This window comes from Protopterus annectens, chromosome 16.part0 (genome assembly GCF_019279795.1).
Source record: "Protopterus annectens isolate FY-2018-M chromosome 16.part0, PAN1.0, whole genome shotgun sequence".
NCBI lineage: Eukaryota > Metazoa > Chordata > Ceratodontiformes > Protopteridae > Protopterus > Protopterus annectens.
In genome coordinates this window covers 542,980,207-543,052,295 of record NC_056750.1, presented here as the reverse complement: position 1 = coordinate 543,052,295, position 72,089 = coordinate 542,980,207, and positions in this window count along the sequence as shown.

The following is a 72,089-nucleotide window of genomic DNA, read 5'->3' as shown; positions in this document are numbered from 1 at the left end:
CTTGTTTACAGAAGAGAGCTAAGATTAGGCTTTGCAGATGAGTTATTACAAAGAGATCGAGGGAATAGTGGACAGTATTGAAGATAGAATGTGTGAGGGGAGGAGGGAGGAAGAATAACAGGAGGAGAGTGTGCTTTTGCTGATGGAGAGGTCTTTCAGTTAAGGTAATTCTTTTGAAATAAACTGTTGATGGCAGGAAAGTTACCCTGCTTAGTGCAGTAAGGGACAGGCAGTAGTACTGTTTTGGTATACAGTCGTGAAGCCAACCAGATTGATGTCAGTCTCTTGACGAGTGGTGTGAAAATGGAACTTGAGTGTTGAAGCCCCACACTAGCAGAAGGGCTGAAAAACTGCAGTCTTCAGCCATCTTCCCGAGTCTGTTATCTTGTTCATGTTTACATTTTTGCAGATTGCTTCTTGATATTCAGACTTGTATTTTACATACTTTATTTTGTTGTCGTACAGTATATTTTCTGATGGAGTGGTCTCTTTTTCTGTAGTGGGAAGACTTGATATGGACCAGGGAGACATTTTTATTTGTACAGAGAGCTTAAACTCGAGGTGTAAGGTAGGTGTCCCTCATTACTGGAAGTGTTTTATTCGATTCTCTCATCAGGGATGCCTGATGCAAGTATATCTTTTTAAAGATATGTTGATATGGTACGCTTGTGTCTAAGTATACCTTTATCCATTACTCTGAATTGCTGCTAATAGAGCAAAAGCAGGAAATTGTGGTGTTAATCACTGTTTAAAAATGAAAAAGATGGTGGTGGAACCTACTTGCGGGAGGGGGGTTTAGTTATCAATGCATTGAATCCATCTTCAATAAAACATCACTGTATCCACTTTCTGATAATCCCTTGATTCTTTGTTGGATCCCATCACCACAGCCAACAGGAGCAACAAATTGAAATCCATTGTGGGCAAGATACTTGTTGCAAAAAGAACATGGTCACTCACACACTGCAGACATGTGCGTGTGCACTATTTATTTGGCGTTTAGTTACAGGGAAAGTCTGACTGGGTCACGAGGTTCAATTTTCAGCAGAGGTCTGGGTGAAGTTATAACATTCAAGCACAAATTTGAAAACAGCATATTAGTTTGTCAGAATGAGAAATTAACAGATAATAAAGTCAAAACATTCAAGCAGAGAAATCCATGGGACCAGCTGACATCCCAGGCTGTGTACTACATGAACTACAAAATGAATTGGCACCTCACCTAAGTGTCATGTTTAATCATAGCCTCACTTCAGGCTTCGTGCCCACTGAGTGGCACAGAGCTACATTTATCCTGCTCCACAAGGGAGGATCCGCCTTGGGTCCCGGGAACTACCTTCCCATCAGTCTGACCAGCCTGATCTGCAAGGGCATGGAAAGCATTATCATGGAACTTATAAACAAAGACATTGGCAACCTCCAAATACTGGACCCCACCCAGTTTGGGTTTGTGAAGGGCTGATCTTGTCTCCTGAATCTGATTGACTTCTTCGATTCAGTCTCCAGAGCTGTGGACGAGGGTAAGGTGGTCCACACAGCCTATCTGGACCTTGCCAAGGCCTTCGACACCATCCCCCACTCTGGATTCCTAGATAAACTTACTAAGCTGGGCATAAATCCCTACGTCACTTGATGGGTTGCCAACTGGCTTACTGACAGAACCCAGACTGTAAAAGTAGCCGACTCCAAATCCAGCTCCAGACAAGTGGAGTACCTCCGGGTTCAGTCCTGGGACCACTCTTGTTTGGTATCTACTTCTCTGAAGTACAGGCCAACACTAAGGGACTCTGGCTAACAAAGTTTGCAGATGACTGCAAACTGAGAGCCATTATTGAATCCCCAAGTGATGTGGATATTCTACAAAAGGGCCTTACAGATACAGATGCCTAGTGCCAGAGCCATGGGCTCAAGCTTAATGCCAAGAAATGTATCGTTATCCCCTTTGGAAAAAAATATGTACCCAGGAATTACCACATAGGTGGCAGGACACTAAACATCGAAAGTGTAATGAGAGACCTAGGAACACAGGTGGACAGTGGTCTCACTTTCGATAACCACATTGCCCCAACAGTCAGGAAATCCTTCTATGTGGCACACCTCATCACTAAGGGCTTTTCATCCAGAAAAAAGGAGGTCATTGTCCCACTGTACTCGTCCCTCATTAGACCCATTATAGAGTATAATGCCCCATTTGGTATGTACCTCACAAGACATCTGCAATAGCTGGAAAGGCCACAGAAATACCTCACTAAAAGAATCACAGGCCTAAAGCAGATGCCATATGCTGACCATCTAAGAAAACTCCAGCTATACTCTGTGGCATATCGTCTACTCAAGAGGCGATCTCTGCTTAACATACAAGGCCATGTCAAACCCTGAGCTGTTGGACATGCTCCAATTAAAGAAATCCCAATCCGTCAGAGCCACATGCTCCAGGGATCTAAACCTTGTCATCACAATGAACAAAACATGCTGGAGGGATAGGTTCCTGACCCAGAGACTCCCCATACTCTGGAATAGACTGCCCATACATGTCAAGCAGAGCACCTCATTGGCCCTCTTCAAAAGGAACCTTGATGATTGGATGGGAGAAAGGAAATTCATACCAGAGATCATGTCAGTTGTCCTGCTAGACAGGGGTCCAGAGAAGTAAATATTGTGGGAAGAAATATCCAGGGAATTTTTATGGCTAGGCTTGCATAGGCCCTAGAGCCGATAGCCTAGTACCTACCTATGAAAAACTATTCTGACAAACTAATGTGTAAAAACTCAACAGACCTAATACAGTCAGTGTTCAAGCATAACTTGTATGGAAAGCCTGATAATAGGAAGATGCAGCATTATTTACATAAAAGATGGTTATCATAACAATATTCTAGAGATAATGAAATATTGTAACAGATTATATTGGTGAAAGTGTAGGATCGTACGAGTAGAGAAAGGTAGGATGTGCTAGAGGGGATAGTAAGACTAGATGTGTAAAAGGTATGCGTGTAACTTCAAGTTGGTATGTGTAGAGGACGGGGATGGTAGGGTATTTAATAGTGGGGATAGAGAGCAGAGGTAGACAAGGATATAAGACCACCTCAGCCTAGGCTCATACAGGAGCAAGTCCAGGCTTTGTTGAAGTATTCTTTTATAGAGGTCTTGAAGGAGTGCAGATTAGTAGCAGTTTTGATAGTTAAAGGGAGTCCGAGCCGGATCCAGCAGTAGGCAACATAGGCAGTCGCCTAGGACCCCATGGCCAGGAAGGGGCCCACTCTGGCCAGGGGGCTTAAACATTTATTTTAATAATATATTAAACAAAAAACTTATTACACCATGGTAGTAGTGTCGTCTTTTTTAAGGGTAAACGTGTGTGCCACACGCACGCCACTGCAGAAGTAAACGCATTCTACACTTGCGCATGGAATTTAAACTAAGTTGTTCCATTAGAGTGTGTGTGTGTGTGTGTGTGTGTGTGTGTGTGTGTGTGTGTGTGTGTGTGTGTGTGTGTAATTTAAACTAGCTGTTTTATTCATATGAGAGAGAATGTCTGTCTGTGTCTGTCTAATTTAAACTAGTGGTTCCGTTCCTTATGAGAGAGAAAGTTAGCAATTTAAACCAGAGAGAGAGTGTGTTTGTAAGTACTTTAAACTAGAGAGAAAGTGACAGTGTGTGTGTGTGTGTGTGTGTGTGTGTGTGTGTGTGTGTGTGTGTGTGTGTGTGTGTGTGTGTGTAACTGAAACTAGCCGTTCCATTTCTTTATGAGAGAGAGTGTATGTGTGTGTATGTAGTGAAAACTAGCCTTTCTGTTTGCATGAGGGATAAAGTGTGCTGTATGTTGTATGGGAGAAGGGGTGTGGTGTGTAATTTAAACTAGCCATTCTTTACTCGTAACCCAGAGACTGCCCATGCTTTGGAATAGACTTCCCATACATGTCAAGCAGAGCACCCCACTGGCCCTCCTCAAGAGAAAGCTTGATGAGTGGAAGGGAAATTGAAAGTTCACCCCGGGCATCACTCCAGTGGCTCTGCTTGATAGAGGCACTGGGAAGTAACGTCGGGCAGCATGATGCCAGGGCACTTCTATGGGCTAGGCTTGTAAATGCTCCAGGGCCATTAGCCTAGTACACACCTATGAACCTGTGAGAGAGAAGATGTGTGTTGCTGTTTGACTGTAGGTGTGTGTGTATGTGTGTTGCTTTGTGAAAGTAGAGAGAAGGTAGGTGCGTGTGTGTGTGTGTGTGTGTGTGTGTGTGTGTGTGTGTGTGTGTGTGTGTGTGTGTGTGTGTGTGTGTGTGTGTGTGTGTGTGTTTTGCGCGTGTGTGTAACATAACCTCTCAACTGTCCAGATTTAGCCTCATAGTTTGTCTATTTCTCATAACATTTATGGTTTTCTGGCAATTTACTGAGGACTGAAATCACTAAATAATGACATGTATGAGTTTCAGACTTTACAAACTTCAGAAAATGCATGCCAACACAAATCCTGTTATTCTAGCAACTTTTTAAGTTAAAAAGAGCAATATCTAAAATCTGTCCCTATTTGTGGGCCATTGTATCCCCATTATTTTAGGCTTTGCCCAGATTTATTGCACTAAGAGGTTGAGAGGATGTATATCTCTCTGTTGACCAGATTTTTGCCTCATATTTTGGGCCAGTTCTTCAGAAAATGTGTGGTTTTTCTGGCAATTCGCAGAGGATTTAAGTCACTAAATAATTACATACGAGTTTCAGATTTCATATCAACTCTGTCAACTTCCCCTCTGCTTTTGATTGCTGATGTACATGCTTTTTACCTGTGGGTACTAAGATTTGATATACTTATTTATTTATTTATTTTATTTTACATTTGTTGACTGGGATGGTCCGACTGGATACATGTCCACCATGAAGAAGAAAAAAAAAAAAAAAAAAAACTAGAGTGCAAGGGGAGGGGGGATAGAAGGGAAGAAAGAAAAAAGAAAAGGAAGAAAAGAAGAAAGGAGAAGAAAGAGAGTGGTCATCTGGGATTTTAAAAGGTTAGACCTGAGAAGGAAGAGCTCACTAACTAAGGGAGAGTTAATCTGACTTGCTACATTGCAGAGCCAATGTGATTTGATTTGAATAGGTTTAGGAGGAAATGATAGTTCCATTTTTTCCAATGGCGAGCATAAACTATTGAGATTATTGTACGGTTTAATTAATTTTATCAGTGCAGGAGTTTTATCAGGTTGTTTCAGAATTTTAAAAGCCAGAATTAGTTGGCTTTGCTGGAGAAGGTTAGAATTGATCCACCCCAAGTTTTTTAGGTTGTTACAGTGATGAGTTCTATAAGGCATCCCGGTTACAAATCTGGCAATATGATTATAACAGGATGATAAGGTCAGTTATATTAAGATTCGTAAGAATGGGGGAGGCATACAGGAGGGTAGAAAGAAGATGCGAGCGGGCAATGGCCATTTTTGCACATGGAGTGAGGAAGGATTTTAAGCGATAAAGTGACCCGATTTTCTTGTTAACAGTTTTAATAGTCTGATTGATATGTATATCAAATCTAAGTTTATTATCAATGGAAACCCCTAATAGTTTAGTATAGGGATCTGGGGAGATAGTAGTTCCATTTTTGGAATATATAGTAAATGTTGTGGGTATGGACTTTTGTGCGGGGTGGAAGAGGACCAATTTGGTTTTCTTGATTTAGAATCAGCCCAATAGCCAAGTCTCAACTGCAGTAAAACAGGATTGTGTTTTAGTTAATAGGTTGGCAAGAGATGGATCCGAACAGACTAATGTCGAGTCGTCTGCATATTGAATACAGATGGCATCTGGGATTGCTTTGTAGAGGTCATTTATAAAGATTGAAAAGAGAAGAGGTCCCAGTATGGAACCTTGGGGAACTCCTATGGTGTTGGGTAGGAGGCTTGAAAGCTTATTCTGCCAGAGTAGTTGCCAATCAGAGAGATAGGCATGAAACCAGGCCAAAGATTGGTTATCTAAGTAGAGGTTTTTTAGGGTGTTATGAAGTAGTTGGTGGTTCACCATATCAAAGGCCTTTGATAGGTCCAGAAAGAGAGCTGATGATATTCTTTTCTCATTCCTGTTATGGTTAATAGAATCAGTAAAAGAAAGAAGGGCAGTGGTAGTGCTATGATGGGGTCTGAAGCCATGTTGTGAGCTGGTTAACAGGTTGTTCTGGGTAAGATAGTAGATTAGTTGTTTGTGTATGCACTTTTCCATAATTTTGGCTAATGGAGACATTATAGCTATGGGCCTATAATTTGATAGTTCCGTAGATGAGCTACCTTTATGGAGTGGTATCACATGGGATATTTTCCAGATTGAGGGGATTGTAGATTCAACTATGGTGCGATTGATGAGTATCGAGATGGGGTAGGCTATGACGTCAGCAGCCTTTTGTAAGTATTCTGCTGGGAGAAGGTCAGCAGAGAGAGTAGTTGGTTTTAGTTTCTTCAGTAAGGATCGAATGTAGTCAGTTGAGACAGTTTGAAATTTAAAGGTGGGTTTGGACATTAGGATGTTATCTATCTTAGGGATGTTGGCAGCTGGTAACTGGTTAGCTAGGGATTGTATAGTGTTAGTAAAAAAGGTGTTAAAGGAATTGGCTACTTCTTCTGGTATTTTATCACATAGCGTTTCTGGAGTGGGAGATTTGCCTGGATGGAGTAGATTATTTAAACCGCCCAGAATTTTGAGGGTTATTTTGGTGTTTTTGTAGTTGGCAATAATAACTTTTTTGTTTTTGGTCTCATGTTGGAATTTAATGCGGTCAAGGGGTGACTTGGTTGCTCGCCATTTATCCCAGGTTTTGTCTCTAGCTTTGATTAGGCATTTTGTGTCTTTTGTCAGCCAGGGTGCTATTTGTGTTTTGGTTCTGATTAATCTTTTTGGGGCATGAGACTCAAGTATGGCTAGAAATGTACAGTACTGCTATACTCTCTTCTTAAACTCTGAGTTAATTGTCATTACTTCCCCTCTATATGGTGAAGTCCTTATGTATTGGAGATATATGAAAGACTTTAACATTTGGTTTTATTGCCTTTTTTGTAAATAACACCTTTAAATTCTCATGTTACAATTGTGAAACCAAGCATTATGATGCATGTTTATATTACCTCATGCATACTGTATTGTTTGTAAACATTTTTATGGTGTATACAATACTTTGTGGAGCTTTTCTCTCTGGGCCTCTGCTGAAAAATGGTGCAAGCTCAGTCAGTCATTCCCGGTCAACAAATGTCAAATAAATAAATATCCTTCAGAAAATGAATGCTAAGACAAATTGTGTTGCTCTAGCAACTTTCCAAGTCTATAAGAGCAATATTTAAAAACTATCCCTATTTTTGGGGCTTTATTCCCCAATTATTTTAGGCTTTGTCCAGATTTCTTATGCGAAGAGGTTGAGAGGTATGGTGTTATATTTAATGCCCTAGCTTGGGTTGTGGTGGGAGCTTAGTCAGTAAACTTGATCAGGCTTCACCCTGTAATTTCGTTACAGGATATACTAGTTTAAATCCTTTACAGTAGCCACCAGACTACTAAAGGAATTGAGTTTTAATGGAGACAAGAGCCTGAATCCTCTACACCAACTACCAGACTACTGAAGGAGTTGTGAGCTTCAGTGGAAAAAAGCGCTTGAATCCTCTACACCAACTACCAGAATACTGAAGGAATTGTGAGTTTGAGGTTTCAATACATTTTCAGGGAATTGTGAGCTTCAAGGAAAGAGAAGTTTACTGTTGCTCATGCGAAGTCTGTTGTCACTATGCAACTGTTTTGTTTAGCAAATGGCAATCACTGTTTGTGCTGTAGAATTTGAAAGCAGTGTTAGTAGCATAATTGCCTTTGGTGCAAAAGGCTGTGGATTCTACTCCCACACCATGTAGTTAGATTGCGGTATTGCAGTGCCCTTTTGATTGCTGATTATTTGGTGCATTTTAAGGGGGATAAGGGTTCAGCACTCCTGAGTGTGTCCTCCTTTGTATGAGATGTCTAGTAACTATGAACTTGTCTGTTAGTCATTCCCTATAGCAGTATTACCAGCTTATCAATTTTTTTAATGTTACATAGGCAATTAATTCTTCAAAGGCAGCAGGCACTGAATTTGTAGATGAAACACTGAAATGTGAAGTTGTTTGCTAGTGGCAACCTCTTCATTAGTTACAGATCTCTAATGTACAATTATTCAGATGATTTTTTACTTCTGCAGAGATTGTGCTTATTAACTAATATTGGTGGAATGTAATGACAGATGTCTGAGTGGCGTTTTATGGTTGAAATTTTCTGAAATGGATAGTTTTGTCATTATTGGTTCATACAGTTGTTTCATTGCTTACTGGAAGATTGTTCAAAATTACAAATTTAAAACACATTGTAACAAGTGGTGCTGGAGTATAATTTAATACAATCAGTAAGGTGAATCAAAGAAGAAGCACATGTATGCGTGGCCCTAAAAATGTATGCAAGGAGCCTATGTTCTGAAAACAGTTCAGACGTAAACTTAATCCTTCACTGGCCAGATGCATTTTCTTTGAATGTGGGTTTTAATCCGGTTTCAATTAATGTGAGTTTCAAGGGCAGGCAGGTTTACCTCTCATGCTAAGTCTGTTTTCATTGCGAGTATGTATTATTTATTTAGCAAATGGCTATTAGTGTCTGTCCTGTTTCATTTCAATATATAATATGCCATAAACAAACTATACAACAGAAGAAAGAAACCGTTGCAGAAAAGAGGAAAATCCCAGGATGCAGAAAACTCCCTTACCAGCCTCACTAAGAAGCTGAGATCCCTCATAAAATCCTCCAAAGCTAGTTACGAAAATAAAATTGCCAGAGATTCCAAAGACAATCACAAGGCATTCTGTAGTTATGTCAAGAGTCTAAATGACAATGCTCAGATATGCTCTGAGCTACAGCAGAATGGCTTTACTTATACTGATCCCAAGGTTACTGCCAATATCCTGGCAGATCGATTTAGTGCTAACTTCACCCCCCTCTCACCCCCTAATGGGCCCATCTCAGTTCCAAAAGATTGCCAAATTCCAGTAATCACGTCCACACGGGTAGAAACCATACTCTCAAAAGTTAAGAATACCGCATCCATGGGACCAGATGATATCCCGGGCTGTGTACTACATGAACTACAAAATGAACTGGCACCTCACCCAAGTGTCATGTTTAATCATAGCCTCACGTCAGGCTTCGTGCCCACTGAACTACAGTTATCCTACTCCACAAGGGGGGGATCCACCTTGGATCCCAGGAATTACTGTCCCATTAGTCTGACGAGCCTGATCTGCAAGGGCATGGAACGCATTATCATAGAACTTATAAAGAAAGACATTGGCAACCTTCAAACACTGAACCCCACCCAGTTTGGGTTCGTGAAGGGCCGATCTTGTCTCCTGAATCTGATTGACTTATTCAAATCAGTCTCCAGAGCTGTGGACGAGGGTAAGGCGGTCCACACAGCCTATCTGGACCTCGCCAAGGCCTTCGACACCATCCTCCATGCTGGACTCCTAGATAAACTTGCTAAGCTGGGCATAAATCCCTATGTCACTCGATGGGTTGCCAACTGGCTTACTGATAGAACCCAGACTGTAAAAGTAGCTGACTCAAGATCCAGCTCCAGACAAGTGGAGTACCTCAGGGTTCAGTTCTGGGACCTCTCTTGTTTGGCATCTACTTGTCTGAAGTACAGGCCAACACTAAGGGACTCTGGCTAACAAAGTTCACAGATGACTGCAAACTGGGAGCCATTATTGAATCCCCAAATTATATGGATATTCTACAAAAGGGCCTTACAGAAACATGCTTGGTGCCAGAGCCATGGGCTGAAGCTTAATGCCAAGAAATGTATAGTTATCCCCTTTGGGAAAAAACATGTACCCATGAATTACCACATAGGTGGCAGTACACTAAACAACAAAAGTGTGATGAGAGACTTGGGGACACAGGTGGCAGTGGTCTCACCTTCGATAACCACATCGCCACAACAGTCAGGAAATCTTTCTATGTGGCACACCTCATCACTAAGGGCTTTTCATCCAGAAAAAAGGAGGTCATTGTCCCACTGTACTTATCCCTCCATTAGACCCATTATAGAGTACAGTGCCCTGTTTGGTATGTACTTCACAAGACATCTGCAACAGCTGGAAAGGCTGTAGAAATACCTCACTAAAAGAATCACAGGCCTAAAGCAGATGCCCTATGCTGAACATCTAAAAAGAAACTCCAGCTATACTCTGTGGCATATTGCTACTCAGAGGCAATCTCTGCTTAACATACAAGGCCATGTCAAACCCTGAGCTGTTGGACATGCTCCACGTAAAGAAATCCCTCAGAGCCACATGCTCCAGGGATCTAAACTTTGTCATCACAATGAACAAAACATGCTGGAAGGGGATAGGTTCCTGACACAGAGACTCCCCATACTCTGGAATAGACTACCCATACATGTCAAGCAGAGCGCCTCCTTGGCCGTCTTCAAAAGGAACCTTGACTATTGGATGGGAGATAGGAAATTCACCCTGGGGATCACATCAGTCACCCTGCTAGACACTGGTTCAGGGAAGTAAATATTGTGGGAAGAAATAACCAGGGAATTGTTATGGCTAGGCTTGTATAGGCCCTAGGGCCAATAGCCTAGTACCAACCTATGAACCTATATCTGTAATAATTGTAAACGTAATTAAGAAAGCAATATGCACACTGGCAGGTTTGAACAGTGTTTATGGTAACTGGAGAGAAATAGCCAAAGTAGTAGAACACTGGAATGGCTGGGGAGGTTGCCTGATTTATTACCCTGCCTAGGGGCCCCATTTCACCTTTACTCCTGCTCTGTGGCAAAACTATGGAACTCCCTTCAGAGCCAGATTGAAGGCTTATTCCTGGGGTTTTGTTAGGTTTATAAGTTGTGAGGAGATATTTGTCTTCAAATCTGAGTTGCTTATTTGGGATATAAAAGTTGATTAATGGGTTAAGAGCAGGACAAGCTAGTGGGTTGTGGATGATTTTGTGTACCGTAGTAAGTTGTATGTATTGGTGGGTGGGGGATTCTTGCCATCTTAGGGGAGTGTAGGGCTTTACAGTGATGAGTTAGATGGATTACGTTTATGGCAAATTTGGCAATTTTGTTATGGCAGCATTATTGGACTTTTTTTTTCTTTTCTTAGGGAGGTCTACAAGTTAGAATTGGGGCCCCATACAACAGTGAGGGCAAGAAGGTAGGCTTTGGCCAGGGTAATTTTGGTAAATGCTGTGAGGAAGTTTTATTGCTGTATAGCATGCCTAGTTTTTGGTGTGTGTGTGTGTGTGTGTGTGTGTGTGTGTGTGTGTTTTGTTTTTATACTGTTTTGTTTGTGTTGGTCTAACTTGGGATTATCGTCAGTTGTGACAACTAGTAGTTTGGTATGCTGAGCCAATTCGCTTTCAGTATTGTTAGCTGAAAAGATCTTGAAGTTTTGTTTTGTTGGAGCTATGTGGTTTGTAGGTGAAGAGAAGGAGCTTTTTTTATTTATTTTTTTATTTTTTGTTCACTAGGACTTCAGCATTGGAGATTCTGTGGAAGAGAAAGCTTGTTTTATGTGTTGTAGGTGAGTCATATAGAGATAGTGGAGTCATCTACATATTGGATTAGAGTGCCTTCACATGAGGATGGATGTAATTTATTGATGACTGCATTAAATAGTAATGGGCCAAGGATGGATCCTTGAGCTACACCTGTGGGGTGATGTGATATGGGGAGATACAGCCCTGCCATTTTACTGCTTGCTACCTGTCAGCTAGAAAGTCATGGAAGCGAGGAGGAGGAGGATAGACCAGTGCTGGAAAGTTTAAGGAGTTTGGGGTGAGATACCATTTTAAATGCTTTTGACAGATCTAGAAATACTACAGATAATAGTTTGCCATTGTCATGGACTTTGTTGGCAGAGTCCATAAAAGATAAGGCTGTTGAGGTACCATGTGCAGGTGTAAAGTCTTGTTGATTGTGAGAAAGTAAGTTGCTGTGTGTAAGATGGTGAAGTTGTAGGTGCACACATTTTTCTAGAATATTAGAGAGGGGGGACAAGGTTGCAGACTGATGAAAGTTTGGGATGTCAGTGGAATTGCCTCCCATATGTAAAGGGATAATGTGTGATCTTTTCCATAGGTTAGACACATGATTCAGCTATGGATCTATTAATTAAGATGCTAGTAGGGAATGCTGTTGCCTCTGCAGCAAGCTTTATGTACTCCGGTGGGAGGTTGCCTGCAGAGGTTGAGCAAGTTTTCAGTTTTTGTAGTAGTTTCTTTGAGATAAAGGGATGGGCTAAAAAGTCAGTTGGGGTGGTTTGTTTTATGGTTATGAATAAGGGGTGTGTGTCTAATGTGTGGTCTGTGTAGAGGCAAGTATTGGGGGATATTAGTAGAAGCAGTCAGTTGGGGTAGATGAGTTGGGTTTACTTTTAGGTTGGATATGGACTCTATAAAGTATGTGTTTTTTTTAGTAGCGGTTTGAAGAGGTGGTATATCAGTGTATGGGTTGGGATTATTTTTATTTCCAGGGATGAGTAGTGACACATACACATAACCACATACCCATACCCATACCTCCACAGGCAGTTTGGAGAATGCCCACTTGCTGGCTGGATATATTTGGGAAGTGGGAGTAAACTTGCTTTAGAGAAGATGATGTAGCAAACATATGCACTTCAGCAAAAAAAAAAAAAAATCCCCAAAATGAAGTATTTGAAATGCATCAAAATAGACAAAGTAAAGGAAAGCTGATTATATACAAAAGAAGAGTGACATTCAAAAGACTTGCGTGAATGGACGTGCCTTCGTTGAAGGTTGGGCATCGAGCAGACACCTCGGCACCATAAACATCTACTGCCAATCATTAGCGGACTGGAGTTCCACTGTGGCAACCCCTAACCAGGAAAAGCCGAAAGAAGAACAGAACTTTGGTGGGAAGGAACCTTTTCCTCCCCACTCTCATTTATTTTTAATATTGCAAGTCCATGGGCACAGCACATTGGTGAAGGTGACTTCTGCTCTCCCTGCTCCACACTGTTGCTCAAGTTCAGAGTTTAAAGTAGGCAAATCATGTAATTTATTTTTTTTAATAGTTTTGATTATAGCTCTCAACTTTCCATCTCCAAATGTGGGACACTGCCTCTTGTAATTTTGAAAAGATGAGGGAAATATGGAACGTGTTTACTAACAACTTCAGTGAAGGTGCTCACAGAATAGCTAAAATGTGTTGCTCTGTATTTAAAGTAGTATTTTGATGAATTAATATGATCCAGTATAATTTACAATGGATATTGGTTTAAAAAGAGAGAGTGTTTTGGTATTACATGTGTGACCAGAGCAGTACGTGGACTTTTGCAAAATGAAGAACACTCTTAATAACAGTTTGGAGGGACATGTGTATCTCGCAGAGGATACCACTGCTCAGGAACAGACTCCCATTCCACATAAAACAAAGTTCATCTGTGTCCATATTAGAGTGCAACTTTGATCAGTGGATGGGAAACGGAAAATTTACCCCAGGACTGCCTCCTTTATTAGCAATGGACAGAGGCAGCTCTTAAATGCTTTGTCCATGCATGGATCCCCTCAGATTATCTGTAATGTGAGCCACTTAATGTATACTTACTGACCACGGGATGGGTAAGGCCAGTCTCTAATCAACTGGGATAGGATAATTTGAGCTCAAAAAGGGAAATTGGCTATACATAAAATGGTCTGCAAGCCTATTGCTTACCTGTGTGTTACACTTGAAGTATGTTTTGATGACTTACTTTTTCTGACTAGGCCATTCTCTGTTTTGTGGTCCTTTTTTATTTATCTGTTGACTGGGTAAGTTCAGTGGACACAATCGTGAGCGCACTCTGGGTAAGCAACTTGCTCACAGTTGCACAGTAGGCATATAAAGGTAGAAGGAATCCAATCCTGTACCCTGGGCACAAGAAGCAAATCAGTTACAGTTCAGAGCCTGATTCCTTTGTGCTTTGTGTATCTGTTTAGCTGCTTGTTTAATGCTGTGTAATGTCATGTTTGATATTTTCATTTTCCACAAAACAGGGCTTTTAATATGTAGTTTTCAACAACCTGGTAGGTTCCTCCCACTTATAGTGACACTTTCCAATACTTGATACATTAGGTAACTCAAGCTGATTGTGTGTGCAAGGTAGAATTCATTGGGTACTAGAAAGATGTTTAAAGTCTGGAGTTCAGTGATGTAAAAAGACAGTCAAGTAGAAGTTCATTACACTTCCTTACTTTCTGCTACTTTAGAGATTAAGCAAAGTAATACATTGTTTAACACTCTTGTTTTTCTCAGTACCATATGCAATGTTTGACTTCTTTTCTGAATGTTATCTTGGACAGGAATGCTATCAAGGCCCATTTGTACTATTTTTAGGAGTATTTGGTATCTTACATAACCATTTTCTGGAAGCTCTAAACCCATGCTTACTGTTATCTGTAGTATGTTTACTTTGCTGTACACTGTGCATATCATCTCATTTGCAGCAGGTTTGCTATAGACTGTTTCTTTTAGAGCGTGTGTGTAATGTCAGAGAAATGGAAAAATGCTTTTGTGATGCCAGTTCAAAAAGCAGGCCAGAGAAACTTGAAAAAACAACTGTAGTGTTATCTGTGCTTGACAACCTGGAAGAGATAATGGAAATCTTGAACATGCCAAGTTCGCAGACCACATTGAGGCCCTTTGTTTATTATCCACTTGCTTGGCTTGCTCTTGTTAAGGAGCAGATCCCACCCTTAGTCTTCCAAGAAAACAGAAACAGTCTGGAGTTTACAGTTAAATGGTCTGTTTTCCTGCAGGCATGTTGAGTGTATCTAATGTTTTCATGATCTTGATCTCAAGTTCGTGTCGTGATTGTGGTATAGTTTGATGTCATATTCCTTTAAGCATGTTGCTTGACCAGTTTTAAATTTAGTTTGAAAAGATGCCTTTATCAGTCCGTGAGTAGTTGTCTTGGGGGATAGATGGGTTTCGAATCATATCACTAACTTTAGCGAGCAACATCTCATTCTAGACCAGTAACGTTTGCTCTTTCTGTCGTTACAGAATGCCATATCTGTACAGATGGTATCAGTACTTCTAAGTGAATCACACACATTTCACTTACTGTGACCATGTTATTTTATAATGTATTTTTAAATATAATGATGGATAGAGACACATACCCTATGTAAGTAGCAGTTGGGTGGGTTTATGTAATTTATAACAAGATGGTGATAACACTGCACTTGCCATTTGCATTTTTTTTATTCTCACATTATGTGCAGTGCCCATTTCAGTATCCTGGAGCAGCTGTAGTTCATCCCTGCTGTCACTGGGCACAGGGTAGAAAACTTATTTCAGATAGGATGGCAGATCTGTCATCGGACACTTGCACACTCCCATCACTCACTGCATGTACACCTACTGTCAATTGGGAAGGTTGCCATTTCACCTGTGGCAAATCTTTGGGATGTAGCAGGAACCCTAAGGAGTTGATGAAAACCAGCTTGGACATGAGGTAGGTGTACACACAGTGCAATGAAGTCATCTCTAGCAAGATCTGTACCGAGAGCTACATACTGTGAGGCAGTCATGAAAAGCCCTGCACCACTGGACCACTCCTAATTGCCTTTTTATTAAATTGAATTCTAAGTTGTCAAGAATGTGAATCTGAGTTGTGAAATCACTGTACCATTTTACTATTACTGTGAAACGTGTGATTGTTGGCTTCTGCACAGCCATTGAATCCACAGGTGAACTGTGTCAGACATACAAACTTCTTCAGCCAATGGAAACTGCTTACATTTTTAACAGAAATGTGTGGCAGACCTCTAGCTTTGCATGGAACTCTGTATGAAAATAATGAGTATGTAGACTTTTTACTGTGTATGAATTGCTATCCTGCCTGATTTTTGGTAATGGATGCGAGTGGTTTGGGAACATAATATTATGCCTTGTACTTGCTTGACAGCAAGGTGTAATTCCTTAGTGTGAGTTGGCATATACATGTAACAGGCATGTGCGAGTTGGCATATACATGCAACAGCCATGTGCTTTTATCTTTGTCTTTTTATAGATATTACTAGAGGTAAAACTATTTTCTTTGCTTAATGCCTCTGTTCTCGGGCATCTTGCTTTCCAAAAAGATTGCCTGGTCCATGGACATTCAAGTATGTCTTAAATAAAAAAAAAATTCTTATTTGTAATTGCCAGATGGGTATAGCCTGATTTGAGACTTGTTGCATCAGCATTCTCTTGTAATGCAACTTTACTTCAAAATATCGTCTACTGCATCTTTCTTTGACTGCACACACCTCCGTTTTCTGTTCCGATTGTAGTATTGGAAAGTGCACTTAACTTGTACGTTATTCTCTATACTCACCAGCATTTTGCAGTCGGCCTAAATATGTGTCTCCAGTGTATTTTTTGTCATACCTTTTGCTCTTTTCTAGTAGCTGTAATAATTAAACCGTACCTCTCAGTTGTCCTTGATGTTGCAGAATATCTCTGCTTTTTGTTCTTATATTTTTGCCTTGTTAATCATAAAATGTTTTATTTTCTGGAAAATCACTTGGGTTTATGGCCATGTGATAATTAGATATTAGTTTGATATTTTTATTATTTTTCATAAAATGCATGATGAGGCAACATCTGTTTTAACTGTTGAAGTGAATTAGAGTAATAGAGTAAATGTCCCTGATTTGTACTCCCTTTGTACCACTATTATTTTTTACTTTGTCCAGAACTCTTGAGCTGAGCAGTTGATGGGTATGAGTTAAACTAGGATGGGGAAAGGCATTTTAGGTCATCCTGATAGCAAGAAGTTGCACTGCATTTCAAACAGGGTTTGTTCACAAGGACTGGGCAGTGTTAGAAAGAAATTATTTGGGGGGGCAGAAAATATGCAGTTTTTTTATTTGTGCCCTGATTATTCCAGATGTTAATAGAGCTAATTGAATTGAAACACATCTTGGTTAATTCCATGTGTTTGCAAGTAGTTTGTGCTGGAAGCGCTTCCGTTGGGTGGAAAATAAATGTAACTCTGCTGCTGCCAGATGGGAAAGGGGAAAGATAATCAAATGAAGAAGCTGTCAGTCAATTAGGGAGAAGTGACCACAAAAAAGTTTGTCTCAAATTAAGTAACCACAGAGCTGAGCCATACCAGTGTAGGTGGTTTTGTTTTAGGTGGGCTGACTTTAAGAGTGCTACAGAAGAATGTTAAAGTATCTAGGAGGACGGCTGGAAGAAAAAAATGAAAACAAAAATGTGTATATCCTAGATTCAAAAACATTCTTGTAAACAAATCAGCAAAACTGAACCATGGAAAAATGCTGATGTTCATCGTGTTACCCTGCTGCAGTCATCACACTTGGGTTATCCTGTCATCAGGCGGTCCCGCAGTCGGCCTGAATTCCAAAGTCTTGGTCCGGCGTCGGTTGCTGTCGCTTCTTCCCTGATGTCAGTGCGTCAGGGGTATACAAGAGGCGTCTGACGCCATTTTCTTCTGTCTTTCTTGCCGCGCGGTGCCCGAAGCAGAAGCAGTTCGCAAGTGCCGGTCGGCCGACACCTGAGATTTTCGGATCGAATTTCAGTCCGAAGTCTACAAAGCTAAGTACCTCATTGGGAAACCTTTTCTTGCCTCAATCCGATGTCAGAAAAAGTTAACAATTGCATTTCTTGTGGGAAGCAAATACCTCATAAGGACTTTCATTCTTATTGTATACCTTGCCTAGGCCCAGACCACAATGTCACTGGTTGTCGGTTTTGTGTTAGGTTCAGTAAGCGAACTATAAAGCGATGCTTTGATTTCGCACGACACTACTTCGGTAGGAAATGTAATTACACTATGCTGTCGGAGCAACCGACTACCGGTGTGCAGAAAAAATGCAAAGATAGACAGGCAGCCTAGTTCCAAGCCAGACTCCGAGGCCTCGGCTGGGCTGGTTGCTGGTTCTCCGGTTTTCAGTGAGGTGCCTACGCAGCCCCTGGCGACCGCAGAATTGGAACCCCAGACTTCTTCGGATTCTCAAGCAGAGAGTTCTAGGCTGACGCAGCCATTTTCTTTAGGCCCTACCAACAACATTGCAGAAGGAGAAGCCGGTGCTGTGGAAACACCTTCGGTTACAGAAGGTGTCTTCAGACCGACTACTCTCACTCATCATAAAATCTTATGCTAAGCTTAAGACTCCTCTAAAACCAAAAAAAGACTGCACATCAGTTTCCAGTTCAAGGCCCCATGCCTAAGAAACAGATGCTTAAAATGGCTGAAGATTTGATTTCTTTAATCAGGGGTTCCCAACCCCCTCCCAGACAAAAGGCCTAGACAAGAGGAGGATTATGCCTCCTCTGATCAAGTGTCTATTTCCTAAGGCTCCACTGAGGTACAGGATTACTCCTTTCCCCCTTATGAAGATTCTGATGCTGAAGATTCCATTCCCTCAGCTTCTCCCCCTGAAGACTATTCCTTTGGGGAAACCTTGCATACCAAGAGAGAACATTTCCACTGGGAAGGTCAGGACTACTCCGACTCAAAGAAAAGGCTCCGAGAGTTTCTTTTACTCCCCCAGCACAGACCACTTGCTATTCCTCCAGTTTTAGACATTGTGGATGATGTTTACTTAGAATCTAGTCTAAATCCAGATTCTCTGCCTCCTGCTCCAGCCAAACCAGATAGATATTAGAGTGCCTGACTCACACAAATTCCTTTACAAAAGCCCTGTTGCTGACCCAGAGACAATCTCCCAGGGTCCCAAAGGGGCTAAGGCTTCTATAGCTAAAAATCCTGTACCCTCTGAAAGGGACTCCAGAGCACTAGATAGGTGGGGGAAGAAGGTTTACACCTCAGCTACTCTAGCTATGAGAGCACTAAATTGTCAATTTCACATGCTGAAATACCAGCAATTCCTAATGTCTCAAATAAAACAAAAGATGAGCACGCACCCTCAACAGTCTGAATTCAAGGAAATGCAGGATCTGTTGCATGCAGCTGAACAGGTGGGCAAACATACTTTACAATGTGGATTTGATTCCTTGGATGCTTCCTGTAGAGCAGCTGTTACTGGGTCTGTTACGTATACGTAGGCATGCTTGGTTAAAGGAACAAACTTTGTCTGATCATGTTAAAGCAAAGTTACTAGATGCACCCTTACAGCAGGATGTCTTATTTGGGGTTAAAGCAGAAGAGGTTTTAAAGAAAATGGAGGATAAGGCAAAATCTATGCAGACGGTCAAAGATTTCTTACAGGTACAGCCCCCACGCTTCAGCAGTAATTGGCCAACAAAAAATTGGTCCTTTCCAGCTTCTGACAGACCACAGAGGGGTAAATACAGACACCCAAGGGGCAGAGGACAAGCACAAATACCTTACAAACCTCACCAATGGGGCACTGCAACACAGAAGGGAGGAGAAGACCTGTCCCAAACTACTAGAAGACAAGCACAATGACTTAAACCTCAAACTGCCAAGGAAAACTCTCTTGGCAGCTCCCTTGGGAGGAAAATTAGCATTTTTTATAGACAACTGGCGCATCGAAACAAAGGACAAATGGGTCCTAGACATTATCTCACAAGGATACAGATTCCATTTCCACACCTTGCCAAGGATAAAAGGAATGCCAAACCTGCCACAAAATCAATGGGCAGAGGCACAAAAACAAATTACAGCTCTCATGGACATGAGACATTCAACTGGTACCTACACAGGAGTAAGGCCAAGGATTTTACTCTAGGCTCTTTCTAGTCCCCAGAAAGGACAATGCTTGGGGACCCATTCTGGACCTTTCAATTCTAAACACCGTCTTGCAAGTACCCAAATTCAAGATGCTAACACTCTACAGCAGCTTCTTCCCATGTTGGGCAAGAAAGCTTGGCTAGTAACGTTGGACCTCAAGGAGGCATACCTGCATGTCCCTATCAGACAGTTGCAGAAGATACCTCCGTTTCATTGCAGGTTCAACCCATTACCAATTCTCTGCACTGCCCTTTGGCTTATCTACTGCACCCAGGGTCTTCACAAAATGCCTGGCACCAGTAATTGCATACTGCAGACAAAGAGGAATTAAAATATACCCATACCTGGACGACTGCCTCATCCAAGCAGAAAACAAGGACATTTTCTTACAACATCTGACCTTTGAAAAACACCTTCTAAGTTGCCTAGGGTACACAGTAAACGAAAAGAAATCAAAACTAGTGCCCTCACAAAATATGACATTCCTGAGTGCCGGCTTGAATACAACGGCCCAGATGGCTTATCTGACACCAGACAAACAACTACAATTAACTCAATACTTCAAAACAATGGCAACAAAGACCCAACTCCCTGCAAGAAAAATTCTGCAGGCCTTGGGCTTCATGGCATCTTACATACTACTAATACCATTTGCAAAACTGCATATGAGGATATTACAATGGTACTTGAAAAGCTTATGGACTCAACACAGCCACAGCTTGGAAACAATGATGCCTCTCATTCCCTGCCTTCAACAGGAGTTTCTACGGTGGTCACAGGCATGTCACCTCAACAAGGGTCAGCCTTTCACCTTACCCCAGCCAGGCAAACTATGACAACAGATGCATCGGACTATGCCTGGGGGGCACACATGGCAGGACGGTGCGCTCAAGGCATATGGACTGCAGATCAAAGGAATCTGCACATCAATCAAAAAGAAATGCTAGCTGTACAGAATGCTCTGACAGCCTTCAAGGACCTCTTACATCCAGGGCAGCTTATAATAAGGACAGACAACATCACAGTAATGTGGTACATAAACAAGCAAGGGGGTACACACTCCTACCCTCTATGCAGGCAAGCAATGACCTTGTGGAACACAGCACTGGCTTACCAAGTTCAATTACAAGCTCAATTCCTGCCCGGAAAAAAGAACACATTGGCAGACTACCTAAGCAGAAACATCATGGATCCCCACGAGTGGAAACTGGATCCACAGGTATTTGCAATGATGACTCAAAAATGGGGGCGCCCAGACATAGTTTTGGGGGTTGGCAAACAGGTCTATCAGCTATCAAAATTTTGCACAAGGACTTTTCACCATCAAGCTTGGAAAGTGGATGCACTCTCATTCAGTTGGAAAATGCTGACAGTATATACCTTTCCTCCATTGCCCCTTCTCGCAAAGGTGCTGCTGAAAGTCAGGATGGAGAGACCCCGAATGATACTCATTGCCCCGGACTGGCCACGCCAGCACTGGTACCCACTACTAAGGAACATGGCCCAGGGCCCACCATGGATTTTACCACAAATTCCTCATCTGCTCACACAGCAAGACAGTCAGATTCTACACAGCCAACTCAAAACCTTAAATTTGGCTGCATGGCAAATCACCTAAGCAACCAGCCAGCTCCTCTTTCACAAGCTGTTATGGATGTCATTCTGGAGGCCAGGAGGCCCAGTACCAGGAAAGCCTACTCAGACAAATGGAAAAGATTTTGCACCTGGAACCAAGCTAAAGGCCAAAATACCCTTCAGCCGGACATACCTCAGATTCTGCAATATTTAACTGAGATGTTACACAAAGGACTTTCTTTTTCATCTATTAAAATCCATGCCTCAGCTATTTCAGCTCACTACAACACGGATCCTCCCTTATTTTCACATCCACTTCTAAGGCAGTACCTCCAGAGGGGCCAAAAACATTAGGCCTCCCAGGAGAGCGCCAACACCAACTTGGGACCTCAATTTTGTTCTGGAAAAACTTACGCTGCCACCTTTTGAGCCAGCTTTCTCAGCTGATTTAAAGTTTATATCATGGAAGACTGCCCTGCTGCTAGCAATTACTTCAGCCAGAAGAGTCTCAGAGCTGCAGGCACTAATGGCAGTAGAGCCTTTCCTCATTTTTCATCAAGACAGAGTTTCTCTACGAACTAACCCCTCCTTTATGCCAAAGGTCGTATCCAGTGTGGCTCTAAATCAAACCATCCATTTACCCACCTTCTTCCCAAATCCACAGAACAAAGGAGAAAGACTCCTGCACTCCTTGGACATTCACGGACATTCACAGGCAACTACGTTACTACTTGGATAAAACTAAGGTTTTCAGAAAATCTGACCAGCTTTTTGTATCCTATGCTACAGCATCACAAGGAAAGGCTATCTCAAAACAGACCATTTCCAAATGGATAGGACATTGCATACGTTTTTGCTACACCCATCATGGAAAACCAGTTCCTGCTAGCATTAGGCCCCACTCCACCAGGGCAGCAGCTACATCTACAGCCTTCCTCAGGGGGGTGCCAACCAAGGATTTTCTGGAAGCTGCAACTTGGAGTTCAGTACACACCTTCACCAAACACCATCACCTACCGCTTTACTCTAAGACTAGAGCTGGCTTCGCCACTGCAGTTTTGCAGGGCCTTCTAGCCTCCTCTAACCCTGTTTGACTCCACCTCCCATCCTTAGCTTTGGGATTCTACCCAAGTGTGATGACTGCAGCAGGGTAACACGATGAACATAGTACAGTTTTGTACATACCATAAATGTAGATGTTCGAGTGTATACCCTGCTGCAGTCCAGGTTACCCTCCCTCCATCCCCTCTGACCTAACTAAAACCTTTCAATACCTTAAAATCTGATACAACCTTTGTGGTGTATTTGCTTATAGCTGGAGGGATGTTTTGTTTGTGCTAAACTTTTATTATTGGTACTATCTACTGACCACCTTTTATGGGGGGCACCTGACATCTGGGGCAAGAAAAACTGAAGAAAATGGCGTTGGATGCCTCTTGTATACCCCTGACGTCAGGGAAGAAGCGACAGCAACCGATGCCGGACCAAGACTTTGGAATTCAGGCCGACTGTGGGACCGCCTGACGACAGGATAACCCAAGTGTGATGACTGCAGCAGGGTATACACTCTAACATCTATGGTAGGTACAAAACTGTACTTTGTGATTCTCAAAAGACATGTTAAGAAAAGATGGAGGACATTCCCATAGTGCCTTTTTTAGGCAAGGCTCAAAAGACAAACCCACCTCCATAGGTATCACAAGGGATAAGAAACTAAGAGTAATGCTACTCAACGCTAGAAGTCTAAACCTCAAGATGCACTTTCGAAACTCTCCTTAGCATGGAGAACATCGATATCTGTGCAGTAACAGAAACCTGGTTCAGGACCCCCGAGAGCACCCCAGCACTACCAGGTTATACCTCATACCATGCTTTTCGGCCCCAAAACGTGGACCAAACCACAAAAGGAGGGGGAGTATCGATATTCATCAAAGATACCCACACCTCCAGGTTGGTGGCAAAGCACGAAGCATCAGAGACTATCCATGTGCAACTAACAGTGGGTAAAACTGCCTTCCAGTTTATAGCCTGCTACAGACCACCCTCCCAAACCCAGGAACCCCACTCGGCCTTCCTGAGAACACTGGAAAATATGAAGGTCTCTCCGAACACCATTATATTGGGCTTAACTTCAACTACCCAAACATAGATTGGGAGCATTACACTAGCTCCAACACCCTTGCCCAAAGGTTCCTAGAATTCATAAACTCAAATGCTATGGAACAACTTGTTACCACTCCCACAAGAGGGAAAACATATTGGACCTGATCATCACGGACATGGGGACTCTATGCTCGACACCAGAAGTGTATCCGTCACTGGTAAGATCAGACCATAAACTGATCTCACTGGATATTCACATTCGTCCCCACCCCCTGCCCCGAAAATCACAGTGTAAAACTTTTCTAAACCAAATTTCACACTCCTCATAACCGACGTGGATTCCTTCAAAGCCCGGCCTGTGGAAAATACGGCCCAGACCGCAGAATCCTTTATAAATGCATTCTATGAACACCTTCAGGAATGCATGGATCATGCAATCCCAAATAAAACCAAGACCCAATCCTCCAAAGGCAGGCGACCTGTCTGGTGGACCCCAGCCATAAACAAACTATACAATAGAAGGAGGAAGCTACTACATGATAGAGCAAAATCCCAAAAAGGGAAGGCATCTCTGATCAGTATTAGCAAAAAACTAAGGGCACTCATAAAATCGTCAAAGGCCAGCTTCGAGAGAAAAATTGCACAGGACACTAAAGATAATCACAAGGCTTTCTTTAGTTATGTTAGGAACCTGGGTGGGAATTCCCAGATATGCTCAGAATTAGTCCAAAATGACAAAAAATACACTGATCCCACAGACATTGCCAACATCCTAGCTGACAGGTTCAGCACAAACTTCTCCCCCCCCCTCCCCACCAAAAGGGCAAATATCTATCCCAGCAGAGTGCTGTCCCCCGACATATCAGATGCTCAGGTGGGAGCCGTCCTCTCCAAAGCAAAAAACAAAGCATCAATGGGACCAGACTGTGTCCCAGGCTGCGTCCTACATGAACTCCAAGAAGAGCTAAACCCAAACATAAAACTACTGTTCAATCTCAGCCTTACTACAGGATATGTACCCAAAGAGTGGCGTACAGCAACAGTGGTCCCTCTCCACAAAGGTGGTGCCTCAACGGACCCTGGAAACTATCGCCCCATAAGCCTGACTAGCTTGGTCTGCAAAGCTATGGAAAGGATCATCATGGACTTCATAAATAAAGATATTGGGGACCTACAGACACTGGATCCTACTCAGTTTGGCTTTGTTAAGGGCAGATCCTGCCTCTTAAACCTGGTTGACTTCTTTGAAACAGTCACCAAGGCCATTGACGAAGGGAAGGTGGTCCACACAGCCTATCTGGACCTCTCAAAAGCCTTCGATACAATACCCCACTCAGGCATTATAGATAAGCTCACCAGCTTAAATATAAACCCCTATGTCACTAGATGGGTTGCAAACTGGCTCAAGGACAGAACCCACATGGTTAGAATTGCTGGAGCCATGTCAGACTCCAAACCAGTTACAAGTGGCGTCCCACAAGGCTCAGTCCTGGGACCTCTCTTGTTTGGTATATATTTCTCTGAGGTACAGGCCAACACGGAAGGACTGTGGCTGACCAAGTCTGCAAACAAAGCCATAATCGACTCTCCAGCCGACACAAGCATCCTCCAAAAGGGCCTCATAGAAACAGACAACTGGTGCCAGCAAGCCAGTCACTAAGCCAAAAAGTGTATATAGTCTCCATGGCAAATCCCCTAAGCAACCAACCAGCTCACAAGCTGTTATGGAAGTCATTAGGGACCAAGGCCCAGTTGATAGCCTACTCAGACAAATGGAAAAGATTTTGACAACCAAGCTAAAGTGGTTAAAATACATTTCAGCCCACATACCTCAGATTCACATCTAATTGAGATGAAGGATCTTTTCATCTATTACTCATCACTCATCAGGCCCATAATAGAGTACAATGCCCCTTTGGGATGTACCTTACCAAACACCTGCAGCAACTGGAAAGACCAAAGTACCTCACCAAGAGGATCAAGGCTCAAACAGATGCCATATGCTTAAAGAGAAAACTCCAGCTCTACTCAGTGGCATACCTGCTCAGAGGCCTGACGTGATAAGGCCATGTCCAACCCGAATTAAGGGACATGCTGCACCTCAAAAACCAAATCCCATCGAGCTACATGCTCGAGACTTGAACCTCAGCACTGAAATAAATAGGACATGCTGCAGGGACAGATTCATAACCCAGAGGCTCCCTTCACTATGGAATAAAATCCCAGTCCAGGTTAGGCAGAGCCCCTCATTGACTCTCTTCAAGAGGAATCTTGATGAGTGGATGGGAGATCATAGGTTTACCCCGGGTATCACTTCTGTATTACTGTTAGACAGAGGCACAGTATACTAACCTCGAAAAAGGGCATAGCAAAATTAATTTAAAATGGGTGGCGAAAGCCAAACATACTCTGGCTAGGCTTATAAATGCCCTAGGGCAGATAGCCTAGTATGAACCTATGAACCTATGAACATTAGGAGGCACAGACTGAGACAGTAGTGGATAAAATGGATACCAGAAAGTACAAGATAAAATAGACTGAAAATAGCTCGCTACCATTTCATTAAAAGCTGCATTTTGCATCTGCTGAAACAACACTTACTTGCAGGAACTCTGTGAAATCTGGGCTGTTAAGATTAATGTTATTGTATCCTTATGTTTATTTTGTGTTTGATGCAAATACATCAAGTTGGTAAAAAAGAATCTTGCTTGGTCTTACAATATTTGCTGTAAAAAAAAAAAAAAAAAAAAACTGTTGTTTTTTGTCCTATAGATGATGTAATGCGTGTAGTACAAGTTCTAGAATTGGTTACCCAGAATTTCTCAGAGAAAGAGGAGTTATTTGTGGCATTGCAACTTTGCTTAGAAAATGGCAAAGTGTACATTAAACCCTGATTGGAGAACAAACGTTGAATGTACAGTTAATACCTGCTGAAAACCAATCCTGGCACTTTATGGCAGCATATTAAGCTGCTGTGAAGTTTGAACAGTATAAAAGCTGCCATTTTTTCTGCTTGATAAACTGTGCTTTATTTGTTCAGTTAAGGTAAAAAAATTGATAAAAGAAAAGCATGTGTGTTTGTGTGCGAGAGAGTATAAGAGACGGACAGAGACAGCACAGAATGCAGCAGTTCACCACTGCCATTACAAAAAGTAGAAAACTATTTAATTTTGACATTATTGACCGACTTTTTAATCCACCGTGTATGTACATTTGTGCTTGCTTGTGTTTGCTGACCGCAACAGGTAATCCATCAGCAGGGAAGTCTTAAAACCTTAATATCTGGCATTACAGACTGACTTTAATCTTCAGTGATTTTCCAGAAAATCATTAGTTATTGCAGCATTGTGCTGCAAAGTCATGGACAGTAAAGAGGGGAAGCTGTAAAATATTGCATTCTTTTTACAGAACACATCTGAGGATGTGTTCACTATTCATTTTAGCCACTTTATTGATCATGTGTGTGTCTGTATTTTTGAATATGTATGTTTTTATGTTGGTGAGTATGCTGCTGAGTATGTGTGTTTATATTAAATACTTTGTTATATTTTGGATTAGCCTTAGCCTAACGAGCTGCAAGGCCATGGAACGTGTCATCATGGAACTTATAAACAAAGACATTGGTAATCTCCAAAACTCTGGACCCCACCCAGTTTGGGTCTGTAAAAGGCAGATCATGTCTCCTAAACCTGATTCACTTCTTTGAAGCAGTCACCAAAGCCGTAGACGAGGGTTCACACAGCCTACCTAGATCTCGCTAAGGCTTTTGACACCATCCCCCACTCTGAATTATAGATAAACTCACTAAACTAGGCATAAATCCCTATGTCAGAAGATGGATTGCCAACTGGCTCACTGACAGAACCCACACTGTGAAAGTAGCAGACTCCAAATCCGACTTCAGACCAGTGATAAGTGGACTACCACAGGGTTCAGTCCTGGGTCCTCTCCTTGTTGGTATCTACTTTCCTGAAGTACAGGCTAACACAGAAGGTCTTTGGCTAATGAAGTCTGCAGATGACTGCAAACTAGGAGCCATAATTTTAAACTCCAAACAATGTGGACATCCTACAAAAGGGCCTCACTGCGACAGATGCCTGGTGTCAAAGCCATGGCCTCAAGCTCAAAGCCAAAAAGTGCATTGTCATCTCCTTTGATAAAAACTCTGTACCCATGAGCTACCACATAGGTGGTAGTCTACTTAACACTGAAAGCGTGATGAGACCCTGGGACACAGGTGGACAGTAGTCTCTCCTTTGATAATCATATCGCCACAGTAGTCAGGAAATCCTTCTATGTGGCACACCTCATCACAAAAGGTTTCTCATCCAGGAAAAAAGAGGTCCTTGTTCCCTCTACTCGTCACTCATTAGACCTATTAGAGTACAGCGCCCCTTTTGATATGTACCTCACAAGACATCTACAACAACTGGCAAGGCCACAGAATACCTCACAAAGATTACTAGCCTCAAACAGATGCCCTACGCAGACAGTCTCAAAAAACTCCAGCTTTACTCCATCACATATCGCCTACTCAGAGGCGATCTCTGCCTAACATACAAAGATGTCAAAACCCAGAGCTGTTGGACATTCTGCACTTAAAAAAATCCCAATCCCTCCAAGGTAGGGACCTAAACCTTGTCACCACAATAAACAGAACATGCTGGAGGGATAGATTCCTGTCCAGAGACTTCCCATACTCTGGAACAAACTACCTATCTATATCAAACAAAGCTCCTCATTAGCACTCTTCAAGAAAAATCTTGATGATTGGATGGAAAATAGGAAATTCACCCTGGGGAACACCTCTGTGGCCCTGTTCAACAGGGACACAGGAAAATAATTTTCTTGGGTGGCGAAAGCCAGGGTACCTTTTTGGCTAGGCTTGTATAGGCACTAGGGCTGATAGCTTAGTACCTACCTATGGACGTAAAATACTTCCTCCAACAACAAATACATATACTACAGCAAGTTTGAACCATTAGCCAGAGGAACTGTTTTACAAAAAAAAAAATCTGTAATTAAAAAAAAAATAATAATTTAGTAGTCCATTTTCTAAGCACAGTAATGCCATCTAAGGTGCATGTTATTGTTAGAACTACTTTATATCTAATGCTATGTACATGGGATTTTGTTAACTGTTGATAAGTCTTCTTGACTTCTTAGCACTTGCGTATTATCGCAACCAGATTTTTACGGTTGCGAAATGTGCATAACTATCTTGAAATATTGTCATTAATGTTGGAGAAATGTAGTATAATGTGTGTCCTTATAGCACAACATTGTCTTTTCTGTAGTGATGTTAATAAAATGTAAAAAAAACACTGTTCGTGTTTCTTCCGCACTTCACTGCCAGTATTTCTCTTCTTTCAAGTCCGGCTGCTCCATGTTTCTTTCCCGTATTTCTCTTCTTTCAAGTCCGGCTGCTCCATGTTTCTTTTCTGTGACAGCAAATGTTGTTAAAGTACTGTAATACATTTCTTAGGGTACCACAGGTGCGTGTTTTACTCTGTCGTACAACACAGTCTTTTGATTATTCAAAGATGCGGTTGTGGGATTTTCTTACAACAGAGAAGGACTCTATTCAGTTATTTCAGCATTACGGAATTATTCCCAAAAGTAAGGAATGCAGTTCAGGGCATTCAATGAAATTCTACTTTGGTAAGCAGATCTTTTGGAAGTGTAACAAGGATAAATACAGAGTGAACTGGCACCACACCTGTGTGCCATGTTCAGTCACAGCCTCACCTCAGGCTTTGTCCTTACCGAATGGCGCACTGCTACAGTCATCCCACTCCACAAAGGAGAAGCTACTACAGACCCTGGGAACTATCGCCCCATTAGCCTGACTAGTCTGATATGCAAAGCTATGGAACGCATCTTCATGGACCTAATAAATAAGGATATAGGGAATCTCCAAACTCTGGATCCCACACAGTTTGGCTCTGTGAAGGGTACATCACGCCTGCTCAACCTGGTCGACTTCTTTGAGTCAGTCACCAGAGCTGTGGATGAAGGCAAGGTGGTTCATACAGCCTACCTTGAACTGGCCAAGGCCTTTGATACTGTTCTCCACTCAGGAATCATAGAAAAACTCACTAAGCTAGGCATCGACCCCTATATCACTAGGTGGGTTGCAAACTAACTCGCAGATAGAACCCAGAGTGTGAAAGTAGCTGACTCAGTCAGACTGCCGACCAGTCACGAGTGGAGTTGCACAGGGTTCAGTCCTGGGTCTTCTCCTGTTTGGTATCTACTTCTCTGAAGTCCAGGCCAACACGAAGGGACTCTAGCTGACGAAGTTCACAGACTGTTGCAAGTTGGGAGCTGTTAACTCCCCAAATAATATTGACATCCTGCAGAAAGGCCTCACTGAGACCAACGACTGGTGTCAGAACCATGGTCCTTAGCTCATTGCCAAAAAATGTGTCCTTATCCCCTTTGGGAAAAACTCTGTTCCCATGAATTTCCACATTGATGGTAGTCCACTGAACACAAAAGGCGTTATAAGAGATCTGGGAACACAGGTTGACAGCAACCTCTCTTTTGACCACCACATTGCCACTGTGGTCAGAAAGTCCTATGTGGCATATCTCATTACTAAGGGTTTTGCATCCAGGAAGAAAGAGGTCTACTCTTCCCTCATTAGGGCAAGCATCGAGTACAATGCCCCATTTGGCATGTACCTCACTAGACACCTGCAACAACTGGAGAGGCCGCAAAAGTACCTCACAAAGAGGATCCTAGGCCTTAAACAGTTGTCCTATGTGGACAGGCTCAAAAAAAACTCCAACTATTCTCTGTCTCATATCGCCTACTTAGAGCCAATCCCTGATTGACTTACAAAGCCATGTCTGACCCAGCTCTGTTAGAAATGCTACATCTAAAGAAATCACAGTCCCTCTGCACCACCTCAACCTCATTACCACAATCAACAGAACATGCTGGAGGACAGGTTCATAACCCAGAAGACTGCCCATACTATGGAATAGGCTTCCCATACATGTCAAACAGCGCACCTCACTGGCCCTCTTCAAGAGAAATCTTGATGAGTGGATGGGAAATAGAAAATTCCCCCCAGGGATCCCTCCAGTGGCTCTATTCGACAGAGCCACTGGAAACTAATGTCTGGTGATACGATGCCAGGGTAATCCTGTGGGCTAGGCTTGTAAAGGATCCAGGGTCATTAGACTAGTACACACCTGTGAACCTCTGAATGTCACCAACATGTCTGTGTTCATTGATGGTAGTAGAATACGTTTTACTACCGCATTATGTTTCGTTTACTGCTGGTGTATGCAGTTGAAATTTATTACATTCTGTCATGAAGAACTTGACATGTCAGACACGACTGTCATTGAGTGGAATAATTTAAGAGATGTATGTGAATTGGAAATGGAGACGCAAGAGAAAAAACAAATCGGAGGGCCAAGGCATGTAGCAAAAATAGATGAATGACTGTTTACCCATCGGAAAAGTAATGCTGGACATATCCCCCTCAACAATGGATTTTTGGAGGTATCTGCTGGGAGAACAGATTATCTTTTCTGGTAACCGTCACAGATAGAAGTGGCTCAACATTATTTAGTAAAATAACTGAGTACATTAAAGAGGGCAGCACTCTCTATTCAGATTCCTGGCGAGCTTATCAGATGAAGCAACTTGAAGGTGCTGGCTTTACACTTGACAAGGTTAACCACAAGTATAACTTCGTGGATCCTGATACAGGTGTTCATGCACAACATGTAGAAAGGATGTGGGATTCAATAAAGTGGAGGAATAAAAGATGTTGAGGGATTGCACGTCACCATTTGGAGTCCTATTTAGTGGAATGCATCTGGCATGAAACCCAGCTTGCACAGAAAAAAAGTGTTTTCAAGCAATACTCACTGCAATTGCTGACCATTTCCCACCACATACTAACACAAAACCACACGATGACCAATGCACATCATTACAGTAGTAATAAAATCAATCATTGCTGTAGTACAATCTCTGTTTTTCGGAACATGCCCCCTTCACAAACAAAAAACATCAGTACTCCCAACTTTCTGTATTAAAAACGACCGTGGAATCCGCTATCAACATCATCCATCCTCATAATGTAAAATCATTAAGAATGCAATGGTTATTTATAGATTGATTAAAACCTTGGTTACAAATAAAAAGTTTACCAAAGGCAAACTTTCCCTCTCTGTTTTCTTTCTGTGACCGATTTCTTCCACACTGTGAAAATATTTCAACAGACAGTACGAGACCGGCCATGACAACTCAACCGTGCGTCTATAATGCACACAAAAAAAAGGAAGAGGATTTCTTAAATTGTTCCTGTTCCTGAAACTAATGTAAACTTTTTGGCCAGTAGTAATGTCTATTATTAGCAGTTTGAAGTGTTTCAGCCACTCGTATCTCTCAAGTGCACCTCATTACGAGGAATGTACCTCATGTGGGGTCTTAAAGTTCATGTTCCTCGAAGTTTCAATTGAAAGGTTCTGATGCCCATTCTGTGCTAAGAATTTTTTAACTGATATCCATGGTAAATGGAAATCATGTTAATTCATTAAAAGATATATATTTTTTTTTTTATAGTAAAAACAGCATATTTTAACCATCCTATGACCTTCCTGTTTGAAGTTGTTAGCTGGCAGTATGTGTTCCACATTTTGCCCATTTGTTCTACATTATGAGGGCTGATGTACCTCATTTTGGGGATGGAAGGTTGAGAGCTATGCAGACACTATTTGTCTGCAGGTATGCATTTTGCAACCGCGAAAGTCTGGTTGAGGTAATACGCAAGTACCTATTTCTTATTAGTGTAGTAGCTGCTTGGGCAAATGTTATAAAAGGGAGGGGTAGGGTCAGTGTAGATGATGATGATGGTCTATAAAGTTAAGACCTGGTGAAGTGCTGCAAGTTGGGAACATGATTTTTGCACAGCTGAATACTTGATAAAGCAGATAAACTAGTTAGTTATATGTGCTGATATAGGGGAATACATACAAAGTCTGAGATTGTATTATCTTTCAGTATTTCCCCTAGTCCTAGCCACAGCAGTCCAACAGTTTGTATATGTAAGTAGCAAGGTTGCTAGGATACATATTCAGTGGGTTAAAGTTCCCTACAAAAAAATGCTTTAGTGGCGTAGTAAGTTTTAAAATGATTATTTATGTTTGAATCAGTTTAGAATCTACTCTCTTGATCTTGTGATCATACACTGTAGAGCCCATTCTTACAAACAGGCTGTTTCCTTGCATTGTGTATTTCTAGGCAGTGGTTGCAGCTGAGTGTAAAAGGTATTACAGCCCATCTTGCCCTACACTGGATATCACCTTGCATGGCTTTTGGTCACAAAGCAGAATACTATCAGTGCTGCAGTATTCCACCAAAGCCACAAGTCCTTCTGAATCACTTGATTATTTGTGTGATCCAGACTGGAAATCTAAGACCTGAAGGACAACAGTGACCACCCAGGTCTGTAAATCCTTTCCAGTAACCCCAGCAGGCACATGTTCCAGGGTAGAGTACTTTTGAGCCAGCTTCTATTAGCTTTGCTATGTGAGCAGCAAGGTTGCACCCAATGAAATGTTCATCAAGGATTTAGAGAAATGCGTTAATGACCTGTGCTTTGTTGGGCTTAAGGTGGAAAAGCCACTGGATCAAGAGCTGCACTCGCACTCTAGCTGTCTGCTAACAGCTTCTGATGGTGGCAGTGGTGGAAACATAGCGTATAGATAAATTTCTGTTAGTGTGTGTGTGTGTCTTTCGGCTTTTCCCGGTTAGGGGTCGCCACAGCGGAACTCCGGTCCGCTAATGATTGGCAGTAGATTTTTTACGTGCCGAGTTTGCCAGCCCTGACGCACAACCTTCAACGAAGGTACGCCCATTCATGCATGTCTCCACACAGAAGACGCTCTAGCTGAGAATCGAACGGCACAACATCTTGCTATGAGGCGACAACGCTACTGCAGCACCACCACCGCAGTCAGATAAATTCTTTAAATAAGCATCCTTGTAGAAAAAGGAGTGTTTACTGAACATGGTGATTGTTGACTTCAGTGCCTCTGACTAAGACAAATGTTCTTGTGGAGAAATTGTTTACTTTTTCAGAAGCAGGCAGCTGTTGTGTACTGGACCCTTAATGAAAGGGATAGTTGCAATGACGTGAGCACTAGACCAATAATATGCGAACTAACTAGGTGCTGGCACACTGCAAGGTAACCATCAGTGCACTGAATGGTAATGGTAACCATCCAGAAATTTAAGCTGCTATCAATCCAAAACCGTAAATAGGTGAGAGTGATTTAGTTTTGCCAGAAAAAATAACCGTCTTTATACAAATGTCTAATCAGAACTCTGTTCATAGGCTACTGTACAGTGCAGTCTTCTAGGAAATTATTTTTTCCCCCATTAGACATACAAGAAGTTTCCATAATCCATTAGAATGGCATACTTTTTGTGCGAATTTCTATTGACTCCTTGCCCAGAACTCGACCTGGAACTCCGTGTCAGTATCTCTTATGAAATTCTATTTCCTCAGTTTTGGGTTTTCTGGGATGTTCCTATTTCTTTTATTACCTGAGCATCACATCGTAGCTGTGTGCTAGCTTTTATCCATAAGCAGACCAGGGCCTTAAAATTCAAGTCCTTATCGCTAGGTGGATGTGGCTTACTTTTACAGAGCAGTGCCCCTGCATATTTTATTGCCCTGTATTTGGTAATTTCACTTGTGTTATCAGCAGTCCTCCTCTGGTAATCTGTACCAATAAAGTCTGCATACTTCAGAACACTGGTCTTTGTTACTCTGGTCAAGTCTGATGACTGACAATGGATGATATCTTAGGAATTTTTGGATGGGGAGGGATAGGTTATATTTACATGGAAAGGGAGATGGAATTCTTTGAAGAAGACCAAAATTCTGGCAAAGTCTTGATTTCCTGATTATTTGTTGAAACACCCATGTTTTTGATTGTTGTGATCAGTAACCATGGAAATTGCTGCCATGTTTTTCGTCAGAACAATATTGTGTTTACAAAGGGTTAACAAAACTATTTTTTTCCCTAAAGCAGGAAGGTGCTACGTATTTTATTTCCTCTTGCTGTGAAGTATTACATTAAGCCATATTTGTTAGGACAGTTTGTTAGGAGAAGGCAGGGAAAGTAGGATAAAAGGTGGCCGTCTAGAAATGGATGTTTTTTAGACTTGTACCTTAGAACAGATTTTAGCTAAAGAAAGAACAAGATTAAAAATAAATACTTCAATGTAAAGCTTTCTAATGAAAATTTATCACATGACCCAATTTGCATAGCAGTACTTTTTCAATCTGTAATTGCAAACCACATTACTGCTGACAGTTCACAGTGGGTTTAGCATGCTTTATATGCTATGTTCTAGTTTGCATGTTGTTAGTACTGTCATTGTCTGGTTAATTTGACTGAAAAAAATTGCTGACCATTGCAAGCTGCATTCCAGCTCCAGTAAACTAGGAAAATAACAAAGCAACCCTGTAATTACTTAATTATAAATGTGGTATTTAGTTTAAAATTGTCTGCATGTGTTGCTTTCTGACCTGACTCCAGCAGTGATGTATGAAGAATATTGTTGCACAGTCAACAACAATCTTCCATTTAAGTATTGGAAGCGTGGATCACTTCATCTTGATAAATAAAGGGATTTTTCAAAACCCTTTCCTGCTCCGGATTGCTTGGTATTTAAACTGCTTTGTTACTTGACCTTGCTTTTTACACTTGTCTGGTTTAGAAAGGATCAGCATTAAAATAGAGAACAGGGTGACATGAACATTGCAGAGTTTCTTCTAAATGTTTATTGGTAACTCACTTGTTACCTTCTTTTATTTCATACATGCTTTTGGTATTGTGGAATTTATTTTATTGTTCAAGTAAGACAATAAGTAGTTTAAGCTGATCTTAATGAAAGCCATGTTTCATGTCTATGCCATGACAATCTGCTGTAAATACAAGTAGTAGGATGCCCTGAGAGGAAAATATATTTAACTACAAAATATCTGAGATGAGAAATTTAAAGGATTATTGAGATTTTCTCAGTTGGTTGCAGGTATTTGCTTTTCATCTGTAATAACTATGTAATTTAATGGCATTTTTTTTTACTTCTGATTAACTGTAATAAAAATTATTTAGTCAGATCCTGCATAGACGTGCAGTTCTACAGTGCCAGTATTTTTATTTAGACTGGAAGAGTGCTTAACAGTTAAAAAAAAAAAAAAAAAAAAACTAATAGCATTTAAAGTAGAAATGGTGCATATATGCACAATAATCGTGTTTAGTACTACGATAATAAATGCTGCTGTTTCTTCCATCTCACTCTGTTTCGTCACTGTATCCTTCTCTTGTAATGCAACTAGATGTAATACTATTCGATTATTATTTAAATGCTCGCTGCTTTTTACCATAAAAAGTGAAGTTGTGTGAGGTTCTGTGTATAATAGCAGACTGTTGAAATATCCCAGGCTTCACTACTGATTTGAGGTGTATACAGCTTCCATGATACACTGACTGATGCAGAAAAGTTTTCTGAGCAGAAAATAAGATGCAGTTAGGAAAGCAAGAATTGGCCATTACATAATGCATGCATCTGCATCCTTCTTCCCTTCCTGATTTTAGACGCTATGCTTAACTATAATCCACTTAAAATACTTTATACCATGGCAGAAATAATGACCAATGTGAGCTCCATATCCAGAAGGCAAATCTGGTCAGTGTCTTCTACTTACCATGCTGCTAATAGGGCTGCTCTTTTGTAGGGCAGTTGTCTCTGTTTTGGGAATGTGCATTGCTAAAGTTGACAAAAAGTTCAGGATTTATAATTCCCTTCCCCTACTCCTATTCTACCCTGATCTGCTTGCTCTAGTTGCTCATACATTCTTTTCTTGCTAATCTTCTCTTTTACCCTTTATTCTAACTGACATGTTATCTATCTTCACACATACTTTTCCTATTCAGCAACAATAACGTTCCCCTTCTTCATTCTTGTACTCTTACTTAACTATTTCCAGTGCCTGCTCCATAGCCTGCCACCATATTTAAATGTTTTAAATGTAAGAATCTTGCATTTGATGGCCATCAAGATATGGTCTATTATATCACACCACTGGTACCAAATAGGTAAGGGCACACAAATATGAATCTCTTAACTTAAGTGCATCTTGGCCACAAGAAAGGGAACTGCACAGTGCTGTCCTGTGTATGGCAGTGTACAATCCACAACCATAAGTAGGATTCACATCAAACTCCCCAGTGGGCAGAGTCTTTGGTCAAGCTCTCCAAACCCCCTTTTCAGTACACTGAGTTTCAGTTCTTTCCAATGCTCACTTGACTACAGTAGTTGTACTTTTAAGTAAACTGCCCCATTAACATGCGCGCGCGCACTAATTTCCATGGAAGGTTGGTACTGTTCCCCACTAGTAACTTCTAATCCTGTCTCATGGTAGTAAACTATCAAATCCTAGATTACAGGCTGTTGACCTTCCAGTTACTGTTTCACTTTTGTTAATATGGCAAGTAATTCTAAACACAATGGCTAATGCCAAGGGTCTTAGACTGACCACGCTTGCAGAGGACAGCAAATTGGGAGCTATCAAAGATTCTCCCCATGTCGCAAACATTTTACAAGAGGGTCTAAAATAGACAAATGACTGATGCTAAAGTCATAGACTAAAACTCTGCCAAGAAATGCGTTATGGTGCCCTTTAGGAAAACTGCCACCCAGGCCAAGTACTCCATTGATAAGACACCCCTAAGAGCTGAAACAGCAGTCAGGGATTTGGGAACATATTTAGAGACAGTAAGCTGGCCTCTGACAAACATGTGGCCAATGTAATAAGAAAGTCATTCTGTCACCCATCTTATTAGTAACGGCATGGCATCCAGGTCCAAGGAAGTCATTGCCACTTTATTTGGCCCTTATCAGACCCTTCACTGTTCCCTTTGGTATGTACCTGACCAGACCAGACATATGCAACAGTTGGAACTTTCACAAAAGTTCATTATCAGGAGAATCCATGGTATAAACACATTGTCCTATCCAGATCACCCCAAAGCCCATTTCTATTCTCTTGTCTCCTAAAGGTTGTTGAGAAGTGATTTGTTCCTGGCAAACAAGGCATCCTCAGATCCAGCACTGATGGAGCTTTTGCATATCTGCAAAATGAACAGCATCAGCACCACTAGATCCAAGGATTTGAATTTTACTTGAGACATAAATAAGACATGTTGGCGAGACAGATATGTCTCTCATGTGCTGGAACAGGCTGTCCAGCCATGTGAAGCAGAGTCCATCCCTAACCCAGTTTAAGCATAACCTTGGCCAATGGTGGGACGTCTGAGATTCATCCATGGTCTGGCCCCCATGTTTGTGACATTTGGACAGTAATGCCCAAACTGAAGTACTACTCAGCACATAGCTTCCAGAAGCTACCTAACTATCATACCCACCTGCTAATAAACACCCATGATACACCGGACACAATTGGGTTGGATTACATTGCAAGGCTTATAAGGGCTCTGTTGGTAGTTAACCTAGCACATGCCTATGAACAAATGATAGTGTGTAGAGCAGTCTGGTCAGTGGATGTAGATCCCAGCAGCATTTTACAGTTAGACATAAATGTCTTATCAAATAATTAATACATAAATAGATGCCAAGTAGCATTTTTAAAAAGTGAATAAGTAAAAATACTTTGCTCAGAAAAGTGTGAGTTAAGTAATAGAATTAGGCAGATTTGAAATGTGACAGAAGTGTATTGAATTGCATGTAGAAAATAATCCTTTTAAATATAGATTGCAAGCAAAAAAGCATCCCTCGCAGTCTACTTTGTCCTGACTATTACTGTTTAAAAGAATTAATGGACACTAAGTACAGTAGCTGAATTTCCAGGCAGAGTTCTCATAAGTCACAAGTTGTATGACTCACTCTCCTTCTCAACTGTTCTTTCATTTGTCTGTTTTGCATATCTTTTGTTGATTATATCATGAATGGTCAGCATTTGAAATGATCAAAACAAAAAAGATTGACCAAATTATGTCAGACGTTCACAATACTGACAACGCAAATAACCTGCACATAGTGCATGAAAGAAAAAACTAATTTCCTGTTCTGATGTACTAACCATAACCTTGCCAAAGTTCAGCTCAGTTTTGCCTGAATAGTGGTAGTATTACGGAATTTTTTAAGGTGTAAGGTGCATGGTTAGGGTAGGATTAGCATGCATTACTGAGGTGGAGCAGTGGTGGCTTTGCCACCCTGCAATATCTTAGTAATGCATGCTAAACCTAATCCTGCCCCTGGCCCTAGCCCTAACTAAGTACCTTACCTTAAATTATTTTCCATAACACTACCACTACGCACGACAGTGTGGACACTTACTATACAAGCCCACACAGCACTAAAACTATCCCCTTACTTGACCTTAGGTCTCACCGTACATTTCTGCACAAACTCCCATCCCTATCAAAAAGCCAATTATTTTGTCAACTAACCTGCAAGAAAGTCAAACATTTGCACAGAGTGTCATTTCACAAATGTGACTGCAGCTCATTTTGCTGACCAATGAACTGTGTAACCCTTTTGTCATGCAGAAACAGTGCATCACAGTAATGAGCCTATTAACTTACTCTTGGTCAGCTAGCTCTTTGAAAAATCCTGTAATTTCCCTTTTTTGTGTTCCTTTGCTTTCTGAGCTTGGAAACAGTGAGAGATCATGTAATTACATTTTCTTATTCTATATGTCATCACTATAATTCTCAGCAGAGGAACTTAAATTTTACAGCTTCTGTTACAAACTCCATGTATTTTCTTTTTTTTACCATGATAGAAGAAGGTAAGAAGTTTATACTACTATTCTGCCACAGAAGAGTCCACACAGTGCTGATTTGATTACACATTTTACTGTACCTGCTATACGTTTTGCAAGATTTAAATGCACCTCACATATCTGTTATGTTATGATTCAGAAAGCTGTGGCTTATTAAAATTATAAAGGTTGCAGTAGTGATACCAAATTACTTGATACCTTTCAAGTTCCATAGGTGTTGCACTTTCTGAACCAAACTTAATAGCCTGGTGATGTTTTCTCCAAGATGTACTACAGTTTTTTTTACAGTTAAAAGTCAAGCCACACTTTAGAGTCCAGGAGTGGATGGTAAAAAGATAGACATTCAAATTGTCAACGTATTTAGGGATTGTGATGATGGCACCAGTATTAGTCATCCTTGATCAGATCTCATAGCATGCCATCATCATATTTATCTCTTGCTAATTGGTAATTTAATGACTGGGGGAGGTTGAATAAACCAAGTTAAGTAGAGCAGGGCCTGGCACAGAGTTATGTGATACTTCAGAACCATGTGGAGAACCATAATGAATTTTCACCTTTTGCCATTACCCATCAATATCAGTCCATAAGCAATCTATCCATCAGATGAGTTGCATAGGGGTTGATTTTATGCAAAAGAAGTTAGTTTAGGGTTCTTTTGTGCAGTGATGATTCAAAGGCTTTGGAGAGTTCTCAGTAAATCACTGATGTTTTAAACAAAAAGTTTCAAGCCCTTGCCAAAGTCCTAAACTGTCATGCAGGTTCGGTTTGAAAGGTATGAGAGGAATCTATGGGGTGAAAGAGGACAGCTGTGTTTTTACTATTTTTATTGATTTTTAAAGCACAAATTCTTATTTCTACTTTATACAAGATAGAGTTATTGTTTAATTGTGGTGTTGAATCTTACTGCAATTTTAAAGAATCAAAACATTATCAACGTTAAATTTAATAACTGATTGTCCTAAATTACCAGTATTTGCATAATTAGTTTAATTGTTCTTTTAAGATGTTTTTCTTATGATATTGAATCTTGTTTGGCCTTCATTTGTCAGAGAAAGCTTTGTTATATTTTGTATGTAAAACTGACCTTAAGATTTTATAATTTCTGTTTAATAATGAAAGTGTCTGTATGTTGAACATATGGTTGGATCCGTACCTTGTTTTAATATGGGAGTGGTTAGTGTATTTTCCAAGAAGGTAGATAACCTCACTTTTTAAATAAATGGATGACCTTTTGAGGAAATATTTGTATATTTCAGCACATATCCCATCTGTACTGGAACTTTATTTTTCTTTAATTTATTGATTTGTTCATTTATTTCCTAAATAGTTATGCTTTAACATGGGCTTATATTGATATGCAACAGTAAGTCTTTATATTTTTAATAAAAAAGGAGTCATTATCTAGGTATTTTTCTTCCCTACATACATTTTCTTAATAGCTTTAAATGCAAATAAGATTTCCTCAGTATCAGGCAATTTTATTTTATTTCCTGGAGTCTTGTCTACACTTTGATAACAAGATCCAGGATTGTGTCTAGATTAGTGTGTGTAAACCTGTAGGTATTATGGACTACAATTGAAGTTTTACCCTTTACCAGAGCTATTCCTTCTTTATGATGTAATGTTAATTAAAACATCTTGATATATATTTCTTCAATGAACTGTTCTTGGTCATTGGTATCCCTTTTACAGTAGTTTTAACTTTTGTACTGATAATCTGCTAACTTGTTAGAACACTGTTTTATAATTCTCCATGATGTTCATCGTGTTACACTGCTGCAGTCATTACACTTGGGTTATCCTGCCGTCAGGTGGTCCCGCAGTCGGCCAGAGTTCCAAAGTCTTGGTCCGGCGTCGGTTGCTGTCTCTTCTTCCCTGACGTCAGTGCGCCAGGGGTATATAAGATGCATCCGATGCCATTTTCTTCAGTCTTTCTTGCCACGCGGTGCCCGAAGCAGAAGCAGTTCGCAAGTGCCGGTCGGCCGACTCCTGAGATTTTTGAAGTCAAATTTCAGATCCGAAGTCTTCAATAAAGCTAAGTACCCCGTTGGGGAAACTTTTTTCTTGCCTCAGACCGATGTCAGAAAAAGTTAATAATTGTATTTCTTGTGGGAAGCAAATACCTCATAAGGACTTCCACTCTTACTGTATTCCATGCCTAGGCCCTGATCACGACGTCACTAGTTGTCGGTTTTGTGCTAGATTTAACAAACGCACTATAAAAAGACGTTTTGATTTTGCTTTGCACCACTTTGGCCGAAGGTTCAATTCTACCATGCCGTCGGATCAACCGACAACCTCAATACCGAAAAAACGCAAAGACAAGGATAAAGACAGGCATCCGAGGTCCAAAACCAATGACGAAACCTCTTCTATGCCAGTCGCCCTTTCGCCGGTTCTCAGTGAGGTGCTTTTGCAGCCCATGAAACCCGCTACCTCAGAGCCACAGGCCACTTCCAACTCCCATGTGGAGACAGCTAGGCCTCTGGAAACTGAAGGTATTGGGCCTACGGAAACTAATCCCTCAGATGGGTCTGGAGCCGCTGAGCAGGCATCTGCTTCTGAGGGTGTTTTCAGACCTTCACAACTTACCATTAAAACAACAGCCAAGACAAAGGTACCATTAAAGACAAAGGTACCATTAAAGACAAAGGTACCATTAAAGACAAAGAAACAAGTACAGCATTCTCCTGGACAGTCCTCCATGCCTACGAAACATGCTTAAAATGGCCGAAGACCTCATTACTCTAATCAGGGGTTCCCATCCCCCTCCTGAGAAAAGGCCTAGGCAGGATACAGACTATGATTCCTCTGATCAGGTTTCCATTTCCTCGGATTCCTCTTCAGACCAGGGATACTCCCTACCCCCCAACCCCCATGAGGACTCTGATGCTGAAGAATCTATCCCTTCAGCATCTCCTCCTGAGGATTATTCTTTTGGGGAAACTTTGCATACCATGAGGGAGCATTTCCATTGGGAAAGTCAGGATTACTCAGAATCCAAGAAAAGGCTCAGGGATTTCCTTTTATTGCCTCAGCACAGGCTGCTGGCTGTTCCGCCTGTGCTAGACATTGTGGACGATGTGTTCTCTGAATCCAGCTTATCTCCTGATTCTTTGCCCCCTGCTCCAGCCAAGCCAGACAGGTACTATAGAGTCCCTGACTCTCACAAGTTTCTTTACAAAAACCCTTCTGCTGATCCAGAAACTATTTCCCAGGGTCCAAAAGGGGTTAAGGCTTCCATTGCAAAAAATCCAGTACCCTCTGACAGAGATTCCAGAGCTTTGGATAGATGGTGGAAGAAAGTATACACTTCTGCAACCTTAGCAGTAAGAGCTTTAAATTGCCAGTTTCACATGCTTAAGTACCAACAATATTTAATGGCTCAGTTAAAACAGAAAATGCTTGCAAGCTCACAAGCTTCCTGATTGTAAAGAAATGCAGGATTTATTGCATGCAGTTGAACAGGTGGGAAAACATACTCTGCAATGTGGTTTTGATTCTTTAGAGGCCTCTTGTAGAGCCGCAGTTACAGGGTCTGTGATTCGAAAGACATGCTTGGTTAAAAGAACAGAGTTTACCTGATCATGTTAAGGCAAAATTATTGGATGCTCCTTTACAGCATGATACCTTGTTTGGTGTTAAGGCAAAAGAGGTGTTAAAGAAAATGGAGGATAAAGCTAAATCTATGCAAACAGTCAAGGATTTCTTACCGGTACAGCCACCTCGGTTTAGCAGAAACTGGCCAACAAAGAATTGGTCCTTTCCAGTGTCAGACAGGCCACAGAGAGGCAGATACAGACGCCCAAGAGGCAGATCTCAACCCCAAGGCTCAAACAGACAACAACAGTGGGACACCTCAACCCCAAAAGGAGGTGAGGGAAAGTCTCAACCTTACAAGAAACAATCACAATGACTTTCTCCTTCGTATGCCAAGCACGTCCCTTTTGGAAGCCCCCTTAGGGGGAAAACTAGCACTTTTTTCTCAAAACTGGCAAAGAATCACCCAAGACAAATGGGTTCTGAATATTGTGTCTCAAGGTTGCAGGTTCCACTTTCATACTTTACCAAGGCTAAAAGGAATGCCAGACCTGCCACAAAATCAATGGGCAGAGGCACAAAACCAAATTTCAGCCCTCATGGACATGAGAGCTATTCAAAAAGTACCACAACAGGAACAAGGACAAGGATTTTACTCAAGACTCTTCCTGGTCCCCAGAAAGAACAAGGCTTGGAGGCCCATACTAGACCTTTCAATTCTGAATACTTACCTGGATATTCCAAAATTCAGAATGTTGACATTACAGCAGCTTCTACCCATGCTGGGCAAGAAGGCTTGGCCTGTTGCTCTGGACCTCAAAGAGGCATACCTGCATGTCCCTATCAGACAAAATTGCAGAAGATACCTCAGATTCAAAGCTGGTACAATGCACTACCAATTCTCTGCACTGCCGTTTGACTTATCTACTGCGCCCAGGGTCTTCACAAAGTGCATGGCACCAGTAATTGCATTTTCCAGACAAAAAGGAATTCAAATATATTAATACCTGGACGACTGCCTTATTCAAGCAGAGACAAAGGACATTATTCTACAGCATCTGGCATTTGCAAAAAGGTTGCTAATTTCTCTAGGGTACACAGTAAACGAAAAGAAGTCAAAACTAGTGCCCTCGTGACAGCTTATATTCCTGGGTGCCAGCTTAAATACAACAGCCCAGATGGCTTACCTCACGCCAGACAAATAAGTTCACCTAACTCAATATTTTCAGTTACTGGCAAAAAAGTCCCATCTCCCTGCAAGAAAAATTCTGCAGGCCCTGGGATTCATGGCATCCTGCATTCTACTAATACCATATGCCAGACTGCATGTGAGGAAATTGCAATGGTACCTAAAAAGTATTTGGACTCAACACTTTCACAGTTTAGAAGCAGTAATACCAGTGATACCCTGCCTACAACAGGAGTTTCAATGGTGGGCACAGGCATGTCACCTAAACAAGGGTCAGCCTTTTACCCAACCCACAGCCAGGCAAACTCTAACAACAGATGCTTCGGATTACGCCTGGGGAGCACACATGGCAGGAAAATGCATTCAGGGCAAGTGGACCACAGACCAGATGCATCTTCACATCAATCAAAAAGAGATGTTGGCTGTTCAAAATGCCCTAACAGCTTTCAAGGACCTTCTGCATCCAGGGCAATTATTACTAAAGACAGACAACACCACAGTAATGTGGTACATAAACAAGCAAGGGGGCACTCATTCTTATCCCCTATGCAGGCAAGCCATGACCTTGTGGAACACAGCTCTAACGTATCAAGTTCACCTGCAAGCACAATTCCTGCCAGGAAAGAAAAATACTCTGGCAGACGATCTAAGCAGAAATATCATGGACCCTCACAAATGGAAATTGAATCCACAAATCTTCAGCAGGGTAACGCAAAAATGGGGATGCCCAGACATAGATCTTTTTGCCTCCCCACTGAATTGCCAACTACAAAAATTCTGCACAAGGACTTACCACAAACAAGCATGGAAAGTGGACGCTCTCTTGTTCAGCTGAAAAAACCTAAAAGTTTATGCCTTCCCGCCACTGCCTCTCCTTTCAAAGGTACTCCTAAAAGCCAGACAAGAAAAACCACAGATGATCCTGATTGCTCCAGACTGGCCACGCCAGCACTGGTACCCCATCTTAAGGAACTTGGCTGAAGGACCACCATGGATTTTGCCTCAAATTCCACACCACCTGACTCAACAAAACAATCAGATCCTGCATGGTCAGCTCAAAACGCTAAACCTAGCTGCATGGCAGATACATTAGCCAAACAGGCAACACCTCTCTCTAAAGCTGTTAGGGATATCATTTTGGAGGCCAGGAGGCCTAGCACCAGGAAAGCTTACTCAGAAAAATGGAAGAGATTCTGTGCCTGGAACCAGGCCCAAAACCTTGACGCTCTTGTTCCAAACATTCCTCAGATTTTACAATACTTAACTGAGATGCTGGACAGAGGCCTATCTTTCTCATCAATTAAGATCCACGCCTCTGCCATTTCAGCACATTACAACATGGATCCTCTTTTACACTCTCATCCCTTGCTAAAGCAGTACCTCAGAGGAGCTAAAAACATAAGACCGCCCCGAAGAGCACCAACACCGACTTGGGACCTCAATTTCGTTTTGGAAAAACTGACCCTACCACCTTTTGAACCAGCCAGTACAGCTGATCTAAATTTTTTATCATGGAAAACAGCTCTGCTCCTGGCAGTAACTTCAGCATGAAGAGTCTCAGAGCTACAGGCATTAATGGCAGTGGAACCTTTTATAATTTTTCATCAGGACAGGGTTTCTTTAAGGACAAACCCTACCTTTATGCCAAAGGTGATATCTAGTGTGGCTCTTAACCAAACCATCCATTTGCCATCTTTTTTATCCAAACCCCCAGAATAAAGGGGAGAAACTTATGCATTCTTTGGACATACACAGGCAGCTACTCTTCTACTTGGACAAAACAAAAGCTTTCAGGAAAACTGAGCAACTGTTTGTAGCATATGTTGCAGGATCACAGGGCAAGGCTTTCTCAAAGCAGACTATATCCAAATGGATAGGACACTGTATTCGTTACTGCTACACACAGCATGGAAAATCAGTCCCAAGTACCATTAGGCCACATTCCACCAGGGCAACAGCCACTTCAACAGCCTTTCTCATCGGAGTACCTACCAAGGAAATTTTGGAGGCTGCAACTTGGAGTTTAGTGCACACCATTACCAAGCAATACCACCTGCCTTTACTCTAAATCCAGAGCAGGATTTGCCACTGCAGTTCTGCAGGGCCTCATAGCCAATCCTAACTCTTTATAGACCAGCCACCCAACCTTAGCTTTGGAATTCTACCCAAGTGTAATGACTGCAGCAGTGTAACACGATGAACATAGTGCAGTTTTGTTCCTACCATAAATGCAGATGTTAGAGTGTTCACACTGCTGCAGTCCAGGTTACCCTCCCTCCATCCCCTCTGAACTAGCTGGACTTATCTATACCTTTCTATCCTATAAAACCTTTGTGGTGTATTTTCTTGTAACTGAAGGTATTGTTTTTATTTTATTTGTATATTTTTTATTAGCAATATGTATTGCCTACCTATTGGGGGCACCTGACATCTGGGGCAAGAAAAACTGAAGAAAATGGCGTCGGATGCATCTTATATACCCCTGGCGCACTGATGTCAGGGAAGAAGCGACAGCAACCGACGCTGGATAAGACTTTGGAACTCTGGCCGACTGCGGGACCGCCTGACGGCAGGATAACCCAAGTGTAATGACTGCAGCAGTGTGAACACTCAAACATCTACATTTATGGTAGGTACAAAACTGTACTTTTTGTGCATTCTGTTAATTTTAATTATAAACTTCCTTGCTCCTTCTGTAACCTTGTTTTTGTAATATTTCTGATTCTTGTAAGCAGCACTCCTGCTTTGTGACCAAATTGGACTTAAACTGATAAATCTGAGTGTAACTAAGACTACACAGAAACAGGAATGCAAATCACAATAAAAGTTTAATATTAAAAACGCTTTTTTTATTTTTGATATTAAAAAGTTTGCCGTGTTTAAACTCCTGTTTTTGTGACATCTTGCAAAGTTTAACCTAATGTATCTCTGCTTAGTGTCATCCATAGAGACTCCCCATAAACTCCATCTTTTTATTGTATTTTATTTTAGAAATGTAGATAAACCGTTACTAGGCACTAGTTTCCTACTGATGATGTTGTGATCTTTAGTTAGTTTGTATTGTCCTGCATTTTACTTTTGACATAGTTTATCCTAAATGAAATATAATCATGCTATGATCACTGTCAAGTAAAGGTTGAAAGAGCTTATAAGAGTAATTATAGTAATAAAGTTTTAACACACTAACTCTAGAATGTTTTCCCCTTATTGACCTATTTTTAATTTGTTGCATGTTCTCTAATAGTTTATTAAAAGTCTGAACTACTTGTCCTTCTCTGGTTTGATGGATTAAAGAGCTGGGGTGAGTTTAAAATCTGTTAGTATCACATTATCACTCCATTCTTGAGTTAGGTCAGTACTAAAAGTTTCATGCATTTTAATATTACTTCTTAAGGTTCTAAATATAGCCACCAAATTAACAATATCTTCATATTTTAGGGTTACGTACATGTAAACTATGAAATTGTTTCTGCTGTGTTGAAACTAGACCTGTCTAACATATACATCATCCTTTACTAATACAGATACCCCTTCCTATACCCTCTGTTGATATTCTAAAATTAAATTTTTGATACCTATTTAAGTTGTGAATCTAGTTTGTGCCCTGATAATTGGGTCTTGGGAACTCCAATAGCAACATTATCAGTTTTCATCCTAAACAACTGGCATTGGTATATAGCAACCTAATTATTCTTAGTTTCACACTATCATTTTACCTGTCTCGATAATCCCCTTAGTTCTGAAAACCCTTCCTTTGTGCAAACTGCATGAAGGAATTTCTCTTAATATTTTATCTGCCATGGATAAATGTATACATTTTTGACAAAACCAGAATGTTATCAGTATCCTGGTGCATAATAAAATGCAGTCCATTCTGCAAGATGACTGAATAACTGCTAGATACCATTTTCAGCAGTGAAGTTTGAAATTGTTTAGCCCTGTATATATGCTAATTTCATTATTTTCTGACATAGTAATTTGTCTGAACCTGCCCAGATGTCATCCAGTCTAGCACCGAGTAAAGAAAATAAAATTCTGTTATTTGATTGCCTGCAAAAATTTGTATTTGTGCCTTGTACCATCGAGTCACCCATAACCAAGACCATATATCTAATGGAAGTTGCTAAATTGGTACATCTGCTATTTCATGTGTATCTGAAATGCCGAGTCAGTTTTGTCATCTTACTATTATGTTTAGCCATTTCAGACTCGTTTTTTTTTTTTCGTTCTTAATTTTATAGATGTACATTTTTAATTGTTTCTTCTGCAGTCCCACATCTTCCTTTCAGGTGGTGGTGTTTAATTGGACCAGTTGGTTTCTTTTTGCTGTTAAGTAACACAGAAGTCACATCTTGAAACAGAGAAGGTGATGATGAAGAACCGTACCCAATAGCTAAAAACATGTTTTTCAGCATGTCTCAAACTTTTCCACATTGCTAATGTTCCTTTATCAAAGTAAGTGGTTAACTTTCTCATTTGTTATACCTCAAGTGACCTGAAAGGGGGGCTACTGTGAGTAGCATGATTTTATTTTATACTCAATGCTTTTGCCTCCCTGATGTCATTTTAGAGTGACCGAGAGAAATTCTTATGATGATGATGGGATCATTTACCATGTTTTTTTTTTCTGTCCTTTTCCCTCTCTGTCATCAGCTGACAATAGTACTCTGACTACTTTTGACTGTCGGCATCGGTCCATATCTTTCACCACTTTGCATCCTTTGATTTTATTAGCGGCCATATCTGATACAGCATTTTAAGGATTGTTTGAGTGACTGGCTTGAAAATGTAATTGAGTTAATTGTTCTTTTCAAAGTAACAACTGTTGTTCAGTGTTCAATTATGAGAGAGCATTAAGGACCTGTTCCCTAATGATAGCAGCGGGAGTTGTATTTGATGGTATTTCTTGAGGGTTGGTTGATGGGAGGAGAGAGAGGTAGAGTTAGAGATGAATTTGTCGGCCATTAGGTTTGCTATATCTTCTGCCTCATTATAGGTGGCTCCATTTTCAATGAGCTCTGTTCACAGTTGTGTATTGCCTTTGAGGCTGCACACGTAAAGGAATGCCTTGTGGTTTTTCACAAGGATAGGGTCTTTTGTAGGACTGACTGTTCTTTTGTACCTGAGGTAACTTCTGAGGCTACTTTAAATCAGTGTATTCACTTGCCTGCATTTTTTCCAAATTTTAGAAATAAGGGTGAATATTTGTTGTGTTGTCTTCACTTTCATAGTCAGCTCAGATTCAGTCTGGACAGGACCAAAATTTTCATATCTGATACTTTTTTTTTTTTTTTTGTCTCCTTTTCTAATGCTCATCTGAGAAGACCCCAGTGTCTGACAGCTTTATCCAAATGGCTTTCTTATTGTATTTCCTTTAGATTTCATTCGAGAGGAAAGTCTTTACCGACCAGGCTGAATGGTCATTCTACTAGAGCTATTCTAAGGCCTTTTTCTCTAGATCTTCAGTTGTTTGTGCTGGTGCAGACATCTACGTTTCCCATTACAGTATGGATTTGCAATCAAGGTCTAGGGTCTTCTTCAGTTCCACCTTTCTGCGGAATGTTCTGTCTTAGGATGACCATGGAATAATACATGTCTGGGGACTGTGTCCCATAGGTTGAAGCTGGACGGAAAAGTCAACATCAGATACGAAAATTGTGTGCTTACCATAAAGTTAGGTACATGTCAATTTCAGGCATCTTTCCGTCCTATTCCCCTCTAGTCAAGGGCGGCTCGTGGCATTGGAATGCCGGACTGCAGCCCCCTCAGCTAAAAACAAGAAAATGTAAAAAAAAAGTACCTTTTCTTGTTTGACAGCAGCAGATGTAATTTTTTTTTTGTTTAAGCAAATTTGTCTCTCCGAGTCCACGACTCGGAAGTACGCGCATGCGCACTTTAACCGCCTCGGGTTGCGGCGGTTTTAAATAGATTTTTTTTTTTGTTTTTATTGCAGCCCGGTGGAGTCATTAAGGCATCATTGTGATGCCCAGAAGTCTATGCGGTTCCAAACCGCATAGAATTGGAAGGGGCTCGGACTGCGACGTCCGCAGGCACGTCATGACGTGCTTGCTGCTGCTGGGCTAAATGCTGCTGATTGGTTGTCGCTCTCTTCCCGGGCTTTATGTGCTGGGAAAAGAGCGAGAATCAATCAGACAGATAGTCAGTGGGCTTGTGGATTGATTCGTAATCATGATTCGTGACACACGGGATTAAGGATCGATTGTTTTATTAATAATTTAATTTGCCATTGGATTTTATTTTTTTTTATTGGGTGGTATAATATTTTGTCAGCTGTGCTGTGCAGCCTGTGCTGAGCCTGAACTTGAAGGAAGAACAGAAGAAGAACAAGAACTGAATAAAGAAGAAGAAAGAAAAGAAGTTAGAAGAAGAACAGAGTGAAAGTGCAGAACTAAAGTAAGTATAAAATATGTTCCTTTGTAAATAAAGAGATAGTGACAGTTGCTAGTCTACTTGCATTTAATCAGTAAAGTAACTCAATGTCAGGGTAACTCTTTGCCTAAAAGAAGGTTAATTTTTGATTTGCATTTCATAAGAGCACATCAGTAAATAATAATATGATACTTGTGTCAGACTGAAAAATGTAAAACACATGGCATACTGCAAATGATAATTAGTAGTGGACCATTTCTGTGTGTAACTATAAGAAGTACTGCAGCAAGTTTCTTAGAATAATTGTATTAAGGTCTTCTGCTGTAAAATGTGCATAGTTGGTGGTTCCAGCTGTGAAGATGCAGAAAATGTTGCTCCTTGTAATATAGCTTGCTGCACATGAATGTCTAAACGTGGGGGAGAGGTCACAAGTCCGATGACAAAAAAAAAAGTATTTGTTCAGGATAAAGAATTAAGATGTTTACTTCTTGTGTGTGTACAGCTCCGAGGTATTTTGTTTTGTTATTGTACTCTGTATTCTGAGCCGAAGCTCACTATAGTATGCAAAATGTCAGATTTCAACAATATCAAGTAAAGTTGCTGAGGCCCGTCTTTGTGAGGCTATATCTCTGTTCCCCCTTAAGATTGGTGTCCAGCTATAAAATAAGCCTAACACTGCTGTCCTCCCTCCGTTCGTGTGGGTTTTCTCCAGGTGTTTTGGTTTCTTCCCATGTTACAAAGACATGTCTGGAGCATTTCTCCACGTGCATCTGCCTGGGGAGACTACTTAGATAAGGAATAAACAGCACCTGTCATAATAAAGATGCAGACTGTGTATGTACCACTGTTCCAGTCAGTAACTGAATGCGATCAGCAAATTGGCTCATTCCCAGTTGGACTTTCCCAGTAAACAAATGCTAAATAAAAATAAATTAAATAAATTGCATGGTTTCTCACTTACTCCTGTTTTTAATGGGCCAATCCAGGAATTTTACTAGTAAGGGGTATGGTGTTTGCCAAATAATAACCTTACAGATGTGCTGCAACAGCAAAAAAAGTTTTTTTCCTTATTTTAAAACTGACATCATACTGATTTTAAAGTAAGAGAAAAGCTCTAAAATGGAAAAAAATGGAACCTGCACCAGTGGTTTAAGCATGCAGTGACATGCTAGTCTGTAACTCATTGACAAACGGTTATTCCTTTATAGTAATTGCCAGAGCAAATTGTATTTCCTGGTGTATCATTTATTCTCTTTCTGAGTTGTGTGAAGAAATAGATTAGGTATATTTCTTATTCATTTAATTTGCTTATCTTTTGTTACGTGTTGTTTCATTATACTTTTTCAATGAGAAACTGATTTATACCAAATCTTGCACAGTGTTGCTTCACTTGATAAACTTATTTTTTTATGACTTTTTAAAAATTTTCTGTTACTGAGAGCTGTAGGCAGTTGTTATCCAGTCTAGCAGCAAGCAATAAATTGACAGGTGTAAATAAGTGCAGATGAGATAACTTGCATAACTCTAATAATCATGTATAATTTTTTGGGTAGCACAGCCTTCATTTTTTACAACTGGAATCACTTTGGTGGAATCTCCCAAAAACTGAAAGACACATGACATGTAAACAGTAATGCTCCCCCATATAAGCTGGTTTCATGGATGGCAGATTTGCTGCCTTTATGTATTTTGTGATTTGTATGGTAATTTGTGTGTGTTTTTATTATGTTGGTATGCATTTCTATTTATGCAGTGTTTTACTTTGGTGTAATGTGTCTGTAAATTTATATCTTCAATTACCATGCTGGATATATGTGCATGTTTTCTTGCTGTTGGTCATTTCTGCATGTTTGTATGTGTGTCTGTCTACTTTTGTTTCTTTAATGTTTTATTTTACTTCACGTCCTTTCATGCAGATGTTGAATTCCTTGACTTCCTCTCTTTGGAGTTAGTTAAATTTCAGTTTTTTTCAGGAAGTTATTGTTTACATTTTTGGTTGTCTTTTGTTTCTTTTTAGGAAATGTGCTTGTATTTGATTTTGCATTACTTCCATTACTGCCGCATTTGTTTAATTTGTGTCAGAGTCCTAATTTCTGTTTGTTTCATTTTTCTAATATTCTAATGCAAAGTTAGTAATGTATTTAAGTTAGGGTTTGGTTCTGGAGTCTCTCTTTTTCAATTTATTTACTTTTACCATCCAAACTGTTCCTGTTTTAGTTTTCCCCGGGTAAATAACATTTTCAAGATATTGGTTGTTTTGTTCTGTGAGGATTCTGTGTTGAAGGCTGGGTGATATTGTATTTTAATTTGTCTTTCTGGGAAGGAGTTTGTTTGCCAGAGGTCGTCTTGTAGAAATAATAGTTTTTTAGGATTCTTTGTGGATGGATAAATTATATCTTACTACAATTTGTCTTTCTAGGAAGGTCCTTGACTTTCTAAGGGTATATACAGAAAAAAGTACATTCCTGGTTTTGCCTAAATTGCCCATTTTGCCCAGTCAAGTTTAGAGTTCTAATCTGTCTGTTTTTATTTGTATTTGTGTGTGTTTGTGTGTGTGTATGTCCATGTCCTATATGTATTTGTGTGTGTGTACACACTTATGTAGTGTGTGTGTGTGTTTGTACACTTGTGTAGTGTGTGTGTGTGTGTGTGTGTGTGTGTGTGTGTGTGTGTGTGTGTGTGTGTGTGTATACACACTTATGTAGTGTGTGCACATGTACATACACATATACTACTCAAAATAATTTTTAAGTGACAAAAAATCTGAACACAAAATTTTGTCAAATTTGACATTATACTAAGGAAGGGTTTATGACATTTCTCCACTGTTGTGCTCCTTTGAGTCGGTAAATATAATGAACATGGTGTGTGGGGAATGCAGGCAAGGACACTTTTTTGGAAGTGGTTAGCACTTGTCATTATCTTGAATTTAGATAATTTTAAGCAGACTTGTATTACAAAAAAGGGGAAAGAACAGAACAGGAATTATATAGGCATGCAAATTACTAAAATGGACGTTTGCCTTAATTTCTTAAGAAAAATCAGTGTGAAAGATCACTACTTTCCTCTCTCATAACAGCATTTCACACAGTTTAATCTCATTGCCATCTGTTTTATTATATACTGTAGTAATGTAACAAAAATACAGGACTAGATGCTTACATTACTTGACATTATAATTAGCACTCTGATCAACAGCCAGATGTACAGTGAGTTTGTACCTACTTAGAGAAGGAATAAACAGCACCAGTCATAATAAAGATGCAAACTGTGTATGTACCACTGTTCCAGTCAGTCACTGAATGCGATCTGTATAAGCGCTCTTGCATTACAACGTTTTTCAATTTACATGACTTTTTATAAGGAAAATAGAACAGTATGTATTACTTGGATATGATGAAGGTCTGACAAGAGTGAAAGGCACTCATCCTTTGCTTTAACTTAATGAGCTGTGGTTTAAGAAGTTAATACCATCTTGAATCCTGTTTTCTTTGACAATGATCTTTCAGAAGAAGTTATAGCAGCAGTCTTAGTAATTTGTATACTGATATTGTTCCTTACAACTTTTCTTTCTTTCTTTTTTTTTTTCTTTGTTCTTCCTTAAGGAAAGTATGTACACACCTTAACGTTTGAAGACATTTCCTTGGTACTAGGTTATGTTTTTTCTCCCACCCTCTCTCTGTATATCTATTTACACACGCTCACACACATGTACACATACACACACACATATACACATGCACTTATTTGGATAAAAAAATGCATGGTTTAAAAGTTACTCAAGAATCAGAGCTTTTGAATTTTACAAACTATATTGATATTGCTCTAGAAGTTAAATTGTATAACACTTGAGCCTGTAATTATCTAGCAGTAAAGGACTGAAGAAACATAAATTTGATAGTAAATATGTGCACAAATGTGCTTGCTCTAAACATGTCAGCAGAGTTTTGGTCCCGGTCCCTGTGCCCTTCTAAAAGGAGCTACAAGAGTATGGGTCACTTATGCCAGTCAGTCCTAAGTATATGGTGAATTTGCTTGAATACTTAGAATTGCCATCATTTCTGTCTGCTGTCTGCCGTAGCATCTGTCCATTTTCCTGTTTTCTTCAGAAGAGAGAGTTGCAGTTTTTTTTTTTGAACAAAGTTAATATATTGTTTGTTTTTGGTTTTCTTGAAATTTTTCTTTCCTTCGCTGCTTTTTTTTTGCGCTATTTTTTATTTATTCATATAGGACTGATAAATGTGATGTTAAAAGAAGTACACACAGAAGGTGGTATGTTTTTCGTGTATGTAACACATTTACAACAGAAGAGGAGACAGCAATGTAAAATCAGAACTGAATAGGAGTGGAATTTTGGGAATTTGGCATGTAATTGAAACGCATTGCATTGTAAAGGATGCAACAAGAAAGTAAAGTACAAATAAACAACACAAAGCAAAGTAGCAGTAAACAACTAATTTACAACAAGTAACAACATCTCTCCTTTGCATGCAGATAATCATGAATTTATTTAATTAAATACAACGCCACATGAATATTGCGTGCCTCCGCTTCACCCTAACTTGCTTGTGCCACAGCACTGCCCATTTATACTTTTTGGGTTTTGACCAGAGTACAAGATCAACTAAACTACAGGAGGGTTACATGAGTGATTGGATGATGAGCTTCTAACTCCCCTCAGATTGATAGTGATTTGATATCCCTGAGAATATAGTACTTCCATATTTTATATTGTCCTGTCCTAAGTGGATAGTACGCTTCTGCTTCTTTGCTGTGGTTAGGAACAGGGGTATAATTTGATTCATGACACACACCTCCAAATACCTATATTATGGGGGGTGCCTCACCCCCCACGATATTCTTCTTTGGGTGAATGAGCCAACATATTCTACCACACCACTTTGTCTACCCCATTATTTTCACATTGGGACTAATATATAACAATTTGTATACATACCTCTATCATTCTTTCCCATAACACAGGTTGTTGTGTTGAAAGCTTGTGTGTAAAGCTAGTGGACAGATGTCATGTCAACTCCAAACACCATAATGAAAAAATGGTTCGTGCATTGTGGGATGTGGGGGATGACAAAAAATGATAACCATGTCTGTGTTCAGACACTTTGGGAACAGAACTGTGCATTTGCATTTAATTAGAGGTACATTTTACTTCTGAGGTGATTGAAGCACAGTCTTGAACACAATCTCTCTTTTTCTGAATATATTTCTCTAAAGAAATGTAATAATATTTTCTTCTAACACTCCACATTGCATTTGTAATATCTATTGCTGAAATTGAATGACTAGACAGCTTTGAAGCTTGGACAGCTTGCTTTTGCTTCCGTGTAATGTTCACAGTAAAGAAAGCAAAATAGAAAACCTTAATACTATGCTTATGCAAACCTTAAGAATGAATTTTGAAAAAAACAAAAAGGAGCAAGTGTACAAAGTTTAACTGTGGTGATCTATAGCTGCTTGTGAGAACACTATACTACTGTGGTCATAACAGAAACACAAAGGTTTAACATGTCAATACACAGATGTACTGTGTCATACACAAACTGAAATAACACAAAATAGAGCAGCTAAAGTAGGTAGGGTTTAAACAGAAGGTAATTTTGTCTGAAACCCCAAAGTACCTTATTTGGGTAGTAGCCTATAATTAATGTTTTTTGTTATTACTTTTATATAGTTTTGTAATTTTTTTTTCCCTGAAAACCTCTTCTTTTTTTACTTGTTATTCGCAAATTACTTCTTGCTGTTGATTTAGCATTATGTGTTGATGATTTCTAGCATATGTTTTTTAAACTGTGTGGGATCTTGTTAATTATGTTTAAATGCTGTTGACCTTATTTTAAATGCTTATCCTTAATTTCAGATATGTCTTGCTGCTTTCTGTGGGTACTGGACAGATACTGGACTTAATGCTATGTTTATTATTGCACTTTTGAATTTGGAAATGACTTTTAGTGCTTTTATTTACTTGACAATTGTTTTATTTTTTTCTCAGCTGTACATTTTTTTAGTATCAGACAATTTTATCAACTTTGAGTTGAATCATTGCTTTTTTCCTGTTTTTATTTTTTTTTTTTTCATTTCATGTTTCATTCTTTTCAGAGTTTGTACATGCAAGCTGGATTTCTAGTATCAAGTTTTTCAGTTCTGTATTTTTTAGCAGAGAACACAGTGCTCAGCTTTTTAGATCAGGAGTGATCATATGACTTTTAAGGTTGGCTCTTGTGTTTACCTGGTTTTTTGGAGTAGATTTTTTTTTAATGATAACAGGAGGGTTGGAGGCTTATTGGGATTTTTGGGGTTGTTGGTTTTGTGTGGACTAGCAATTTTTTTGATCTATGCAAAAGGTTTATTCTCCCGTTTAGATGCAATACATTTAGGAGTCCAGTAGGTTCACCTAAGTTACAAGAGTTTGTACCTTATTGTGAGAGTCAGCTCAGTTTCTTTTAATCACATTGGTGAGAGAGAGGTAGTTTCTGACTGTAATAAAAGGTAGTAAAAAAGGTTACCCTAAATATCTGCAGCTCATCAACGTTTTGTCACACGTCTCCGCATGGTGTATTAGTATGTAAAGTGTTATGGGGCTCAGGATAGAAGGCCTGTATTGAATGCACACTGCAATACATGGAAATCTTATTTATCTGTATTAATCCAGTTGTGAGATTTCATTTTAAAAGCACTTCAAGAGGAATGTTTCCTATAATTGAAGTGTGTACCTTAATGTGGGGGTTGATTGTGAATGTATATATTGCACCTGTTTTTTGCCATAAAGTTAGGAATAATGTACAGTAAGATGATATGCATTAATGTCCTTAGATTTTCATTCAGTTTGTTTGTTGGTATTACTCTTAGGATTTCAATATGAACAGCCCTGAATGCCATACACCCGACCTGAAATATAGCAATAAATTAAGTTATATAGTTTCAGATAGTAAAGCCAATGATCTTTATCTCTAAAGCTCAGAAATTATGGACTTTCTTTGTACCTTATCGAGTATTTGAAGATCACCGATGTTCTTCGTATTTCACTGTTGCAGTCATCACATTTGGGTTATCTGCTTGTAGTAGCCCTCAGTCAGCCTAAAGTCTTGGGTCCTGCGTCAGTTGCTGTCCCTTCTTCCATGACGTCAGGTCGTCGGGGGTATAAAACATGCAGCCTATGCCATTACATCAGGCTTTCTTGCCGTGCGGTGCCTGAAGCAGAAGCGGTTCGCAAGTACTGGTCGGCCGACTCCTGAAATTTTCATTTTCGAGTTTCAGAACTGAAGTCTTCAACTAAAACCAAGTACCCTATTGGGGAAACTTTTCTTGCTCCTTATCGATGTCAGTAAAAGTTAGTAATTGCATTTCTTGTGGAAAGCAAATACCTCACAAAGATTTTAATTCGTACTGTATTCCTTGCCTTGGCCCTGATCACAGTGTACCTTGCTGTCGGTTTTGTGCTTTATTTAATCAACCCACTATAAGTCGTTGGTATATTTTCGCCTCTAAATATTTCGGTTCTCGGTTCAAATATCAGAAATGTCGTTGTTAAGCCATCCGACTACCGGAATTCCAAAAAAACGCAAAGATAAAGACAGAGACAGGCCGCCGAGGTCCAAAGCTGCCGACGACACTTCTCCTAAGCCAGTCACCAGTTCGCCGGTACTCGGGTGCTTTCGCAGCCTCTGATGCCTGCTACTTCTGATTTGCAGGCCTCTACTGAGACCCATTCGGGGTCTGGTATGCCATGAGATGCTTCAGCTGTGGAACCTGCGGATGTCTCTACCTTGGATGGGTCCGGAGCCACTGTGCAGGCACCGGCTTCTGAGGGTGTATTCAGGCCTACGGACTTGCATATTATACCAACGCCTCCTCCTTCTTTAAGGCCTAAACCGCGAACCATGTGTAGAAAACAGACACCCAGGCTGCATGCTCAGACCTCTATGCCTAAAAAACAAGTAATAATGGCTGAAGATCTTATAACTTTAATCAGGGGAAGCCAACCACCCTCTTCTAAGAGGCCTAGGACTGAAATTGTTTATGAATCTTCTGACCAGTTTTCTGATTTTTCTGATTCTTCTTATGATCTGGATTTACCCTCATCTACTTATGAGGATTCTGATGCAGATGACTCTATTCCCTCTGCTTCCCCTCCAGAGGATTTTTCTTTTGGTGAAACCTTGCGCACTCTAAGGGAGCATTTCCACTGGGAAAACCAGGATTTTTCTGATTCGAAAAAGAGGCTTAGGGATTTCTTACTCTTGCCTCAGCATAGGCCTTTAGCTATACCTCCTGTACTAGTTAATGATGCCTTTTTGGAATCTAGTTTGCCCCCTGATTCTTTGCCTCCTGCTCCCAGAAAGCCAGACAGATATTATAGGGTTCCTGATTTTCACAAGTTCCTTTTTAAAAATCCTATTGTGGATCCAGAGACTATTTCACAGGGACCCAAGGGCATTAAGGCCTCTATTGCCAAAAACCCTACCCCTTCTGATAGAGATTCCAGGGTGCTGGATAGATGGGGTAAGAAGGTTTACACTTTTGCAGTCTTGGCCATTAGTGTCTTAAACTGTCAGTTTCATATGTTAAAGTATCAACAACATATTATTGGATTGCTTAACAGAAAATAATGTTGATTCCTGACTGTGCTGAAAATAAGGAATTACAGGATTTAATGCATTCTGCTGAACAGGTTGGAAAACATACTTTGCAATGTGGGTTTGATTCTATAGAGGCCTCTTGCAGGGCTGCTGTCATTGGGTCTGTACTCAGAAGGCATGCTTGGCTTAAGGAGCAATCTTTGCCTGATCATGTTAAAGCTAAACTGTTGGATGCACCCTTAAATCAGGACCGCCTGTTTGCCAACAAAGCTGAGGAAGTTTGTAAAAAGATGGAAGATAAAGCTAAATCTATGCAAGCTGTTAAAAATTTCTTACAAGTTCAGCCTGCAAGATTTAGTAGGCATTGGCCCTCTAAGAATTGGTCCTTTCCGGCTCCTTCCAGGCCTTCTCAGTCCAAAACCAGACACAACAGAAATCCCAGGTTTCAGTCCCAGGGTATGCACAAGACTAAGCAGTGGGGGGGCTTCCACTTCCAAATCTGGGAGAAGTAAGACTCCCCCCTATGGAAAACTGACTCGATGACTTGATTTTAAAACTTCCAAGCACTTCTCAACCGAATGCTCCTTTAGGGGGAAAGATTGGTCTGCAGGCCAGAAACTGGGAACTCGTTACCCATGACAAATGGTTTTTTAAATATAGTGTCCCAAGGATACAGATTTCACTTCCACACATTACCAATGCCAAAAAGGTTGGCCAGATCTACCCCCAAATCAGTGGGCAGAGGCTCAAAAGCAAATAGTCTCCCCTTTAAACATAAAGGCTATTCAAACTATGCCAGAAGAGGAAAAAGGACAAGGTTTCTACTCCAGACTTTTCCTGGTACCCAGAAAAGACAATTCATGGCATCCTATTCTGGACCTGTCTACGCTAAACACCTTTTTGGTGATTCCAAAATTCATGATGCTGACTCTTCACCAGTTGCTTCCTATGTTAGGAAAAGATGCCTGGATGATAACACTCTATTTAAAAAAAAAAGCATACCTGCACATCCCAATCGGGGAATCTTGCAGAAGATACCTACGCTTCCAAGTGGGCTTCACGCACTATCAGTTCTCTCCACTGCCCTTTGGCTTATCTACTGCGCCCAGGGTATTCACAAAGTGCCTAGCCCCAGTTATCGCATTTTGCAGGCAAAGAAATATTCAAATATACCCATACCTGGACAATTGTTTAATTCAGGCAGAAAACCAGGTCATACTTTTGAATCCTCTGGCCTTTGTACAAAGGGTGCTAACTTGTCTGAGGTACACCATAAACGAAAAGAAATCACACCTGGTACCCTGTCAACAAATCATATTCCTGGGAGCAAGCTTGAATACAACTTCCCAGATGGCTTTCCTCCCGCCAGAGAAACAAATTCATTTGACAACCTACTTCAAACAATTGGCCACAGAAACCCTACTATCTACAAGGCAAATACTCCAAGCCTTGGGGTTCATGGCCTCCTGCATTCTTCTGATTCCATATGCAAGACTGCATATGAGGAAACTACAGTGGTATCTAAAAAGCCTATGGTGTCAGCATTCTCAGGATCTAGAAGCAATGATTCCTATCATACCTTGCCTACGCCTAGAGTTTCTTTGGTGGGCAGAGGCCTGCCACCAAAACAAGGGACTACCATTCACACCACCCCCTGCTGCCCAAACCCTAACAACAGATGCATCAGATTATGCATGGGGGCTCACCTGGCAGGGAAGTGCATTCAGGGCAAATGGAGCCCAAGTCAAATGCACTTGCATATCAATCAAAAAGAAATGTTAGCTGTACAGCATGCTCTGACAGCCTTCAAGGACCACATTCTTCCAGGACGATTAATGGTAAAGACAGACAACACCACTGTTATGTGGTACATAAACACATTCTTACCCCCTATGAATACTAACCATGGCATTGCGGAACACACCCCTGAGCTACCAAGTGCATCTACAAGCTCAATTCCTGCCAGGAAAACTAAATACACTGGCAGATGAACTAAGCAGAAACCTCATGGACCCACATGAATGGAAGCTGGAACCAAAGATTTTCAACATGTTGACAAGCAAATGGGGGAGCCCAGATATAGACCTGTTTGCCTCCCTCCAGAACTATCAATTGGACAAATTTTGCACAAGGACTCCCCACAAACAAGCTTGGAAAGTGGATGCTCTGTCCTTCAGCTGGAAAAACCTATCAGTTTATGCCTTTCCTCCTCTGCCTCTGCTCTCCAAAGTACTACTAAAGATCAAACAAGACAAACCAAGGACTATTTTGATTACAACAGACTGGCCACGGCAACACTGGTACCCCCTCTTGCGTAATGTCACTGTTGGCCCCATGGCACCTGCCTCAGACTCCTACCCTATTGTCTCAGCAGGCGAACCAGATTCTGCACCCACAGCTTCATACACTGAACCTAGCAGCCTGGCTAATTACCTAATCTCTCCTTTACCATCCCACAGTAAGCCAGTGATGTATATCCTTTTAGAGGCAAGGAGGCCTAGTACTAGAAAATCTTATGCTGAAGAATGGAAAAGATTCTGTGCCTGGAACCAATCTCAAGGGATGAGCACAGCAGTGCCCAATTTACCTCAGATTTTACAATACTTAACTGAGATGGTTCACAAGGCCTTGTCTTTCTCCTCCATCAGAATTCACGTCTCAGCCATTTCAGCTCATTATAACCCAGAACCTCTCCTCTTCTCTCATCCACTGCTTAAGCAGTTCCTCAGAGGGGCCAAAAATCTACGACCACCCAGGAGAGCCCCAACTTCAGCCTGGGACCTTAACTTTGTATTGGAAAAGCTCACCCTTCCTCCTTTCGAGCCAGCTGCCACTGCAGATTTAAAATTCCTGTCGTGGAAAACAGCTTTCCTTTTAGCAATCACTTCAGCAAGAAGGGTATCTGAATTACAGGCCCTCATGGCAGTGGAGCCTTTCATCATCTTCCATGCGGACAGGGTGTCCCTCAGGACCAATTCCTCCTTAATGCCCAAGGTGGTATCCAGTGTGGCGCTTAATCAGTCCATTCATTTGCCAACCTTGTTTCCTAACCCACAGAACAAAGGGGAACGGATACTGCACTCAGACATGCACAGACAACTTAGATTCTATTTGGACAGGGCTAAATCTCAAAGGAAATCTGACCAACTGCTTGTGGCATTTGCTTCAGGGGCAGAGGGGAAGGCTATTTCAAAGCAAACCATTTCCAAATGGATAGGCCATTGCATTCATTTCTTTTACAAGCACCATGGAAAACCTATCCACAGGGAATCAGACCCCACTCAACCAGGGCTGCATCTACCTCTACAGCCTTTCTCAGAGGCGTCCCTACCAGGGACATCCTAGAAGCTGCTACCTGGAGTTCAGTACATACTTTCATCAAGCATTACCATCTGCCAACGTTCTCTAAATCCCGAGCTGGCTTTGCCACTGCAGTCTTGCAGGGCCTTATAGCTGGTTCTAATGCTATCTAAATTCCTCCTCCCATCCTTAGCTTTGGGAATCTACCCAAATGTGATGACTGCAACAGTGAAACATGTAGAACATAGTACAGTTCTGTACACTTACCATAAATTTAGCTGTTCGAGTGTATTTGCTGTTGCAGTCCTGCTACCCACCCTCCAGCCCCCTTTCTTCTTTTGGCTATACCTCTACTCTACTTTACTATGCTCAAAAGCTTTTTGGTGTATTTGCTTTTTTGTTGGAGGTATAACCTTGTATATTTATAGATTGAATAGCTTCCCATTAAGGGAGCACCTGACATCTGGAGCAAGAAAAACTGATGTAATGGCGTTGGCTGTATGTTTTATACCCCTGACAACCTGACGTCATGGAAGAAGGGACAGCAACTGATGCAGGACCCAAGACTTTGTTAATCAGGCCGACTGAGAGCTACTGCAGGCAGATAACCCAAATGTGATGACTGCAACAGTGAATACACTCGAACATCTACACTTATGGTAAGAGTATACAACTGTACTCATCTATAACAGCTAACAGCAAATGGTCAAGTTATATCCTAGGATACAGTAAATAATTGACTTTAAAACAGACCAGTTATTATTCTGGTTCTCTAGATAAATCTGTTTTAAGCAATAATCCCCTCAAAGAAATAGTTTATTCTTTCCAAGTAGTTGTTGATTTTATTGATACCTCATTTCCAGGTGACACCACAGCCCCAATTTTATGATGTCAGCATATTTAGACTCCTAAGATTTTTTTGTGAAAAGTGAATAAAATATATAAAGTTAAATAAAATGGGGTCAGGATGGGACCCCTAAGGATCTAGTTTGTCCATTCCTACCCAGTCTGAATTATGGCCCAGCAATTTAAGTCTCTGTCTATTCTGTTCTACAACCATTCTTTAATCCGTCTAACAATGTATGGATTTATATTTTGCATTGTTAAACTGTTGATGCCTTCATGAGTTATACCAGATTTTTACTTTCTATTAATTTGCCTAATGTCAGACTTAAGTCAGTTTTAGATGTATGAATCCTCCCTTACCCATATAATTTTTTGTCCTGTGTGTGTGTGTGCTTGCCATACTGTTACTATGTAGATGTTTTCTTTTTTCTAGCTGTTCTAATTGTTTTGTTGTGTGGTATGTACAGGTGGTTTCATGACATGAATCCCCAGAAAGACCATGACTAATCTGCAGACATTAAAAATCTGGGCAAAGTCTGTACATTGAGGCAAAATATCTGGACACCTAATTAGCTTTACATTTTACATTTACATTCCTAAATCATAATTCTTTTGATTTCAGTAGAATTGTGGGGTACCACCATTCAGAAAAATGAGTTTAAAAATGGAGTGTGACAACATGATGCCAACTCACTGCATCAGCACCCCTTTCTTGTTCAGCACTTGAATACCAACGCATCTACCCCATCACAAGCACTACTTGCTTATTTTTTATTTTATTGCACTCTCTTGCTTAACTAGTTAGTGCAATGTAATCTTCTTAGTTTGAGTACTATCTCTTGTGTCAGTATCTCCTATAATCATTTGCTGGTCTATCTCACCTCACTTTGAGGGCATAACATATCCTGCTTCTACTTCCTTTTTCTTTACTAAACCATCTTACTGTTAATAAATTATGCCAGCTATTTACCTTGTTCACACATTATCTGGTATAATTGCAAAGATGGTATGGAACATACTGAAAGCTGTGCATCATAAACAATGTCAAGAGCTGATGTACAAAGAAAAGAAGTGCATGAAACAATTGTTTAAACAGCAGTGAATGCAAAGTCAAATATCTGAATGAGAATAGTTGCATAACATAATCCATATACAGTTGATATAAAAAGTGTACACATCCCTGTTAAAATGCCAGGTTTTTGTGATGTAAAAAACGAGACCACAATAAATCATTTCAAAACTTTTCCCACCTGTAATGTGACCAATAACCTGTACAATTCAATTGAAAAACAAACAAATCTGTTAGGAGAAAAAATATAAAAAATAAAAAATGTACAATACGCTGGTTGCATAAGTGTGCACACCCTTAAACTAATATCTTGTTGAAGCACCTTTTGATTTAATTACAACATTGTCTTCTTGGGTAGGAGTCTATCAGCATGGCACATCTTGAATTGGCAATATTTGCCCACCCTTCCTTGCAAGAGCGCTCCAAATCTGTCAGATTGCAAGGGCATCTGTGTTGTGTCCACTGTTGTGGACAGTAATTAATAAAGAGTTGATGGGTTTTATTTGGGAAGGGAAGAGGGCAAGAGTCAAGTGGGATTAGCTGATTCTTCCAGCAGAACAAGGACATTTAGGATTACCTGATTTGAAGTGATATTTCAGAGCTACACAATTAAGGCTGTTGTACATAACGCAAGCAGAAGACTACAATTCAGAGTGAAAGGGATGGTGATTATGATGATGAAGTAGGGGGTAATTCAAGAAATAAGGAAAGAATGGGAGTTTGGACTCAAACCCTTAAGGAGAATAACAGTCATACAGAATATTATATTCATAAAATAACTTAGTTCTTGGCATATTTTCTGCTAACAAGGGACTAGAGAAGGGAGATTCTTCAGATAAGGATGACTGCAGTTAGGGGTACAGAGAATAAACAATGGGGCTGGAATTTACTGGACAAAGCTGGCAAAGGAACCAAAGTATTGGGAACAAATAATTACGGAAGGAAATGTAATAGAATGGGAAGAGGCCAAGAAGTCATTTGGATTGCAGGCTAGTGATTGCGTTTCCCTTTCAGGGATTGATATCTGAATATAGACAAAGAGAAAGGAAAAGGGAAATCCTAAATGAAAAATTAATTGAATCTAGAACAGAACCTGTTAAAAAGGGGTAATTGGTAGAGTATAAAAGATTGGGAAGAGAGATTAGATGTGGAATTCACAAAGAAACAATGGGAGGACATATGTTATACTCTCAAATATGCAAAAAAGTCTAGAAGATTGAGGATTTTTGCACGGAAGTGTTCGCATGCATAAAGATCCAGCACTATGCAATCACTTTTTTTATGAAAAAATCAAAGGTCTTTTCACTCCATTTTATAAATAAAATGACTTTAAAAATTGCTTCCAGACACAGAAATGTAAAATTAAACAGTCGTGTTTATGGCATTAATAGTGAGCTGGAAGGGAGCGGTTGTGTCACTTTGGCTTCTAGCCTTAATTGTGGTGGATTAGCGCATGGGTAAGTAATTGTGAATTTTGGTATGTGATTGCCAAACTGTTAAATTAAAAAGCTACCTGTGGGATATCCTTCCATGTCCCTGTTGCACTATTCCTTACTAAATGGATCCCCTGCTAAGGGTAGCCCAGCACCCAGTCAGTATACTAAAGCCTTGTTTTTTTTTTTTTTTTTTTTTAAGGACTACGTACATCACATGTATGCTTCCCACTCATGGCATAGGGCATATAGGTAATGTCACGATGTACTTACCTCAGAATGTCTTTGCTGCCAGTGCACACGTCATCTTTGATCATCGGTCTGATGCTTCTTTGTTTCTGCGGGTTACCAAGCTGTTTTCAGTAAGTGCCTTCTTTTAGTTGAGAGGTTACATGTCATCCAGAAAGGGAGACTATCACTGTAGGGGACAGATTCCCCATAAGGACCATCGCAAATGGTATTTGTTTTGCTCAGCTGCTTCTCACGATCATACGTCATATCAGATTTGTTAAGCGTTTTTCCTTGAGACTCATAATAGTTGTCTCTCCTCCTTGTCTATCTACCTAGAAAACCAGCGTTTTAAGTTGCTGGTGCAGGGTGCGATGGCAGAATCATCCCATCCATAGGGTTAGCCGTCTGCAAAGAAGAACATCAGATTTGGCTGCTGTACTGCATTCCCCAGATCTCTCTTGAGGCTGTTGAAAACTTGGAGGATCGTATGACAATTTTGTCAGGTTCCTCTGCTGCCACCTTTTTGTAGGTCGGCATGGATACGGCTTTTTGCATATCCTAGGAGGCTCTGCAGATGTCCATTGTGGATGGTGAGGGGATAACTTGGCTGATCATATCTGAGGCACCAATGGGTGTTATGCAGATTTTTGTTATGGAGGAGATTCCCACTACATTGATTTTTGGCAAGGGTCCAAACCTCCTAAGATCTTTAGGACTGACATCCCTTGAAAAAGAAGCGGAAAACAAAACTCATTTCCCCTGCTTTTAAGAATATCCAGTGTGAATGGCAGGATTTTACACACTGGTTGTTTAATGCACTCATGGCCTTGAAGCTGCCCCCTGGGAGTTTCTGTTCCTGCCCCACCTGGTTATCTACTCCCCTTAAGACGCCTAAGGAACAATATTCCTCTAATGAAGAATTTGAATCTGGGGAAGAGTCCTGTCAAATTTCTTTTCCACTGGACTATGGTTCTGAGGAGGAGGAGGACTCCGTTAGTCCAGATTCTCCCTTTGAAGAACTTTTTTTTGGGGATACCATCTCTCGTGTGATGGAATTTTTTAAATGGGACCATACCTAGGTTTCTGACTTCCAGAATCTGTATTATGAACTCCTCTAAACCCTGTGCTGTCCCTCCAATCCTAGTTGCCCTGTTAGACACTTTCAGCAGCTTCTCAGGCTCCAGATTCCCACCCTCCAGCCCCTAAAAAGCCTGATAGGTTTTATAAGGTGCCTGATAATTTAAATTTCTTTGCAAATGTCCTTTTGCTGACCCCTGTGTTATGTGTTTTTCTTCTGACAAACTTTCTAAATTGTTGCCTTCTACTAAAGTAATTTCTTCTGACAAGGACAGTAGGTCCAGGGAATGGCTAGGCAAAAAGATGTACACTGCTGCTACCCTGGACTTGAGGGCTATTAACTGTCAGACCCTTATGACCATATACAGTGGATATAAAAAGTTTACACACCCCTGTTAAAATGCCACGTTTTTGTGATATAAAAAATGAAACCACAGTAAATCATTTCAAAACTTTTCCCACTTTTAATGTGACCTATAACCGGTACAATTCAATTGAAAAACAAATCTGTTGGGGGGAAAAATCTGACAAGCTCATTACATAAGTTTGCACACCCTTAAACTAATACTTTGTTGAAGCATTTGATTTAATTACAGTATTCAGTCTCCTTGGATAGGAATCTGTCAGCATGGCACATCTTAACTTGCCAGAATTTGCCTACTTTGTTGCAAAAGCACTCCAAATCTGTCAGCTTGCAAGGGCATTTCTTGTGTAAAGCCCTCTTCAGGTCACCCCACACATTATCTATTAGATTTAGGGCTGGGCTCAGGCTGGGACATTCCAAAACTTTAATTTTCATCTAGGGAAGCCATTATTTTGTTGATTTGGATGTATGCTTGGGGTTATTGTCATGTTGAAAGGTGAAATTCCTTTTCATTTTCAACTTTCTAGCAGACGCCTGAAGGTTTTGGGCCAAAAGTGACTGGTATTTGGAACTGTTAGTAACTCCCTCCACCTTAACTAAAGCCCCAGTTCCAGCTGAAGGAAAGCAACCCCAAAGCATGATATTGCCACCACCATGCTTCACTGTGGGGATGGTGTTCTTTTGGTGATGTGAAGTGTTGTTTTTGCGCCAAACATACCTTTTGGAATTGTGGCCAAAAAGTTGAACCTTGGTCTCATCAGACCATAACACATTTTCACACGTACTTTTGGGAGACTTGATGTATTGTTTTGCAAATTTTAGCCGGATCTGGATGTTTTTCTGTGTAAGAGGCTTCCGTCTTGCACCCTACCCCATAGCCCAGACATATGGAGAATACGGGAGATTGTTGTCACATGTAGTACACAACCAGTACTTGCCAGAAAATCCTGAAGCTCCTTCAGTGTTGCTGTAGGTCTCTTGGCAACCTCCCTGACCAGTTTTCGCCTTGTCTTTTCACCAAATTTGGAGGGATGTCCAGTTCTTTGCAGCATCACTGTTGTCCCATATTTTCTCCACTTTTTGATGACCGTCTTAATTGTGTTCCATGGTATATCCAATGCTGTGGAACTTTGTACCCTTCTCTTGACTGATACCTTTCAACAATGAGAGCCATTTGATGCTTTGTAAGCTCTCTGTGAACCATGGCTTTTGCTGTAGCGGACAACTGAGTAAATGTCAGGAAAATCCTACTAGGACAGCTGAACTTTATTTGAGGTTAGAGTCTCTCTAATTGATGGCAGGTGTGTACCCAAGAAGACTGATTGCTGTAATTAAATCAAAAGGTGCTTCAACAAAGTATTAGTTTAAGGATGTGCACACTTATGCAGCCAGCTTATTGTACGTTTTTTATTTTTTTCCCCTAACAGATTTTTGTTTTTCAATTGAATTGTACAGGTTATAGGTCACATTAAAGGTGAAAAAAGTTTTGAAATCATTTGTTATGGTGTCATTTTTTTATATCACAAAAACCTGGCATTTTAACAGGAGTGTGTAAACTTTTTATATCCACTGTATGTCATATCTCTTCTTTCTCAGGCTTATGTTATTTCTGGCTTTCCTGATTCTGAGTTGAAGGTTTCGCACTCTTCCCAAGTGGCCGGTCATTCTAGTAAACTTAGTTATGATGCAGCTGATGCTTCTTCTAGAGCTGCTGTCTTTGGTTCAATGTTATTCTTGGCTTCACCTCCAACCTTTACTTGATGATATTAAGACGAAATTGATGGTTTCTCCTCTTTGGTTCTGTACCTGCTTAGATTTTTAAGTTATTGCAAGAATTCAGAGTGAAGAACAGTGTTGCTATTTTATATGTGACTATGTGTTGCAACTCATGAGGTTTTTGGAAGATGCTAACTACATGAGATGTGGTAAAATGTAAAAAAAAGAGCATAATTATTATGTAGTTTGGAACAGTTTGTCCAAGTAACATGTCAGAAAATCAATAAAAATAGATCATAAAACTTATAAACTTCTGAATACACTGCAGAATATCCTGTACAAAAGATGCTTCACAAACTTTAGTTTGATCCTCCCTGGGAGTGTATGAGAAAAGCAGTGATAACTTAAACAACTGATAGAAAGTAGAGTTTTCTAAAATGTTTTCTGTCTTTGGTTTGTGCTCTGTTGTCTTTTGATTTTGGTCTGAAAGAGTCTTTGAGAATGACCTTTAATGCCAGAGAAAACTTATAGCTATAATTTATTTATTTTTTGCAGAAATCACATTTGATTAACCCACACAAGAGAAAAAGCAGAGCTTGCTGCGTGGTACAGGTTTAGTTTGTGAAATGGCATAATGAGGCAACAGAGGATGTGTAATTCGCTAAAAGTATTCTCTAACAGTTGGCTTTGAGGATTAAGGATTTTATTTTATTTTTATTTTACCTTTGTTGACCGGGATAGTCCGACTGGATACATGTCCATTTTCAGAGGAGGCCCGGGGAGAAAAGCTGCAAGGAATAACAAATCCAACATAACATGTCACATATTACAAATTACAATTGGATTATTTACAGAGATCAGATTGGCAGACAGTACAAATTACAAATAGAATATTTACAGTGATTCGATAAGCAAACAATGTAACAGTTCCTCAGGTAAAGTTAATCGAGTGAAAATCGGATTAAATTACATAGTAGGCTGCATAACAGATTTACACATTCTAGAGAAGAGTTAACCAAGCTTGATACAGTGACATAGCTAGTTTGTTCCCTTGTGGTGTTTGAGCCTAGTTTTAAACTGACCTAGAGAAGAAAGTAAGGTAATATCAGCTGGTTAGAGAGTTCCAAGATCTACCTACAGAGTTTGCAAAGAGAGAGTCACCGGCTGAGTTATTAGTTTTACATATCTGAATAAGAAGTCTGTTGGAGGAACACAGCGGTCTAGGATTATAGAGGGTGACAAGATTTTTGAGTGCAGGGGTATTGCCAGGGTTATAGATGATTTTATGGGCCATAACCAATTGGTTGTATAGGATTAGACTGGTTATTTCAAGCCAACCAAGCTGGATTAGATTGATGCAAGATGTGTCCTAAAAGGCTGCCCAGTGGCGTACCTGGCAATGTGGTTATAACATATTGAGAGTTTAAGGACAGTCTTGTTAACATTAGAGAGTAGAGGGGATGCATACAGAAGAGTAGAGAGAGGGTGAGATTGAGCTATGGCAACTTTGGCTGGGGGGGGGGGGTTAGGAAGGCTTTTATTCTGTAAAGTGACCCTACTTTTTTTATTGATGGTTTTGATCAATTGGTTGATATGTAGGTCGAATTTTAGATTATCTATAATGAAACTAATAGTTCAGTAGAGAGGTCAGTGGATATTATTGTGCCATCATTTGCTTTTATTGTAAAGTTAATGGCAGTAGACCTTTGTGTAGGTAAAATAACAGCATTTTAGTTTTTAGGATTTAGTATCAAGACGTCGTTCAGAAAACCAGTTTTCTATTTGTTAAAGGTGGTCTGGGTAGCTAACCATAACTTTATTGGGGATGTGGCCGAGCAAATCAGGGTAGAGTCTCCAGCATATTGGATACATCTGACTTTTGGGATGACCGTATTCATATTGATGGTGAAGATGGAGAATAACGGGCCCTAGTATAGAGCCTTGTGGTACTCCAAGGGTATTGGGTAGTAGGTTAGAGAGTTTATTCTGCCAAAGAACAGCCTGTTGTCTACCACTTAGGTAGGATTTAGACCATTGAAGGGCTTTAGTATCTAGACAGAGTGTTTGCAGGGTGTGGATTAATAGTTGGTGGTCAACCATATTGAATGCCTTGGAAAGATCCAAGAAGAGGGCTGAAGAAATATGGTTAGTGTTTCAGTTATGGTTTATGGTGTTGGTAAAGGCTAGTAGGGCTGAGGTAGTGCTGTGGTGAGGTCTGAAGCCATGCTGGGTGTCTACAATGAGGTGGTTATGGATTAGGTGGTGCATGAACTGTCTCTGAATAATTTTTTCCATAATCTTTGCAAGTGGAGAGATTATAGCTATAGGCCTATAGTTGGAGAATTCAGCAGAGCTACCTCCTTTATGAAGTGGGATAACCTAGGATATTTTCCAGATGGTGGGAATTTTAGCCTCTACTATGGTTCGATTGATAAGTATTGATACCAGGTAGGCAATAGCATCAGCTGATTTTTGTAGGTATTCAGCAGGAAGTTGGTCAGCAGAGAGTGTGGTGGGTTTTAGTTTTCTGATTAGGGTACAGATAAGTGTCATGGTGACTGGTTGAAAGCTAAATGAGAGTAGGTTTCTAGGGGTGGTACTTTCTGGGCCGAGGGAGCTCTGAGGTAGTTGGCTGGCTAGGGCCTGAATTGTCTCGGTAAAGAATCTGTTAAAACTATCAAACATCTTCTGGTGGTTTATAGGTTCATAGGTAGGTACTAGGCTATCTGCCCAAAAGCATTTATAAGCCTAGCCGGAATGTGTTAGCTTTTGCCACCCCCTTAGATTAGTTCCCTTTGCCTCTGTCCAGCAGAGCCACTGAAGTGATCCCCAGGGTAAACTTCCTGTTTCCCATCCACTCATCAAGGTTTCTCTTGGAGTGTTAGTGAGGAGCTCTGCCTAATGTAGATTGGAATCTTGTTCCAGAGCATGGGAAGTCTCTGGGACAGGAATCTATCCCTCTAGCACATCCTATTTATTGTTGTGGTGAGGTTTAGATCCCTAGAGCATGTGGCTCGAGGGGATATGGTTTTCTTTAGGTGGAGCATGTCCATCAATTCTGGGTTGGACATAGCCTTGT